The sequence below is a fragment of the Syngnathus acus genome, chromosome 3 (assembly GCF_901709675.1).
Source record: "Syngnathus acus chromosome 3, fSynAcu1.2, whole genome shotgun sequence".
Taxonomy (NCBI): Eukaryota; Metazoa; Chordata; class Actinopteri; order Syngnathiformes; family Syngnathidae; genus Syngnathus; species Syngnathus acus.
Window position 1 is genome coordinate 12,844,770 of NC_051089.1, and position 72,089 is coordinate 12,916,858.

The window sequence follows — 72,089 nt, forward strand, 5'->3', positions numbered from 1 at the left end:
GGGCACTGGCTAGCACGTCCGCCTCACAGTAAGGAGGGTGCGGGTTCGATTCCACCTCCGGCCCTCCCTGTGTGGAGTTTGCATGTTCTCCCCGTGTCCGCGTGGGTTTTCTCCGGGCACTCCGGTTTCCTCCCACATCCCCAAAAACATGCTTGGTAGGCCGATTGAGCGCTGCAAATTGCCCCTAGGTGTGAGTGCGTGTGCGGATGGTTGTTCGTCTCTGTGTGCCCTGCGATTGGCTGGCAACCGGTTCAGGGTGTCCCCCGCCTACTGCCCGATCACAGCTGGGATAGGCTCCAGCAAGCCCGCGACCCCCGTGGGGATACAGCGGTACAGAAAATGGATGGATGGATGTATTTGTGACAAATGTGAGATTGAAGTCCGTCCCATCTTTGAGTGGCCTCCAGAAAAGCCTTTTAGTATACAGTAAAAAAGTGGATACCTGTAAAGGGCATTTGACAAATGCAGAAAGTCTTACTGCAACATATTGAATGACACAAAATCTATTACTTTGTTTCTAAAAACTAATTTCGGTTGCATCACAAAAAACAATGACTGTTTGACTTTCCGCACCCTGTTCACAAAAGACTAAATGACACTCTGGCTGAACCAAAGTGGGATGAAAACAAATTTCACTCATGCAGCAAAGGAAAAGGAAGGGTGTCTTTTCCCTCTTCAGGTAGCTTAAACTCTCATGGCAAAGTTGGGAGAGAATTTACTTCTGTCAAATCTATTATTTTTATCTTGAGAAGAACCGACAGAGACGTAAAATTCGCTTTTCAAGCAGAGAATATTTCCCTGTGGAGTAACTTGACAAGTTTGTCTGCCATGGGCGAATTTCTTGCAACATCTTCGATGGTCTGAGTATATCCTCTAAATTCAGCAATTCCCCACACGAATGCAAACTCGTTGGGTTTGCTGCAGGCAAAGTCAAGTCTCGGCCACAAATGTTGGTATGTGGTTCAGAAAGAAAACGTCAAGGCTCTTCTTTTGAAATTGTATATCCGTTCAATTTGCACATTTTGCACTATGCTTGTCAGTTTCAATGTTGTGGAATATAATTAATGAAGAAGTGGATAGCATTTTAAGAGAGTACTTGTCTATACGAAGTAACATTAGATGAAAACAACTGAAATAAAATGCTCTCTCTCTCTCTCGCTCTAAACTATAACTAATATCAATCATGATTTGAAAAAACTTAACTATCAAAACACATTTCAACCTCCAATATTGTCAAGGTAGTGACATATCCTCCACTTTCTTATCAATTTCTCATGTTATCAAGCTTTTTTTCAATTTCAGTGCACACATTCCTTTTTTTTAGGTTTGGAGACATGATGGAGAAACAGCAAATAACGACTTCTGCAGGGTATTCAGAATGCTATTTAAAGGTTACAAAGTAGAGAGTGGGTTTGATGATGTAACCATATGTACTGTAGTATTGCAGAATGCTTCAGGTCAATCTGTGAGCTACCAACAAACACTTGAGAACAAAATTGTTTGGGCTATAATACAAAAAAACAATGTTAACCGGTTAACGTAACTCTCCTCCGGCCTAGCTCAATGGTTTAAGGTTCACCTGGACTTTACGGCCCTGTTTAAAATAGCCCAGAGAGCACGCTTTGGCTGACTGTGACTATTATGTGTGAATGTGTGGCTGTGTTGCTTGAAGCCTGCAGATATATTTATAGCGCGGGTGTGAAAGCTCATGTCCATGAAGCCGTTCTCCACAAAATGTGCTCGAACACAACGCAGCTCTGGTTCCAAAATGATTAGTTTATCCCAAAATATCGACTCCTCTAAGGCTGGCAGGTGATGCAAACTTTTAGCATTGCACCATATGCAGGTGGATTGTCACCATTGTTGTCGCCAGTTTTCCCGAATTATGTGAGCATGTAGAGACGATGAAGTATGATATATAATGAATGATAATGTTGTTACATGGATGTGACATCATCTATTGTAGAACTGTAACTGAGTATATGATTTGTGTACTCAGCGCATTTTCTCCAGATCCATGCATTACGGATAATTTAACAACTGTAATGCAAACATGCAGAAGTTATCATTCCTGTACATTTACTAAATATGTCAATATTCCAAAAATGCATACACAACCCGATTGAATTTCAAATATACTATATCCATCCAATTTCTATACTGCTTATCCTGGTCAGGGTCATGGGGAGCTGAAGTCTATCCCAGCTGGCTTTGGACAAACAAACAAACAAACACACGCACGCACACACACACGCACACACACACACAGTCCCCCGAGAGTCAGTCACAGGGTTATGACATTGGTTAAAAATATGAATGGCCTGTGGGCTAATTTGTGTAAGACTGAGGACTGCCATTTTGTTCAATGTTAGTCAACTATGTGCTTTATACGGTAGATGTTGCAGCCACACTGAATGTGTTTACTTGCTGGTGTTTGCTCTCAGGGTAATCTCATTCCAAGCTGAGCTTTAACTACTGTGGCAGTTTTTATCATAGACGGCTGTCATGGACAGGGTCAGCTCCCCACGGAAAAGTTAGGAGGATAATCCCATTAGATGTGTTATTATCACCCCTGACAGCTACACTCATAGTGTGAGATGGTCAACTGTGTTCATGCAGTCTGCTTTACAGTTTTTTTTAAGAGGGGGGGCGGGGGTGGGGGTTAAGCCATGAGCTGCCCACCTCATTTTGGCTTGAGATATGAAAACAGCAAAAAGCAAAAGAATGATATAGTATATGTATTTGCACGACACATTATCTGAATTATTACATCATTTCAGTGCAGGAATGTGTCGACTATATTATAGTGGATCTAAAACCTCTACGCAAGTCTGTTCACATTCCAGGCTTTTGTGGTACTACTTTTTCACTAATAGTGTGGCCTCTCAATAATTTTCATTGTCTGACTTTAACGTTATCTGTTGTGTTGTTTTGTGTTTTATCGGTTTATTTGTCTGTTTCTTCATTTCTTAGTATGCAAGTCCATGGCTATCATGTTTTATTGCCTTTGTAATGAGCCAACTAATAAACCCCAAGCAGATACGAAAACAGGTGTTGAATTAAAAAGAGCTTTTATTGCTGGAATATGTTGGCAGGCTCTGAATTTATTGTTAAAGCCTAGCAGGGGAAGCAGACGTTTGGATGCAAGCTGATGCCTTTGGTGATTCACAATGGAGGGACAAGCAGGGCAGCCAGATCTCCGATTTGGTGCAAAAGGTGTGGTCGGGTATGATAAAGGCACATACTTAGTTGCTTACTGAAGTTGTCGGTGATGATGATGCAGTGTTGGGCAAGCTTCTCGGAAAAGTAGTGAGCGAAGGTACAAGTTCTTCTACATCAAATGTAGCTTACCCAGACCCATCACCAGACCTCAGTCTTAAGGTGAGAACATGAAATGCATTGCCGGCCATTCAGTACAGAATTATTACAGTACTTTGCTTTGCTCAGCATTTTTGATGATCCTATACCTTTAATTGCCACATGCATTCATTAGTCTTAAGTGGTGCCCTCTGCAACACCCACTGGCCAGCATTACCAATGACAACATCTACAGTATACATTGCATCCGCCTTACGTATGTCGACTTCACGGCCTTATTGAATATGTCATTTTACAATCGTTTTACACTCAAAGCCAGGATTCATTATTTCCTCATACCTCTTCTTGTCTAAACACACCAAGGCACGTACACACACTTGCACGCATACGCTCACAAACACTCGAAAGCTCAGCTCAGCTAGACAAAAGTGTGTAAAATCTGTTGTAATTCTTGATCCTCGGGATGTTTTGATCAAATAATGACCAAGGCCCTTGATTTGCTGGTCAGTTCATTATGCACCCTAAAAATTGCATCACTCAAGATTTATCCTGGCAATTATTATTCACTGTTGAGTCATGCGTAATTTGAAGAAATGCACACTAAAATAAGGGCCGTCCATCAAAATAATGAACCACTTTGGTGGTCACAGGCAAATATCATGTCTTCCTCACTGTATAAAAACAAAACATTTGTAACGCCACAAAATAATTTATGCAGAACTGAGACCTGTTCAGTGTGTCCTGCCTCCCACCCACAGACAGCTGCACGCCCGCGACTCTATCGAAGATAAGCGGTTCGGAGAATGAATAAATGACTACCTCATATCATGGTGGAATTGAATCATGAATTGACAGTAAAACTACTGGCACGGAACTGAGTTCAAAGGGAAGCAATGCTAACTGAACATTTAAGTGATGGTCAGTTAAGCACTGAAATTAAATCCATTTATTATGAGGGAGCTGTGTTTGCATGATGACAATCCAGTTTTATAGCTAAAACACAATTTAGCTAATAAAAATCCCATCTTGATTGTGGCAGATAGGGGAAGCAAAAAGGCCTTGCAGATTAATTCTACTGGACTTATCTGGATGTGTATACCTAACGTAAATACACATCTACTAGGAGTCCATAATAACTTGAAAAAAAGGGCAGATGTGGTGGCTGAGCAGAGTGAAGAGGGAGGTGATGCATGACCAACTTGCTGTCCCTTGAGCCCTGAATCTTGGCATGACATCTAAGACATGGAGATAAAACCTCACACATGCTTCATGTTTGGTGAACTGGCTGTGGGCTTTACATTGACAGATGCTCAGGCACCGCAGGAGGAGTGGCCAGTACCCACCCCATCTCTTGTCGTTCCCCTTTTTCTTTAGCAGAATACCATTTACACAGGAGCAGCATCTAATTTGTATGAATAATGCATCATTCGCTGTTCCTATCACTTCGGTCGCTCTCTCAATCATTTAATAAAATACCATACAGGAAAAAGAAGAGAAGTAACAGCCAGGCATTGAAGCAAAAATATGAAAATTGGTGAGTGTGGGTCACTGCCATTAAAAAACTGTTTTACTCCAATTATTTTGTTTTTGGCTAATGTGTTGTGGGCGCAAGCCTGCTGACCTTAATTCTTCATTCCACTCAGACATCTTCTGTGAAGTGAAGCAAAAAATGATGACACAAATGTGGAGAAGATATCAAGACTGAACAAGATTTAAAAAATAAAAAAATAAAAAATCAAAGATCTTAATGTTTTTGGGACTGCCCTCTTGACACTATTTAATGCCATGGCAATACTTCTGAATAACATACTTGAGTGGTGGCCCCCCTTTTAAAAAAGGTCTGTTCCTAATATAGGACTGCAGTGTTCACTTTCCTGGGAAAATGTACTCATTCAGTAAAGCTACATGATTTTTGCATCCTATTGTGCATAACAATACTGTCATTTAAATTGTGTTTTAATAAGATCCAGATTTATGAATGTTGAGCAATTGTAAGGATGATTAGCAATGCACAATAGAACTGTTAAACTCATCTTTATATGGTCCAATCATCAAAATATGCCACACATTGTCAATACTCAAACTAATTTTGGAGAAAAGCTTTAGAGAAATGACTTGAAACTGAATGTAGATTGAAAAAAAGCCAAAAGTAGCCTCCAACCTATTAAATCAGGCAACTAATTTTAGGCAGTGTCAAATACATTCCCTGTTATAGCCATCTGTTTTTGCTTCCACTGTGGTTCTTCATTACTGCCCAATTAGTATTCTAGATTAATTGGGCATCTTGTTAAATGTAACCTCTAAACATTCGGAATGTGCAGAGTAATTAAAATTCTGCTGTTAGAGGTCATAAAAACTCCATCAGAAAGTTAAAGTGTAATCTCTCCAAAGTGGTGAGTAAAATCTGAATTATGAATCTTTGTTTCATAACTGCTTCAGTAAAATTTGAGTTGATCGTGTTTATGTTTGCTTGTGTCGACATTGATAGACTATGAATGTTTGGTTAACAATATGAAGGTCACAGGAGAAATTATGTACCTCACAAAATATCTATAATATCAATTGTACATTCTCTTCCAAATCTTCAAGACCATAAAAGGCAAGGCAAGTGGATCATGCTCATGTGCCATCAAACATGACACCACTGGAACATGTATCACCACAAGCTTGTTTGCATTTTCACAAGCCATCCAACTGACAGGTACTTGGCTCTCCCTGCATGTCAGTTTCTCTAAACCTCCAAATCCAACCCCTGAAGGTCAGATTTATGAGTCTGCCAGTGAGTAAATCAGGTCAGTGGTCTTAATCCAATATAATCCGCTCTAATCTCAGAGAAACCATAGCAGAAGATTGCATGTGTGATTAAATGTAATTGCAATGTTAAAATCCTGATTTGGCTGCAATTGCTAGGGCACTTTTGTCAGATTAGGTAATAACGAACTACACTTCTTTTTTTTTTACCACACAGTTCCATTCAATAGTCTAAACTACCACATTTGATTAGGGGGCTTGTTTGTTGCATTTTATGTTTAAGTAGAAGTGAAAACTGAAAAGAATCCAATAAAGTAAAACTCAACTAACGTGCTAATTTTTAAGAGAAAATTTCCCTTACCACTAATTTTACCAAATTAACAATAAAAACATTGCACTCACAAGGCACCGTAATAGTTTGTGCAGCAAAGTCAGCTAGTAGCCACACCAAAGAATACTTTGAGTTGTTCTACAATATCCTCAACTCAAAATATGGATGGAATACTATGAATGTCATTTTATACAAAAATGAATGAATGAGTTACTGGTAATATCTTTATCTGGAATTTTACCATACTTTGGAATGAAACGGTAATACAATATTGCATATCATGGGTAATCTTTTTTCTTCATTTTCTTCTTCTTTTTCTTAAAAAGGACAATTGTCAACATGAACATTTTCTACTTACCACAAACCGTTTATACGTATGCACAACTTACTCTCACTGTAGTGTCTTATGGCATGTTTGTTTTCCAACGGCAACAAGGAAGTGTAATTCTCATCTGACCAATTCAGAGCTTTTCTTAATTCTCCCGAAAAGATGAGTGTATTAAGTCCTGTATCCCAGGGGCGATATAACACTACTTTTCATGAAATTTTATTGAAATTGAACCCAAAGTACCTTGTAAAGAAGAATAGACAATTACTTCTGAAATCTCATCCCTTATGATGTAGTTACTGTGTGAAATCGTAATGCCTCGCAACACCGCAGTGGTTTCGCTGTATCTCTACTGTCCCCAAGAGTACCAAATGTAGGTGCCATACCAAATGGAGTCGTAATTGGGAATGATTTCCAACAGAAGCTTGAGCCACCGAGTCCCTTAATGATTTAGGCAGCACCTGGATCAGAGGGAGTTCCCATCACTGGCCATGAAAGGCATTTAGAGAAGATGACGGCAACATAAGCCCTGTTGTGGGACCGAGGGCTTACGGTCATGTTACTGTTCTGTAGCAGGAGAGAGAGATAAAAAGGGAGGGAGGCGTCAGTCACAGGGAGGCTCTCGCAGATTTTATGGTGGAAAACACTTTCCCTGTTTTTGAAGTGACATTGATCAGGCAGCCATATTTCAAATTTTTATGATGGATTATAACATAAAGGGTGGATCAAATCTTGTGCTCTTGCGGTGTGTTACAATTTCTTGACAACATAAAATCTGGAGACAATATGGCCCAGTTTTAACAAAAGCAAAAGAAACAGGAGCATGTATGTCGCAGTTGTCTCTCACTATCACCAAGTAAAATATTTTCATCTAATTAGGACACTCACCCAGCAGTGAACAATGTTTAAATGAGGCAACTGAAAAAATACAGTTGGACCAAGTGTCCATAAATATCTGGAAGACAGAAGCACAGATTTTAGGGGAACCTGCAATTGGACCCAAGGGAGCAATTTCTAACCATATAAACTAATTAATGCTGGTGATGAACAAGTAAAATCTTGACACATCCTAATCATCAGAATATAAACAGTATGACACAAATGACCAAAGATTGCCTTGTCCTCTAGCCAAAATGAACATTCCTGAGTCGGTACAATCATCTATCTTTTGAAAATGACAAGGTGACACTTGAATGGTGTGACTGAATGCTACCCCTCGGCCATATGGTTTTTGAATGATGATGATTGATGCGCTGATGGCACATTTTCAACAGCCAGAGTCATTTGTGTCTGCAAGGAAAGTCAGAAGAAGAAAAAAACCAAGGTGATGGAAGATTTTCAAGATCTTGTAGATGATTAGTAGATGAATAAAATATGATTATATTTGGAACAAATATTTAAGCAGCAGTAAATAACTAATAACCAAAGTTTTGATGTTTTTGTTCTTTATTCTTCTTATCTTTTGATGGCATAACATGGAAGCGAATGACTGCTGCAAGAAGAAACTCAGGCAGAAAAGGGGAGATAACAAAGGCTGTATGGACATGAAAAGTATGTTTAGTCTGCTCAATGTTTTTGTCATGTGACCTTGATTGTCAAGTGTGTGCGTGCGTGCATCAGTCGATATTATGTAGTTGTGTACTTCTTCTCTGCAAAATGTTCATTGCCTGTTGTTCTTTGGGGTGTGGACAACTAGCCTGATAAGGCATGAGCCTGAGGAGGCTCATCAGACTTTGAAAAGATTCACAGTGACACTGCATCAGAGCTTGTCCCTTCACCAACATCCTCACTCATTACCGCACTGTCACTTTCTAAATGTACACGGAGGCACACTAGTAAACACACATGACATCTTGGGACATACACACTCAGTGAGTGGTCTTGAAAATGGACTATACGAGGCTTGTCTTGAGATTGATGTGTCGAAATATTCATTTCCTTACTGGGCTACTTTCGTTTTTTTGGCAGACTTTCAGAGAACAGACCAGCTTATCACCCATTTACAATTTACAGTTGGTTGAGATGTAAGGGTAAGAGGTTTTGCTTGTATTTATGCGCGTGTCATACATCAGTTTAGGACTTTGCAACAATCACATTTTATTGTGAATTTGTTTTTGTGCAATATGGATTACGACTACTCCAATTTTTTTTGGATCGACAAGAAGGTTCTGAGTCTTGCTAAGGATCTGTGTGAGTTCTCCTTGTGCTTGCGTGGGTTTCTTTCCACGGTCCAAAAATATGTATATTATGTTAATTACGGGCGGCTCGGTGGGGCACTGGGTAGCACGTCCGCCTCACAGTTAGGAGGGTGCGGGTTCGATTCCACCTCCGGCCCTCCCTGTGTGGAGTTTGCATGTTCTCCCCGGACCTGCGTGGGTTTTCTCCGGGCACTCCGGTTTCCTCCCACTTCCCAAAAACATGCTTGGTAGGCCGATTGAAGACTCCAAATTGTCCCTAGGTGTGAGTGCGAGTGCAAATGGTTGTTTGTCTCTGTGTGCCCTGCGATTGGCTGGCAACCGGTTCAGGGTGTCCCCCGCCTACTGCCCGATGACGGCTGGGATAGGCTCCAGCACTCCCGCGACCCCCGTGGGGACTAAGCGGTTCAGAAAATGGATGGATGGATGTTAATTACGAGAATTTAAATTACCTGTGGGCTTGATTGTGAAAGATCAGATAGGTGCCCCATGGTTGACCAGTCCAAGGTATACTGCTGGGATAGGCTCCTACTCACCATAAACAGTAGAAAATGGATGCAAAGCTATCAAAATCTACTCTTATTTTATTTATTTATTTATTCATTTATTTATTTATTAGCACATGAACGAACCATTTGTTTGGAATGCGGCCATTTCCTCAGAGATCCTCCTACTCTATAGCCTACCATCAATAACGTTCCTATTCAGACCATGTCCAGAAAACAACAGCAATAAATTAGATTCTTACAATGAACAGCATAAATCTTTAATGGCTTTGCTCTAATTAACAGGGAAAGCCAGTCATTTTGTGCTACGGTATACTTCGGGAAGCAGTGTGGTACAATAACCCATGGACCATACTATATAATGTCATCGCTATTGTATACTGTGGTTCTGATTTCTAGAACCTGTATTCATGATCAATGTAGTTATTTTCATAATAATAATAATAATAATAATATCACTGAATCTGAAGCACAAAAAGACAAGTTTTGCAAAAAGAGAAGCCTAAGAGGAATTTCTCCCTGGGTGTGCAATGTACTGGATGGACATCTTGGGATTTATTTGGAACATTCTAAATGTTGCATGACAGGAGGGATTAATCCCAATTTTAGAGTAGCACAGAAGGAAATGCTTTTACAGATACTACAGATGAAAGTAGACCTTGGAACTACATCATGCTTGGCCTATATTCTCCTCTCAGAAACAGCAGTTAGCATTCGCAGAAAAGAAGCGTTAACCACATCACTGTCCTCTCAAGACCAATACTAGGATGAGAGTATATAATCCAAGGGACTACATAGCGAGAAACAAAACTGCAATAGATTAGAATTAGAGTAAGAAAGTAGTTCAAAGCAGAGTGATTGTCATTCAATTGGGAGGTCTAAAAATAATCCAAATGAAAGTAAACATTCAATGGCCTGGACTGTCCTTGACAAAACATTGGATCCCAGCAGGAGGGTCGTGAAGCAGAATTACTCCTTGGGAGATAACAGAGCTAAAATTAAATACAGTAGAGCACTGAGATTGTTGTACAGGGAAAAGAGAATCTAAAAATAGGGGCATATTTTGGATGGTAATTAAAGGGAAAGCGGACAGGTCAAAAACATCTCCCCTCAACTGCATGGGCCACTGTTTAGCCTCTAATAAGTAAATCACTGCGAATAATCATCCTGTTGAACAGAAGTATTTCTGTTAGATCTGAGATTGGTAGTGAAATAATTGGTGATAATGATCTGGGAAATGCAATTGAAACAGATTAATTCCGGTCGTTGAGACAAGGGGTTTACTGAATGAACTCAAATTGAATACTGAACACTTGAGAGAAAATTTTAAGATTGACACAAAAGTTGTAACATCCATCCTCGATATGAACTTCTTTATCCTCACGAGGATTTCAGGTGTGCTCGAGCCTGTCCCTCTGTATACTTACCATACTTTTTTTTTTATGGGGGGGGGGCTTTTGGGCACTGTGGAAACTGGGGTACCTGAAAACCTACGCGGGCACACAGAGAACATGCAAACTCCACGAAGGAAGGCCGGTTAAGACTTGAAATAAAGTCAAAATTACAAAGTACAACGTAATCCATGTGTTGGTGTGGGATCCTTTTAAGGCTTGAGAGGAACATTTTGGATGAAAAGCAGCTTTTTGTTTTTAAAGGCAACCATATGTTGTTTGTTTTTGCCATTTCCATTTTATGATGCCATGGGAAAATAACTGAAATAAGCTTAGAGATACTTTGTGTTGCACTTTTATTCAACAGCAGTGGCTTATTTTTTTGGTCCGACCCTTTTACCCTCGGGCTCTGCTGGATTTGTAGTGACTATTCAAAAACTGTGTCCTTAAGGTTTGGCTTCATAAATTACAGTAGGTCTCAGAAGCAACTTCCTAAGCAGGCATGGGCTATGGACAAGAAGTTATAAAAATGAGTAAACGCTCCATTAGGGATCAGCTATAGATCACAATAGATCACCCTCAGCCAATCGAAGAACGGGAGACTATATCATATATTGTGTGAGAGTTTCCTTCTATGAAACTGTCATGCTGCCGTAGCCACATCAACCTTTAAAAACCTTGATTTGAGATTTGTCTTCATCCTCTTATCAAGGTCTATGGTGACTAAGCTTGTACTTAAAGCTGGTGGAGCCCTTAAATTTATCAAGCATTAATGTTCATGAATGTAATTGGTTCCATTTTCATCACCACCAAAATACCGAGGCAATAATCATTGGCGGTTCTAGACAGTTTTACCTGGGGCAGTGGGAGTGGCAGGAGGTTGAATTAGAAGGGTAGAGGTTATACTGTAACTCCAACACAACATACACACACACGCACACACACACACACACACACACACTTGCACACACTCCATTTTCACTGGGCTGACAGTGAATGAGTTAATCAAACAAAACGAAAAATCATATGTTTACGTAAGTTATCTTTGTCCTATCTTTACATTTCTTTGATGATCTTAAAGTGGGGAAACAGACAAAAAAAATAAAGAAATGAAATTTATATGGAACGTAATACTTTTATTTTGGCACTGTAAATTAATTGGCTCCTGTGATTGTGGTGCAGAACATTTAAGCTTATCAAGTGAGGCATGGCACAATATTTTACTCAAAGTTTTTCAATTGGACAATTCTTCAAAATTACTTCTTATCATTCTCATTTGAACAACTCCTGTCATTAATGAATAGAGTTCCATTTCCATTATGATATCCAAATGGGAATCAGTACAATTAAAAAGTAAATTTATCACGTAGTCCTCTGCACACACATTGTAACACACGTACGCACGCACGCACGCACGCACGCACACACACACACACACACACACACACACACACATTTCTGTCGAGCTTTGCATAACTGGCCAAATCCATTATTTCACCTCCCCTAAAATCCAATTACTAGCGATATGGACTTTTGCTGATTATATTTTCGTATAGTACAGTTGACAAATGGCAGTTATCAGTGATCCTGATTGCTTTTTCATTTTGTTTGATAGAATGATTAAATTGTTGTGGAGAGTCATAGTGTTAATTAAATTGCATTTCCTTGCATCAGTGCTCAGTGGTCTAAACACTAAACAGTTTAAGTCCCCTGTTTTCAACCCATGCATTATCTTTTGAGCCAGTTTCATCTGCACGTGCACAGCTGTTCTGAATAAATAACAACAATAATCGTAATAGGCAGCACGGTGGACTGGTTAGCATGTCCGCCTCACAGTGCAAAAGTCCTGGGTTTGATTCCGGGCGTCGGCCTTTCTGTATGGAGTTTGTACGCAATAAAAAAAAAAAAAAAATCTCTCTCTTTCTCTCAATCTGAGGCGCAATGCCTCCCTAAGAGAAAACATTTCAATCTCGCTCCCTGTTAATATAGTGGCCAAGAGGACGACCTAAAAGAGCGGCCAGCCACAAGTTGCAGTTGAAGTGACATTCCGAAGTCCGTCGCTTCAGACGTGATGAATCTGAAAAGCACTGAGGCGTATGAATACAGGCACAGTAATAAAGTTGTTTGAGTTTTGTTATGAGGGTGGACAACCTCAAAGTCGACGTATCTATCTATAGCCATAATACTGGCGACCAGTTCAGGGTGTAGTCTGCCTTCCGCCCGATGTCAGCTGGGATAGGATCCATCACCCCCTGCAACAGGATAAGCGGTGATGAGAATGGATGAATCTATAGGATTTCACGTTGTGCACCGTCGGCTCCCTCTGAATAGATTTTTTTTGGTACATTTATCATATATTTGCGTGAATTATTGAAGTGAATAAAAAGAACTGAAAATGGGGGTTACCATGGTGCATACAGTATATTTAGCAAGAGAGTTTAATCAAAAACTAATCATGTCAAGAACAATGTGGATAGACTCGCACTGACAATGCCCTATAAGCATTGAATGACATCCATTGTCAGGCAGATCAAATCCTAAATGTAATGGGTTCTTTCATGGGTCATGCAACACTCTTCTACAAGGAATTCACTCGAATAGTTTAGCACATGAGAAAAAGCACACTAAATGCATAAACCGTTTGCTGAATATAAAACTATCTCTGCCTGATATTATACATTCTTACCAGATAAATGCACTCAATAAAAATCATCTATATTCACCTGTGCAATAAGCTTTCCATCCTATCAGTAGTTATTATAGACTGATTTACCGTATTGATTTCTTTTCTTCTTCACAGTAAGATCAGCCGTCACACACTGATGGGTACTGAGCCCTGGTATTAAACCAGCCACGAGGCAAATGTATTGAAGGGAAAGTATGTAGGAATTTAGAATTTTTCAATGAGCAATCATTTAAAAAATCTATTGATTTCAAATATATGTCAAAAATTTAATCTATCATACATTAAAAATACTGGTACTGAATATACTGCGAACATGTTATTTAATATTTATTTTAGCTTTATGAATTTTATATTGCAACCTTTACCTCTCAGATTTGTAGCTTGCAATAAAATTCAGATGTTGATTGCTTCAAGGTTGGAATCCATGCATGACGAATGGCTGGCGCCTTTCCAGGTTAGTCATCTGCATTCGTATTATTGTTACAATATGATTGGTAGAATTATATAAAAACATCTATTGCGCCATATAACTCTATAGTGTTTATTTTGAAGTGTGGGGTATTGATTTCTCTCTGGTGCTACACTAATGTTGCATCAAAAAGAAAAAAAAAAACCAGCTCAAATGAACAAGCCGTCTTCACATCAATGTACAAAAATGAGGTGTACTATAATTACATACTGTAAATGTTGTCTGTGATAATGGAGGCCAGGGGGTGTGCAATGTGGCATTCAATATTATTGACTGCGTGTGGCAGTGGTGCACAAATAAAGGACAGTTGCTATCAGATCATCAAAAACGGGTTGCAGCAAAGTTGTACTGTCTTTAGGCTGATAATAATAATCCCTCCTTCCCCAAGCATTTCATGTGGCCCCCTCAAGACTGAATTCTGGCAACGGTTTGTAGCACTGCTTATTTCATCAGTGCAATTGTTCGTTGAGATTATGCAATTTTGTTGCGCTGTGCACAGCTAATCCAATTTATTTCTCATTCCTTAGTCATACTGCATGGTTAAAATTCATACGAATTAAGGGGAAATTAGTTGAATCCTTGTTAGGCATGTCGCTGGTGAGAGACTCACGCTTCTGGTGGTGGAAATAAAAATATGAAACCAGAGGATTAAGCTGTATTTCAACTTTGACCTTAACAGAAACATTTCCTTTCAAAGCTTTAGTATGATGATTCATTCAATCCCACACTGACCAACAATGCCAGAAAATGAAACAATATTTTAAAAAAAGGTCAAATGCATTGTTTTTATTCCTCATTTTATTTTAAAATATCACTTTTTTTTAATTGAATATAGTTGTGAAGCACTTTGTTACATTTGAAATTTGTTTTGTATGAACGTGAAAAGAACTCAACTGGCAAACAGTCTTTGCAAACTCACCAACTTGGAAAGCAATACAGTATCCAAAATGTCAATAAAAGAAAATTACTATCCTGCTGTACATCGATGGATTCTCACTGACTAAGCCACTGCAGTCAGTAACAATGCGGTCCAATAGTTAGCCCACGGAAGTATTCCTTTTTCAATACTCGTGCCGTTCCCTTTTAATAGGACCCATTCTGCTGTGTTCTGCAATGATCTCATAACATGAACTAATATTTAATTTATCCCACTTGGAATGTTAAAAGACTATGTGGAGTCTGTGAATTTCATAACATACTATTGATTGCCACAGTTTTGATATCTTATTGATGGCCTTTTTTGAGGCAAATCTCTACTGACAATTGCTGGATTCTGTGACTTCTGTTACGTGTAATAATTAACTGGTATTGTATTTAGCAATGGCAACGAAATGTCACCACTTCAGTATGTTTTTTTTGTACTTGTATATTTTTTTCTATTCTGTATGTAGCCAAAACTTCAAAATGTAGGTAAATTCATATTATATTCATCACACTTGCAAGTGGTCTGTGTTCCTCAAAAGATTCAAGTTAAACTATCTGCTGAAGGTTTGGAAACGCAAAAGAGGATAGTAGAGGAATAAATTAACGGCACATACTGACTGGCTTTAATTTTCCTGTCTGAGATATGTTTCATCGTTGAGACTGGTGATGGAACTTCATAGGATTGCCTGTTCAGTTATTCTGCAAATTCACAAAGTACAATATGTATAAAGAATAACAAAGAAGCAATGAAACGATTCCTTGAATAGCTGATGAGTCTCCTTTTTGGGTTACATTTTTAATTTAGATCGCACCCACTCAGGGTTTCTCTCCTAATCTTCCATCTTTATGCAAAGGAGTTGTGACATTTAAATCTTGTTTGAATTCATACAAACTTGACTTGCCTGCACCTTTCTGTTTGTTGTCTGAAGTGAAGGCTGATGACAAATCAACGAATTGCTGATAGTCAAAGTGACTTTGAAGAACCAGAGACTGAAAAGAAAAACAATAGAGTGTGACATAGCATATACGGCATTTTAGTTTGAATCTTGGTCACGATATTGTATATACACACATGCCATGGTGCCAATAAAAAGGTTGAACATAGATTAAATAAAAAAAAAAGATCTCTGACTGTAACCTGCTTGAGTCATTTAATGAGGTTGATAAAACTGACCATCATAAAAGTCATCGGTTGAAGGTCAGATATGACTAAAGTTATTGTTTGTGGATTAATTGGGTATTTAAATTTAAATCTAGGTAACATTGGAGTTCTCGTTGTCTACATGGGTGTTTCTTTCTGTCTTATCTGTGAAGGACTTCTCTGCTTTAACAGCTGGAGTGTATTTCGAATTTGTCCAAGAGTCTATTAGCACTCAATCCCAATTACCCTCACTCTAATGCATGTTGACACCATCCAATCCACTTGCAAATCCAAGAATCTCACTTCTTTGTGTGGAATGCCTCTAGTAGCAACAGCAGATGCAATTGAAGACAATCCTGGGGATGCCTGAAGAATATTCAGAAATAGAACATTTTTGCCGATAGCAGGCTCATCCAACAAGACTAACCTTCATCCAATTTTAATTAGCATAATTGTTTATTTAATTTTTGGTTGGCTGGAAATTTGTGTTTGAAAGGAGATGATTGGAGGACTGCACATTAGCAAAAATGTGAGAATTTCTGTAGAACAGAAAATAATTCAGAATCAGCGGAAACATTGAGACCCACATCATCATACTGAGAAAACTGAGCCATGAAAAAAAGGGCTGTTCAAAAGATTAAAAGTTAAAGCTGGATTTTATTACGTTGTTACATTACATATAAGTATTTTCCTGGGTAATATTTTTGACATGGGGTTTTATACTTACTCAGATGATGCAGGTGAGGTCTGTGGATCTATTGTTCTGTATTTAGTACCACTCGTGAAATGTTACTTGTTGCAAAAGGCTTGCACAGTTCAGTCTCTTCTGTCACCTGTTTTAATGGAAAAGCAATGGAAGCAGTGTGGTGCGGTGCCCGGTCAAGTGGAGTGGTGTGGTGTGGCTAATGGAAAAGTGCCATTAGTCTCTGACTGCATGGAGTCATAGTGGCGGATGTGGGAGCACACAAAAAAGGGAGAGAGGACAGAAACACAAACACGCATAGGAGGAATGAGGAAACAGCATGAATACGAGTTGTATCCGCATATAAATTTGATTGACAATACAAAGGCAGAATGTAAAGTCTGCAAGGGAAATTTTTGGGGGAAAATGATGACAAATGAATGTCTCTGCTTGGTGTTGGATGGAGACTGCATGGTAGCAATGTTAGTCCCTCATGGGAGAATCAAATTAAGGCAGATAATTTGCAGCAATTACAATGGCACAACTACAGCGAACAGCAAAATCAAGAGGAGAAGAGAGTTTTATGTATATGCATATGAATAAGCACCATTCTACAGTTATCTACATTACCCACACAAGCTGGAAATGTTCTTGTCATATCAAAGGGGAAGCAAGATACACAGATAACCAAGCAGAGCAATTTCAAAACTGAAAAAGTGAATGAAAATGCTCACCAAGCCATCATGGATGCTATTTTGCCATGGTGTAATTACATTTAAAGTTGCAATTTGTAATGTGTAACGTAAGGCCTACACTGTTAATTGTTTGTTAACAATAATGTATTAATTCACAACATTAGCAGAGGGATGTTGTTTTTAATAATACAGCTGTGGTTTCATTATTTCTTGATTTCCGTGTAAACTTAATTCATTCCACACAGAGCTATCAAAGCTTATTTAGTACAGCCTACTGTAGAGTGATGGTTATTGTTTGCACACATGCATAATGTATTACGACTTCATTGGAATAAACAGTTATGCAAATAGAAATTTGTTTGGTGTTTACTCGGGTGTATTTGTTTTCAAGACAAGCTTTCCTTAATTGTTTTTTCGAAATTAAAAGATGCGTAACATATTGCTATCAAGGGACTGCTGAATCTGATGTGCAAGTCTCCAGGTTTTCAAACATGCACACATTCATGTGTTTTGCAGGTGTCTTTATTATAGAAACTTAGTATTAAGTGAGACTTTTTGTTTTGTATTAGGTATTACCATTTCAGGCCCTTTTTGATACATATCTTTGTATACCACTCTACATGCCAGACCTGGGCAAAGGACAGCCCGGGGGCCGCATCCAGCCCACCTATAATCTCTCTCAGCCCAAATGCCCAAATAGGTGTTTTAATTAGAAAGTTGTGATTTTTATTTGCACACATGTGGAAGCTCACGCACTTTCTTGGAGTTTGACAGTTCATTTGCACAGCCAAACTATCTCAAACTAAATTAAATGCTATTTAACACGTTCCAAATTGTAGTTTCCAAAGCCTTGTCCAAACAATGAGCTGATTAAAATACACGTACATGTACACATGTACGCACGCATGCACGCACGCACTCAGGCATGCCTGCATGTAGGCACACACTCTGGGGTGCCCAGTCTGCTGGAAGTCCTGCAACTGTGTGCTGCTAGCCCATGAAATAAGCTGCTCCCCCAGTGTTCCACTATGCGCTTTAATTTAGAGCTCCAGTGGCCAGAATAACATTATGTGACCTGGTTATCCTAAGCTGCCCCTCAGAGGTGTTTTTTCTTTTAGAAATAAAAGAAAATCCTGATATATAATTTCCTACCCCTATCTGAACCTAGTTTAAAGAAGCAAACAAATAATATTACTGAATGAATGTCGCTAGAGGCGAATATTTGTTTGTAAGATACAAACAAATTAAGTCTTCTGCTTTTGTATTTCCTCTTGTCATAGGTTGAAATTACATAACACTAGTTGTTCCACTTTAAAACAAAACAAAAACAAAAAAACACCCCAGATTTGAGCCATAGATCATTTGGGGGTAGAAAATTATTTTGGCATTCTTGAGATCTTAGATCTCAAAATGTTACACGTGCTCTAAAACACATCTAGCCATTTTTTTTTTTTTTTAAACATTCAGGATCAAGGGGAAACTGGAGCTTAGCCACTGTGACTGAGGGTAAAAGGTGACATGGATGGGCAATTTAAATGATGGATGCAGACCACACCTTTTTATCAGTGCTTCTCTGGGGCCACATGACCACTGTTTAGGAAGTTAACCAGATGTAGAAGTTTATGTTATTGAGGTACTATATTTGCCATGCATATCTATCCAAAGACGAAAAAAAAATTACCATGCCTAATTATTATGCCAAAACACAGATTTTAGTATTGGCAGTATCAGATTTGGTTGCAAGCACAACTAGGCTATGTATGCCATCTAATTGTGAATAGTAATGTTAGAACTTTAAAGTATACAGTGGAACCCCGTTTTTCGTTGGGAATGGTGATTGGATCGGCAGTGAAGAGCTTTTTTTCCCATGCTTCTTTAGAATGAACACAACCCTTTCCACAGGGCTAAAACGGGTCTGAGTGGGTCGGAGGAACTGCAATGTGCATTCGCGTAATGTTAACATTTTAGCCAACCAAGATGACACCCTATGATAGACCTTTTCTTTTTCGTAGGAAATTCATTCGTTTTCTGTACTGCTTATCCTAACTTACGGTTTCCGGTAAGCTGCACCTGTAGTTCTTGTGCACATAGATACGTACATATGCAACCATAACCTCAGCTTCATAGCACTGAAAGTACAACCAACTCGAGTATTATTACGTTTTTACCTCGCAAGTTCCTAATAAGTCAATTTGAACTTCAATACAACGAGTCACTTTGTAGGTTGTGCAAGTACATGTTCTCATTGCTACAATAATGACCTTAATGCAGCAAATAGACAAAGCCATCTGGCAAACAAACACTGTTTGCATGGAAGCTGAGCAACCATGATAATAAATCTCTGTCATTTAAACAAGCTCAGCATGTCAATCTATTCCTTGGAAGAGCAGGACTCTGATACATCAAATTGAGATGATCTATGGCATGCTTTTTATTTGCTTTGAAATAAATCAAATCATTTGCTACTAGTAACTAAACTCGTAACCACTCGCCTACTTGAATCGGCTCTGAAGTCGTGGAGGAAGGAGAAAGCACTAATTCATTTGCAAAAGACACAATCCTCCCTCTACCCAAAACAATGAGTGGGTTTTCCAAATATGCCATTAAGCACTACTTTTTGTTTTACATATATAAACGCATGCAAAAATGCGTTACAGTTGATAATTATCAATAAATGTCTCATATTTCCATTGCCAATAAATACATTTATTAAAATAAAATGGTATTTTCAACAACCCATACTCCCTAATGCTATTACGCTTTCTGTTGCCATAAATCTTATTTTTTGAGGCACCAGCAGACCAACTAGTTCATATTCAACAGCCTGTGAACTGCAGTAATGAAGGAAGATACCATATGGCTAAGATCAAAACCTCTCCTCAACTGGAAAGAAAAACTCAGCTAATTAAATATGCTTCCCTATTAATTCAGCCACTGTAATTAGATGAGAATTTATTCCGCATAAATATTTCACTATGTCAGCAGAACCATGTCCAGAGCCTTGAGAAAATGGTGAATACCACTCATTTTTAACATCTCCCACAACTCTTAATATGCTCATTCCACTGAGCTTGGAAAAATAGTTTTAAATATTCAGAATTTCATTTGTCCCCTCACATCTTGATTGGCTGTATAAATATCAATAAGAACTGATGTACACGAAAACACCCAAAAACTCTCTGTGTTCATTTATATTAGAGATAATAAAGCCCAAAAAAATCCAAACAGATAACAAACACAGCTGTAAGGAAAAGTCATTTGTTTTCCAAGTTCATTTCATTCATTCACTTTTGAGCATAACTCACTGTCATCTTGCGTTGATCCAATTTATACAACCATGTTTGTGACTTCAGCTTGTGAGATAATCAATCACTTTCCACCCAGGGTGCGGAAACATTGGTGTTTTTTGTTGTATTTCATGCTATCTTTGTAACGGAGGCAACAAATTCATATCGCTTTCCCGAGCCTCAACTTAATGTTGCTCATGTGTTGTGTATCTTGACATTCCATTGATAATGCACTAATGAAAAGCAAAGAGCATCAGTGAGTTAGTACTCATCAACAATCTACAATAAAGGCAAGAATTTATTTGAATTAAAGCAGCATCCTGTAATTAGGAGGAGTCTTAAAATCTGTTATTATGATTCAATTGACTGATGATTATAGTCATTTGCATTAATATTTTATTGGAATTGACTAAGAAGTATGACTTTAAATCAGCCCTATAGTCTGTCTTCTGTTAAAAGGCTTGTGTTTAAAGAGTGCACAGCTACAGCTTAACCACAAACAATTGAGCACTGAAACAATTCTCCTGCTTCACTATGATGGCATGACTCCCCCCAAGGAAAACCGGAGTGGTGTGTGACAGCATGGAACAATTAGAAGGAACACGGCCTCTTTTAAATGCAAAATGGGACCAAATATTGAACCGGCCTGGGTACAGCTCAATCCCTATTAGCAAGTGTCATTCAACAGTGTGAAAACTATGCTTTGGCCATTTAGCAACCCATCATTCCAATCTAATTCTAATACCACTTTGTATTTTGCAAATTGTAAACATGAGATTTTGATTGAAAATATGCCAGCATAGCAAGCTCTACTGAAAACAGCGTATTGTATTCTGAAGTATAGTTTTATCACTGCTGAGGTGTTTTTAAAATGTATGGTAATTAGACTTAAGTAATATGTATGTGGTACGGAGTGAAGAGGCTGTTGTTGCACTAGAAATATTATATTTTCTTTTGTATAATGTTGTGTTTGATTTATGACATTTGTTCACATTTTGATTGTTACAGAATGTGATATTGGACATTACAGCATAGGGCAATTGTGAGCGTTTTGTTAAAAGGGACATTTGGATGCTTATTTTCAGCCTCGCTACTACATAATATTAATTAATTAATTAATGGAATTTATTCATTTCATAGTTACATGCCGGATAAGTGAAAGGGGAAATGTAATTGCTTGTTTGTTTGTTTTTTGTTTATTTGTTTTTTTAACTACTAATCATAAATAAGAGCCCTTAAGTAAAAGGATAAATAAAAATCTTGGTCAAAGATAAAACCAAAAGCATTGTATCCACTTTTTCCTACACACAACTGCCACTGCTGACTGTGAGATGAGTCATCAGACTCAACTTGGTCTCTGATGACAGAACAAAGGGAGACACATCAGTACAACAGTGATAAGTAGGACACTTGCACATACTATACTGCAACAGCATTTTATGTTGCTGAGCTAGAATAAGACAAATAATGACCAACTTGAACCAAATAATTAAAGAGCTTCTCATTGGCTCTATTGAGCTGTTGATTTCTGAGGATAGTTCATTTACGTTATGTAGCATGATGCCTCAAAATACAGAACATGTCTTTTCACTTCAAGGTTGAATTGTCATTGTCATTGACATGACTCATTGTTTCTTCTTTGGAGCATGACAAGATTGTATGATTTGTGCTAGAATTGTTTTGTGCTGTAACTTTTCACTTCCCTGCCTTCTGGACATTGTTTAGGCTGTCAATGACTAAGACCGTATAAATATGAACAGGGAATCCTTTCGGGATGGGTTGGACCTTCTTCCGCATCTGTATGATTGATAAGGCTTCATAACCATGGGTTGATCTGGCATCATTAAACCTGTTAGTCTTTGACATATACAGTCCTCAGTCTGGTCTTTTATAGTATAGCGTGCATGAAGGACAAAGAGCCAGCAGTTCAGTAATTAACAAAAGTACAAGAACTACAGCCACTTACATTTAATGTATTCTTTACTCTTATTTAACCAGGAAGAAAGCATTCAGATGGTCAGGGCCAAGATGGATAGTCTATAGTTAAATACAGGCGAGCAATTCATCAGTACACAAGCAGTATGACAAGCATACGGTATCCTAATTTAAAAAAATATCTCTGAGTCACATTTCTTCCCTTTCATTTCTTTCCTTTCCTGATATATTTGGTGGCAATAACTGCATAGTGAATTTCTAAAAAAGCGGTTTCAGTGCTTCACTGGCCCAAGATGCAGCACATTCTCTCAGTTGTTGTAATTGCTAATAATGAGTGGAAATTGCTGCAGCTCGGAGAGGTCAAGGAAACGGAACATCAAATGAATACCAAAATCAGACAAAGTCAAACTACTCCGATTCAAGTCTCGGTATGAGAAGTAAAATACCCTTCTTGAAAGCAGCAGTTAGAAACGTGACAGAACAGACCAGGAGCCTCATGTACAGAGACTTGCATGGCTTTCATACTAAAACACGACAGATGGATGGATGGATGGATGGATGGATGGATGGATGGATGGATGGATGGATGGATGGATGGATGGATGGATGGATGGATGGATGGATGGATGGATGGACGGATGGACGGACGGATGGACAGATGGACGGATGGACTATTGATTGTGAGTTTCGGCTCCGCACCTCAGGTCACCGCAGCAAGTCACTCACATAATTAGTTTGGACGTTTCACACCGGATGCTCTGCTGATGCAACATTCCGGTTTATCGACAGTATCTACAGCGGCTTAGACCAGTACTGAACAGCTCTTTGCAGTAGCTCAGAAATCACAACATTCTAAAATCGATCAAACATTTTTGCCAAATTGAGGCTGAATGTTTCCAGAAGACCAACTGGTGGTTTGATTTATAAAAAATGTTGATACACAAATCGTTTGTCAGCTTTAAAAAAAATTATTAAAAAAACATTGATAATCTGGTGTCTGAAACAATGTACAAAGTATTTGTACTGCAATTAAATAATTTGTTCATTTCCCACATATTGTTTCAGAAAATTATGATTATGAATTATTATTTAAAACGTTAACAATAAGCACCCCACCCATAAATAGCAATATTTTCTCACGTTGTCGCACTTGGAGTGAAAAAAATAAAATCGATTCTTTGCTGCCATCTCGTGTCTTAATGCAACATTACATCTAAGCGGTGAACCTGATACGACACGGGTGAACGGAAATCTTCGAGATTGCTTTATTTGTCCATAATGTATTTTTGACGCTGAGTTTTTTTTAAAGTATTTACGTTTTTCCTAGCAGATACTTGTTTTTTGTTTTTTAAAGTTTGACCTATTAAACCTTGCTTAAAATTGCTTCTCATGAATATTACTACTGATCTCCTTCATGAAAAAAACAAGGGCAGATTCTGATTCAGTGGAAAACAATAAAATCTTCCAAAAAAGTGTACTTGCATCTCTGATTTAAAATTTTGCCTAAAATATTGTGCAACCAATAAGGTCCAATTGCTTTCAGCACTCACATAATAATAATAATAATAATAAATAACTGTTTGACTCGGGGGATGTTCCAGGGAGCGGGTTATGTGAAAACTGAGTAAGTTACCCCGGAAACGAGGGAAACTCTGAGTTATCCGTTCCAGAAAGAGAGGTAACCTAAACTCTGGGTCAGTTACAGGTCTACATAAGGACATCCAATCAAGTAGAATAAGGTGATCTGTTTTTCCTCAGTTGTCATGGTGACTCGTGGTATCGGAGCTCGATTGATAATGGCTTTTTATAGGAGTTGTGCACGCGCGTAACTCTAGGTGAACATACTCGGGTCAGCTTTCTGGAACCGAATACTCTCCCATCTCAGAGTAAGTCAACTAAGAGTCAGGGATAGACTCAGAGTATGTTGAACCTGCTTTCTGGAATAGCCCAAGGATCTAAAGCAAACAAAGACGTAGAACATGTTCATGTTTTAGTGCGACTTGATTAATGTACTGGTGTTCACGATAAGCAATTTTTATAAAACGATTGATTCAAAGAAGCGGTTCATTAGTATCGACATTCGTTCTTTTTTCATTACCAAAATAAATCTTAATTTGCTCTACAATTTCCACGTGATTTCGTGATGTTTGGCAGTTGCGTAATAAGTAATTACTTATTACTCAATCTAATTTAAGTTAGATTCAGATCGACATAAAAACAAACTCAAACAAGGAAGTGCGTGACAAAGGATGACGTCATAAAGGTTGACTTCCGGGGCTAATATTTTCTTTCAAGATAAAAGGCGTGAACAGTACAATGTTGCATTTACGTTAAACTAGCCACCCAGATAATAGTTAGGCAGAGATCACTTTATTTTTGGGGAAAAAAAATATATGTTATTATCCATAGGATAGTGAGCATGTTACTTCTACGGATATGATTCTATTTTGTCTTTGCTTCTATAGCAGCCAGCCGGCAGTGACGTTGGTGTTGCGTTCATCGCAGTCTCGTTCGCAATTGTAACTGTTCGATAGCATCATACAAATGACAGTTTTTCTGTTCAATCATGAACAGGACGCAGCTGAAGCGGTCCAGTATTTTGAGGATGGCTGGTGTGGAAATGGTGGACCGAGATGGACTCGGGGAGACCTTCGTTCTCCGGGCTGCCAGGATAGCAGCTGTAGTAGCGCTGTACTGGTTCATCTCCATAACAATGGTGTTCCTCAATAATCACCTACTGGACAACCGCGACCTGGACGCTCCTCTGTTTGTGACATTCTTCCAGTGTGTTGTGACTGTGGGGCTCTGCTGTGTGATGCAGTTGTTGTCCTCCGTGTGGCCGTCATTGATCGACTTCCCGTCGGTCAAATTTGACATAAAGACGTCCCGCGAAGTTCTGCCCCTGTCGGTGGTCTTTATCAGTATGATAACCTTTAACAACCTGTGCCTAAAACATGTTGGAGTGGCCTTTTACACCGTGGGACGTTCTCTAAGCACTGTATTTAATGTCTTGCTGTCATATGTGATACTGCAACAGGCAACTTCCTTCAAAGCCATGTGGTGCTGTGCGATCATTCTTGGTACGTTGATCATGTTTCTCTTATTCTTTGCAGGCGTATTCGGAAATCTGAGCTGGTCTTGATGTGATCTCATAGAAACACTACCATCACAAAACAAACAACATACAAATATAATGATTGGCAGAGTTTGTCATTTAAATCATGTGTCAAACTCAAGGCCCGGGGTCCAGATGCGGCCCGCCACATCATTTTAAGTGGCCCGCGAGACAAATTTTGCGTTGACTTTGTATCATTACTAAAATTACAAATTGTCTTCACTTTAAAAAAAATAGATATTGCTTGCTATTTTTATTATCATTTGTCTTTTTAAAATATTTGAACAGTTTTTATTACTCTCTGATTTCAAAACAAGTTATTCATCAGTTTTGTTTGTAGCCTATACTGAATATAGAAGACGTTGAGAATCAGAATGGCCCTCCGAGGGAAACTATGACTACGATTCGGCCCGTGAGAAAAATGAGTTTGACACCCCTGATTTAAATTAACAGCAAGTTTACTAATTGGAGCAATTTTTATGTTGTTTTGCAACAACCTGCTAGTATTATTATCCATCCAGTGATCCATCTATTTTCTAAAACACTTACTGTCAAACAAATGGCAAGTGACTTTTACTCAGTGGCACAGAATCAGATAAACAATAGACCGTTTTCTAATTCTGGTCACCAATCTCAGCTTCGGCCTCCCATGTTCTAGCGCTGACTGTGTGGGCTTTCTTGCACAAGTGTGCACACTTGCTTTCAACAGGAGATGTGGCTGTTGGAATTACTATTTGAACTCATAAGTGGAGGGTCAACTCACTTTCCGCCATTTAAAGTGACCTTGATTAGCCCTATTTTTCTATTTGTGTTCCAGCAGTACTATTTTTTTTTTCTTCAAATTACTTGGACAACTTGTAGATCACATTTAACGGTGGAAAATGGGTTGAAATTAATTACCTGGTCATTATTTTTTTTACAACGCAAAAAAACTAGCATGAGGTAGAAAAATCTCATCCTGGTTGTTTTGTTGTTTCTCAGGTGGATTCTGGCTTGGTGTAGACCAGGAAGGCCTGGCAGGCTCCCTCTCCTGGTCAGGTGTCTTTTTTGGTGTGGTCGCCAGTGCCTGTGTGTCTCTCAATGCGATACTCACAAAGAAGGTGATGCCTGCGGTGGACGGAAACATCTGGAAACTATCCTACTATAACAATATCAATGCGTGCGTCCTCTTTCTCCCACTCATTCTTGTGTTTGGAGAAGTGGGACGCATCGCCAGCTTCAACAGCCTCACTGATATGTGGTTCTGGGGCATGATGACACTTGGAGGAGTGTTTGGGTTTGCCATCGGTTATGTCACAGGACTGCAGATCAAGTATACCAGTCCGCTGACACACAATGTCTCAGGGACCGCCAAAGCTTGTGCTCAGACTGTCATTGCAGTGATGTACAACTCTTCCAGTAAAAGCCTTCTGTGGTGGACCAGTAACATGTTGGTTCTAGGCGGTTCCTCAGCCTATACATGGGTCAAGGGCAGAGAAATGAAGAAAACTCCTTGCAATTCTCAGAATTTCACCAAAGAAAAATTGACACTTGGGGAGAAAGGAAACACAGGCGTATAGTGCACCTCTATTAGTGGGGGCATTTTAAATGAATCCTAGAATTTGTCATTTTTTTGTCTGCTTTAGATTATTTTTACAAATGACGTGAAATGCGCCTCTAGTCTTTCAGGGTTTAATGATTCAGTGGGTTTCTAATTTCATGTCACTTTGTGTAATAGAGTGAACTTTTTATGCCTTTGTATTCCGTGCTATTAGTGTTACCTTGACATGCACGTTTAATTCAATCCAGACTGATTTTATAAGTTTATTTATGCTTCACTTTACAAAGCAACACAATTGATTGAGCGATGGTTCTTATTTGAAAATCAAATCCTCATTTACGCCACTGTATATACATGTAAGTCAAAGTAGAACATTTTTTGTATTTGTTTGTTTCAAAGACTGACTCAAGTCATAACGTGTATGCCACTGCCAGGGGGTAAAAACGTATTTCATAAACATGCAAAATATTTTCAACCAACATTGTTTGTTTTCTTTGCATGTGCCTCCCTATTGAACGTGAAGGGCTATCAATATATTCATCCATTCACCCATGTTTTCTAAAGTAGTTAGTGGCTTTAAAAATTGACACATCTCAAATATCTGGGTGTTGAGATGCTAAACTTAAAAAACCAAGCTGAATCATTTTAAACCTTTAACGTTACCTACAAACTGTACAAATGCAAAACTGAAGAGTTTTCAAGTGGAAAAATTAAAAACATCCATTAACCTTGTACACCCACAAACTAATCTAATTTATTACGAAACCTTTGACGGGCACTCCAAGCATAGCTATATGTCTCATACATGCAAATTCTTTGTGCAACTCCCCTCACGGAGTTCTTTTATCTTCGAACATATGTGAATTAAAAACGTTTATTGATGTGTGAAAACGCATTACACACGGAAAAAAGAGTTTTTCCAGTGTACAGTATATTCATTAAACCTCATGATGGGACAGAAATTTGTGCTCTGGCCTTTCTAAATCTTTCATCAAGGTTTTGCCTCATTAGCATGCCCCTATTATTCTCATCATGTACTCTCTCCACTTTAATGCACAATTGCCCTCGGATGCATATCATGAATATTAAGCAGAGGTATTTGCTAAATTCAGGTTTATGGAATTGAGGCTATAATCAAGATTTATGCTTTGATGGTGAGAAGTGACCATTTATTTAGTTGATGAGCGTGACTTTGACTTATCCCAGATGATGTGTGAGAGGCAGGTACAGCTATGACCAGTGATGTCAGTGATGTGTTACAAGATGCACATTTTTGAGTAACAACCAATCTGATATGTTATTTTTTTCCTCAAAATTAATCAGACAACGCAAAAGGCTATTTTGTGAAATATATTTGCTCCAGCAATTTCAGCTGGTATAAAAGTGGGCTTTAAAGTACACAAAAGCAACAGCAAAGAAAAAGGTAAAAACAAAACTAAGCACTAAACACTGCTTTTTGCTTTGACTTATTGGCAAGGGCCGAGATTCAAACAACCAAACAAAAGGTTATGCCCAGAAACCCAGTACCTTTTTTTTTAATATACATTCTTTGATACATTAATTCATCAGTACTTCCAAATTGAGTGTTCATTGTGTCTTTAGCTGGGGAATGAGAGATCATAAAAGGGTGGTTACATGTGCAGATAAAGATAGGAACATTTCAATTGACACTTGATCGTGTTTTCATACCCAGGGGATTTTTTTGAAATAAATTCAATGACTGCCTCGCTGCTGCAATTCTGCAGAATGACACTTGATGGCAACAATACTTCACTTCAGTCAGTACAATCAAAGCTAACTTGTGCTTACATTTTGATAAAACCCTTTTAAATATGGTGATGTTCTGTTTTTTTTTTTATAATGCTTTCTATCAAAGCACAAGCCAAAACACTTTGTGATCTCTGTATTTTTCCAACCACTATTATTCCATGGCTCTTGCAGAAACGTCCACTTAGCATCCCATCTGTCATCTGTCAGGTTGACAAACACAAGCAAACAAAAGCATCCCCTTTACTGGAACCTAAAAACCTGTTAAACAAGCTGTATTTCTAGAAATTGTGAAAATGCCATTAATGTTGTTTCAATGGGAAGATCACATCTCTGTATGACCACAATAACCAAAGTTCATGTCCATGGTTATTAAAGAGGCTGGCGGCCTCTTTTCTCTGCATTCAAATTGAATCTGCTCAAATGTCTGTGACATATTGCTATGTCCTGCAAAAAGGGTCCCGTGATTAGAGTCGGAGTGCACACACAAGAAAAAGAGGGTTACGTACAGAGTCGAGCGGGCGCGGTACCACTGCTTGTTTTGTAACCAGCGGCTGAAATTAAGTGGAGTGTTTCCAATATTACAGCGTGAGGTTTCTTGACAACAACAAAATAACACAATGTCTTATTAATATTTCCAGCAGGATGTTCAATGCAATTACGAGCCACACATTCGATAGATAGCAGTCTTAGGGTCACTAAATGGAGAGTAGAAATGAAGTGCACTGACCAGTTTGGCATAGATGATTTATGCTCAGCTTCCATAGAAAAAAATACCTAAAATCGCCCAAAAAGTCTATTTGGAATTGTTTGAGTTGTTCCAGATTGTAGTTTCTCTGATCGTGAAATTCTTCTTCTTCATTTCTTTATTCAAAAAGGGACAACACACATCTATCAACATTGGACAATGAAATGTGGCAGTCTGTTAAACAAAGCTCATTTGTATTGACAGTCCCTTGGGTAGGTGTAAAAGCCACCCTAAAATACCAAGTTGCAGAACAATACAATCGTAACAAAAAAAAAAATATTTGCGCAAGGATAGTGCACCTGAGTCTGTCTGACTCATAGAGAGTGCATTTGGCCCAACCGTTTCAGTTTTTGGTTAGAGACATTTATATTTAACCGATAGCTGGCCCTCCACAATCAATGCATTTGATGATGCATTTGCTTGCTGATTTGTTTCATAACTATGTGATTATAGACAATATCTTTTTAATGAAAGATTGCCCTTGGAATTGGAATTAAATCTTGTTGCTGTCTTAATTTGCATTAAACTCGCACAGGTCTGACTGTCCAGTCCACTGCTGCTTATCATTTCTAAGGGTATATGTGGCCTCTGTGCACATGAGATCAGGCGTTTGTGAGTTCTCATGCAGCGTGTCCAACGTGCTGTCATTGAGGAGCACACTGAGAGGATTTGCTAAACATAGCTCTTACTCCTAAGATGCAGACACATGCCCCGTTCCTTTACAGCTTTGAGCGGAGGAACTAAGACAAAGCACAATAAATTGGGCTCGTACCAAAATCTGCAACTTGCAGAGAAAATAGGTATGAATGTATAAGTGTAAAGGTTTGCACATTATTCAACCGGAAATTTACTGATTGAACACAAAACAGGTGAGTATTACAATTACACAGCGTTTATTGCTCAATGGGGATATCCTTAAGAAAAACAAAACAATCTGATGTTAGATTCTTTCATTTTGTTTGTTTTCTTATTTTGCATGCCAATTGGTTTTGTCACGGTTTTCAACCGTACTATTTAAGCTCTTTCTCTCCGTGGCTCTGGAGTGAAAATGTGAGAATCGTGTGATTTATTGTGAGAACACCACAAACACACCTAAGAAGACATTCTGTTCCACGTTTGAACTCTTCACCCTCTGTCTAAGCATCAGGGTACATAAAGCGCATGCGCTACACTCTCATTGGAATTTGCAAACGGGGAGGTGCAAGGATCTATGCAGTAGACCTTGGCAAAGGAACATGCTGTATCAGATCTGTCATATATTGTAAATAAAAAATAATAATAGTCAAATACTAGCCAATCATCTTAAAAAATTAACATTTACAGTTATCTTAGGGAGAAAAATGTACAAGTTTGAAGAAGACAAGATACCTAACAGGTGAGCAAGTTTCATATTGAGAGTCGTATGTGAATATATATTTCAGGGTACACATAGACAACAAGCATCATGTCATTAGTGAAAGGATTTTGTCTGGATGTATCAAATGCTGTAGTTATTTTTTGTGTGTAATTCTTGTAGTACACTTGGTCTTAAACTTTGCAGGTCCACATGACTGTAGTCCACCCCTGAGCGATGGTATAATAGCAGGTCAGATCAAGTAAATGGTAAATTCTTACCTTTGAGATCATTAAGTCCCCCCAAACTACGTATCTGATTTAATACTCCACAAATGTCAATAGTAACTTTAAGACGAACGTTATCTTAACCCCTGATAAAATGGTTATTTCTTTAAGCAGAGCAAAGATATGTTAATTTTCATTGCACTCCATGTTTGTCAGAAGACAAACGATAACCTGTATTCAAATATTATTGTAATGAAATGGAAATACAAACTCCAGTCAGTGGGCCGCATCCCTGCATGTATTCGAAGTTTCCCTCGTTAAACACACCAAATTGAAATGATCAGTTCATCCTCACGTTTTGCAGGCGCTCGATAATGATCCTAATTAATTGAATCAAGTGTGTTTACGGGGGAAACTTCGAAAAGGAATGCGGCCTGTATTCAAAATATTTTTTTTTTATCCAACACAGTGCCGTACTCTACCACTAGTGTTACATTTAATTTGATCTGTATTACTGAATAACAATAATATGCACCATGAACACAGCATACATTCGTATTAGGGTTAGGGTTAGTCTAAACCTACAGCAACAAATTCCAGTAATTCAACAAAATGGTTGCCAAGCGAATGAAGTCGCACAAATAAACACAACATGGAGAAAAACTGAGATTTATTGATGAATTTAATAATTATCAGGACAATTCTGCAATCTAGAACACACATGTAATGCAATACAAATATGTCAGAAACAATAATCCACAAAAGTTCATGACGTTTACGCACATCATCAACGGGGATTTGGTGTATCTCGTGGCCCTCCGTATGGTTTTAATACAGGCTATATGGCCCTGATGCAATATGAATTACAACTGTTAGGGGAAATAGGTGCTTTCTTTGATTCAAGGAAGTATGATGTAAAATACTACACTGGATGCCCCGTTCTCTTAGTGTGTCTGATCCATCTCTGTGTGTGCTGGATTAGGATGGCTCAGGACGGATGAGTTAATTATAGGCACCTGCTGTCTAAGCGTGGTGTGTGTTGTCAGGTGTTGCAGCATGAGGTCGGCTTGGTGCAGAGTGCAGAGAGGAAAGGCGGAGTGAGGTGTGAAATTGCGTGTGCAAATGGTTTGCCATGTGCTCTGTGCGTGTTTGCTTTCTCACTTTCTAATCGCTGACGGCTGATATCACTGACCGCTGATCAGTCATGGCACGTTTACAGGATTGTGTGAATGCAAAGAGACAAGCTTGCACACTGATAATGTTCTGCTTCAAAAATATATACTGTATCAGGCACAACATTATATCTAGATAGATAGATAGATCGATCGTTCGATAGATCGATCGTTCGATAGATCGATCGTTCGATAGATCGATCAATAGACAGCAGGTCATCCTTCGGGTCCATCATCTTGATATATTTTTGGAGGTGTCTTGTTTCCTCCTGTATAGTATCCTGGACTATACAGTCCAGTCCATGGCCAACCCTCTTCCCACTTTGTATACAGCCTCAGGATGCTGAACGAAGTGGAACCCTCTGTGCATTGTAAGGAGCTTTCTTGTCTTGATATCAGTGGCTCCCTGGTCAGTAGAATTCTGTCTAATGGGAATCTGCTTCCTTACAAGGCATAGGTGTTAATAGCCCGGCTCTTGTTCTTGCCGTTCAGCTGACTAGTCAGGGTCTGCCTCGCCCTGTATCATGTATAATCTGGATAATGCAAGCTTGCATCCTGCATCAGATTGGAAAATGTTGGATGGATGGTTGGATAGATGGATGGATGCATGGATGCATGGATGCATGGATGATGGATGGATGGATGGATGGATGGATGGATGGATGGATGGATGGATGGATGGATGGATGGATGGGTGGATGGATGGATGGATGGATGGATGGATGGATGCGTGGATGGATGCGTGGATGGATGGATGGATGCGTGGATGGATGCGTGGATGGATGATGCATGGATGGATACATGGATAGATGGTTGACATTTAATTAATTACATTTTTGTGTTTTTTATCAACATTGTTCATCTATGGTATACAGTTATCATTTATATGACAATTTCCAAACTTTACGATAACGTTCGTGTGTAAATAATTGATAAACGTGTAAAAGGATTTGAAAACGACAATTTACTTGATATACTGCAGGAGCTATAATACAAGCCTGTATCCTGCACAAGCCAAGTTTGGAAAAAGCTTGCTCATGTTTTATTCAAGAACCATTTGTGGAAATAATATTAATAAAGATTCATGATTTCACCTAGGCTTGAAACCTCCACCCCTTGTCCTCCCAACATAACTATCATCTTCAACATTACAAATTGTATATCGAGTTGCATTCTGGAATATTTATGACAGCTACGTTTCCACCCCCTTTTATCACAATGCGATACATACAGTGAATATTAATTAACTAACAATCGATATTTTGTCACTAAGACAAGATGTTTTGGTTTTATTATTATATGAAATGTGTTTTGAGAAATTATTCCACCTCCGTTCCTCCCTGTGTGGAGTTTGCATGTTCTCCCCGTGCCCGCGTGGGTTTTCTCTGGGCACTCCGTTTTCCTCCCACATCTCAAAAACATGCTTGGTAGGCCGATCGAGCCCTCCAAATTGTACCTAGGTGAGAGTCCGAGTGCGAATGGTTGTTCGGCTATGCGATTGGCTGGCAACCGGTTCAGGGTGTCCCCCGTCTACTGACCGATGACTGCTGTGATACGTAGGCTCCAGCACGGCCGCGACCCCCATGGGGTCAAGTGGTACAGATAATGGATGGTGTTTTGAGAAATTCTAAATAAGATGTAGTAAATACTTCATTGTTAAAGGGGACAGAACTAGGTGAAATAATAAAAGCAGCAAGGACAGTGTTCTATTACTAATCTTGGCAGATTGACTCCACCCTTTTTGTCGGGAGGTGTTCTGTCGGATCTCCAGGAAAGCCAGTTTACCTTTCCGCAAATCTCTGCAGCTGCATGTGCAAGCATCTGAGAATCTGGATCTATTTCGCATGCTGAAAAGGAAGTGGTCTGCAACTTTTTAAAGGCAGAATAACCAATTTTGAAGAGCTAAATTATTTTTTTGGGGGGGCTTCTAATTGGATTTACTAACTAACAAGCCATGACTTTGTTAATGTTCACCTGACGGATAGCAGCACAGTCTCTCTTACATACAATTTACATTCTAAACTGCTCCCAAATGAACAGGTAAGTGCATTTGGAATCCATGTGTTGCATACAATGATGTCATACAGAAATCAATGTGGTGATTTAGACAAACATTACAAGAGAGGATTTTCAGTCAAATGATTGTTGAAGAATTTGGTTTCACACAATATTGCCAATTTGTTGTACATTTACAGCTATTGAGCTATTTATGTGTTTGAAGATGAAATAAACTGTTTTTGTAATTGCTTTTATATCCTTTTACAAGTGTTTTGGCACTTTTATGGAATCTATTGATTAATGTTAACAGAAGCAATTTAGCTTGCAATGATAACATTTCTTTCATCTATCTTTTTAACTGTCATTTGTTTTAGCATTCTTACTTTCAGGACAATACTCGTAAAATCCACAAATCTCAAATGGGTAATCTCATACATTACATTTACCAGGCACACCTTGGTGGCACCTTGACTTTCCCTGAGAAGCCCTTTTTCAGTTACGTAACACAATTAGTCGTGTGCTGAAGGTGCTAATTTTACCCTCTTGAAAAGACTTAAGTCTCATTAATGCTGGAATATTGGGTATCAGGCAGCCGTGATTGACTTGTCAGATCGCTTACCTCAAATGTTCCTTCAATCGTGTCGCGCAGAATTTTCTTCAGTAGTTCAAGATTTGATATGTAATTAAACCTCAAGTAGCCTGCATGGTGTTAACGCAATAATCTCTTCCTTTTCTACATCTCTTCTAACACTCCAAACAAACCTACATTTTTCAAGGTGAAATGTTTCTCTTGTATTTTACCTTTCCAGATCAAAATAAAAAATGTTCATTTTGTACTTACTTGATAATCCAGGCGTTAAAGTCAAGAAGGTCAAACGTCTCAATGCCATGAGCTTTGTTACATAACCGCAAACGTCTGTACTCTGCACAGCAGATTTAAAGGCCGCACAGGGGAGAGCTGATCTTTAAGTCCAAGGGCTTTACGCCAAACCATAGCAAACCAACATGTTGCATCAATGGTGCGATGAAGCAGCATGAGAAAAAGTTTGGAATTAGCAGTATATCACTGTGAGATTTGGAAGTACCAAAATGACGATAGAACTTTCAAGAGCTAGAAGTAAAATGTTTTACGTATATTTTCATTAAACTTAAGTTTTATTCCCTACATTAGTTCGTTTTTCTGGGTTATCTGAATCGGGGAGTCATTTCTGAATCAATTTTCGATAAAGCTTGGGGAAATGAATAGTTACGGGTCAAGGAGGGAACTCGCAGAATAAACAGATGTGTTAGAATACAGTCATAGCAAATTTTGTTCGAGATAACTTTATCTTACAAACACTCAAACAAACACGACTACACATATTCAAAGTCAATGTGATTGATTTTTCCTTTTACACAAAGTTAAGAAAAAAAAACGTTTTTTTTTGTAAAGCTGTATAAAATATTTCTGGTAAAAACTGAATATTGCTTGAAGAATTTGCTCGACTATAATACACTAATTTACATAGTCGTAAAATGACCGTTTCTGAGAATTGCTGTGACGTATGAAGCCAACTTCTGACACCTACGAGCTTTCATTCTGGCCCAGGATCATTCAATTGCATTCTACAGTCCTTCATCATTTCGCAAGTCTCCTTTGTGAAGCCAAGCCAGCAGCAAGAAGCCCTCACAAATCATTAAATCAATCATTAAAAAAAGAAGATGTGCTGAAGTGGTTTCATTTTGCCAAGCAACACATTGGCTTGCCCTAAGAAAAATGGCACACCCGTTTGTGCACTGCTGATTGTTCTCCTAAGGACAATTGGTGAGACAAATTCAAACACCCAAACACTGAATTCAATCCAGAATACACAGTACTGTGTAAACCCTGAGAAGTGTGGCGCACAACTTTCTTGGTTCCAAAAATTCAAGATCCATGAAGTGGAATTCCCAATCCAAAAGAGAATTGAAGTGGTGAAGTAAAATTGCATTTTCGGAAGCTAATCTACATACTACATGTGGAATGTTAAAAAATTGTTCCGGGAAAGAATTCCAGTTTGCAGGTTTGAGACATTGGTCAATGGCATGCTGCTATGTTTGAGTTTGAAAAATAAGACAATATTATTTTGTTTGCATTTGTGTATGTGGCAATTCAAGCTATTCCATATGATTTTGAAGTTTCAAAAGTACTTTTTATATACTGCATATATTTTTAACAAACTGCTATTACGATTCTGAAAACTGTTTAATCGCTTTCTTTGTTGTTACGTGTGTTCCTGTTTTGACTATTTACAACACTAAACTAGGAATTAAAGATTCTACAGAAAATACCTTATTTTTTTTGCACATCTATTTATAATCAGGAATGATTGGCAATTGATTCTAAATTTTAAACATTGGCACGATACAGTTTTAAAATGCATTCTGTCACCTGTGCATGTACTTTATTTTTTGCATCGCAGGGCCTCAGAAAATACAAACTAACTGCAGTCTTGGCACTCATGGCACTGATTCTGAGCCTGACAACAGCCACGTAATGAATTTCCAAGTAGAAGGTTGAATATGAGTGATATTGCTCCTTATTCCAGCGCTGAAAAAAAGCAAACATACAGCCTGCTGAGTGCCAAAAGTACATAATAACCTTAACAGTTTTCCCACTGTTGAGCAAACTACTGACCAGTAAAATAGCTTCAGTTTTAAAAATTTCATTTTCTTGTACAATAAAAAGATGAAATTCACCAAGTTTAAAAGAAACGGTCAAAACAGTTCACACCTCCTTTTACCATGCTGTGAGAAAAGCTTTTTCTTGTTTTCTTCCGTCACAGTACCAACAAGATGCAGAAGCAAGTGGAGGTCAGGATAGATGAGGGCCACTTGGAGCCCACAGTGGACTCAACTGAGAGTGCATGTAGCAGTGTGTGTGATAAAATCATGAAGAACATGGTTCTAACTCTAACAATTCTCGGTGAGTTTAAGGTCATGTGAATATTGATTGTCTACTAGCCGATAAACAAAACAAAGACGATTGCATTCATCTAACAAGCAGTGGCTAGTGATCGTCATGGTTGCAGCTTTACTGTATCATTCATCGATGTCTTCCTTGTTGGTAGTGAGGCAACGGATTCTGACGTGTAAATGTCATTGTCAATTTGTTTATTTTATCATTGATTCAGGTGTGTTTCTGGGTTCCATCGCTGGAATGCTGCTGCGGCACATATCGCCTCTCCCTCCTGACGTTATTATGTTCATCAGCTTCCCGGGGGAGATCCTAATGAGGATGTTGAAGATGCTTATTTTGCCTCTTGTTGTTTCAAGTCTGGTCACAGGTGGGTAAAAAGAAAGTGGCGGCTGCCTATAATCTGTGTTCTCCACTGCAATCTGCAGCCTTGAGCTGAAACAGCAAACACCAAGATAAAGAGCTTAAGTTTACAAAAGTCTTTTAAAAGTTGAATATAGCAAGATTGAAATAATGAATTATGGCTTTGTGGGAATCGTCAGCTCATAATGCAAATTAAAATCCTATTCCTATAACTACACATTGTTTAAATAGATGGAAAAAAAATTATGAATTCATATTTTCAGTTTGATGATCGCCTTTGTGATGCCATCAGACTAAAATTACAGCCAAGCCTTAAAAACTAGGTTGCATAGAGGGTCGTAGCTGTCAACCCATCACCCACCACCAGGTGGGTGTGCGGTCTCCGATGGGAGGAGGATGGATACCCAAACAGATTGAGAAGGTCTGCTGGGAAAGTCTTTGCAGACTGAATTCTTGACAGCTTTAAGGAAATTGTGCCCCACCATGTGGTGGCTCAGGATGGGAAAGCAGTGCAACATCAACACTGTGCGTCGCAGAAACGGGGTATTGCTGATCTTGACTAGCGATGTTGTGAGTTGGTGTGGACAATACATAAAGATTAAATGACTTGGTTGAGGGAAGTCTTTTTTTTAAATAATTTAGGTTGGTGAGCCCAAGAAAATAAATAGATGAACAATCACTAAAAAGTTATTTTGCATTCACTTCATACCATAAGCACATTAAAGTAAGGTACACATAACTGGAAAGGGACAATTGTTCATTCTTTATTTTGATATTCTTGTGAAATTTGTCCTATAACAGGACTGGCTGGCTTGGATGCCAAATCTAGCGGACGTTTAGGCACCAGAGCAATGGTATACTACATGACAACAACAGTGATTGCAGCAGTCTTGGGGGTGGTCTTGGTGTTGCTCATCCATCCCGGGAACCCCAAGCTAAAAGCTAATCTTGGACAGGGGAAGAAGAATGATGACGTTTCCAGTGTGGATGCTTTATTTGATCTCATACGAAACCTGTTCCCAGAAAACTTGGTGCAAGCCTGCTTCCAACAGGTACATATCTGATCTTCAATGTTCTATTTGCTGTCCCATGTTGTGAAGTTAGGATATACAATGCATAAGTCATCCCTTCATAGATAGTTCCAACTGTTGCTCTGTGTTTCTTGTGCAGATACAAACAGTGACCACAAAAGTACAGGTGCCCACGAACAGAACCAAAGCACCCCCGCAGTTCACCATCAAGAGGTCACTTCAGTTCAAGGGTGGAATGAATGTCCTTGGTAGGCTATTGATCTTATTCCCAACAAAAAAGTACTCTGATTGTGTTCTGGGTGTCTGACTTGACTTTTAATTTGCACTTATGTTTTGTATCAAAGGTTTGATTGGATTCTTTGTTGCGTTCGGAGTCATCATGGGGAAAATGGGGGAGAAGGCCAAGCTTATGCTGGAGTTCTTTAACGTCTTGAATGAGATCATCATGAAGATTGTTGGTGCCATTATGTGGTAAGTGTACGGCTCACAAAAGCCAGAAACAGGAAGCGTTAACACTATCTACGGCATACTGTTGATGCTCCTCCATAAATGCAGTGTTTCTTTTTGTTGCATTTCAGGTACTCGCCATTTGGAATTGCTTGCCTAATATGTGGGAAAATCATCTCTATTGCCGACTTAGAGGTGGTTGCCCGACAGCTGGGAATGTACATGATCACTGTGATAGTGGGCCTCATCATCCATGGAGGCATCTTCCTTCCGCTAATATATTTTGTGATAGTCAAGCAAAATCCTTTCAAGTTCTTCATGGGAATATTCCAGGCTTGGGTCACGGCACTTGGAACAGCATCCAGGTATTATCTGTTATTCAAAAAGTGACCTGACACTGGCTAGTACAAGGTGGTTGTTACTAATGATTTTATTTTTAAGGATTTTTTAAATACACTGCTTTGATACGTACCTTGTTTCCAAGGCTAGATAGCAAACAACAACAACAGGAACTTTTATTTAAAGCGGTAACTGAAATATTCATGCCAGCAGCGACTTCCAACTTTGTTTCCATGCGGGATATTTTTCATTTACTCTGTGTTTTATTAATGACGTGAGAAGCCCTCATTCCCCTCCTGAGGTGAGCTCACTTCTTTTAAGTTCCTGCCAGCTCACTGCTCCACCATCTACAAGAAGTATTAATTGTCAGACAAAACAAACATTGCAGCTGATTTTTTTTCTCTCTTCATACGCCCTTTCTTGGTTTCATTAAAGTCATGGCTTATATAAGATTTAAAATAACAAAAATAACAATTAATAAATCCGAAATAATTTTGAACAATATTTGTTTGTGAGAACAGAGAAAGGTTGTCAATTGGTTTGAAAACATCAAAAGAATTATGACCCAAATACAGAATATGAAATAGAATTATTTTGAGAGTTTGCAACACTGAGGTAAACTCTAATATGTTTTTCTCTTTTCTTAAAATGTCTTATTTTCCATAGTGCTGGAACCTTGCCTGTCACATTCCGATGCTTAGAGGAGAACCTGAAAATTGATAAGAGAGTAACCCGTTTCGTCCTCCCTGTTGGGGCCACCATCAACATGGACGGCACGGCGCTCTATGAGGCCGTGGCTGCTATCTTCATCGCTCAGATGAATGGAATTGATCTCGATTGGGGCCAAATTGTCACTGTCAGGTGAGGGTATGACACCACACGTGATTATTATTATTATTATTATTATGAATACACATGCTATCAAATACATAGTGGGTGCCCAGCTTTGCTCATCATTATTCCTCTGAAGCTCAAATGTATGTCCTCTACAGTATGACAGCAACTCTGGCTAGTGTTGGAGCAGCCAGTATCCCCAGTGCTGGACTCGTGACCATGCTGCTAATCCTAACAGCAGTCGGGCTGCCCACCCAGGACATCAGCCTCCTTGTGGCCGTTGACTGGCTCCTGTGAGTAAAATGCTCTAAAGCAGTCATTTCTTTGCATATCAACCCATTCTTCTAATCACACCCGCTGTTTATTTAATCATCAGTCTGTTTACCTATGCTGCACTGAATGCAAAAGTTCAAACTGCAACGAACAAAAGTTTTCACTTCCCCAAAGACATCATTAAAATCTATGTCATCGTCCCCAAAAACTGTGTAACAGCAAAAGTTTCAAATACTTTACAATTAAAGTTTCCTCATTTAATTTTTCAAATTGGCTTGTTTTAGGGAGCGGTTTGTTCTTATTTTAATGGAATGAACGTGTATGTCGTTTTCGATGTTTCCAGACAATTATCTTTATCTTTAAATAGGCATATAATGGAGGTAATTTAAATGTCATTGCCTTTTAAATAAATGCAGATTGTAATTCAAAAGTATTTTAGTCCCGAATGCATTACTCATTTTTATGGAGGGATACTTTTTTCAGCCCTCTTTTTCCCACATGATGGTTAAATTATTGAACAACACGACTAAATCACCCATCTGGAAACTGAAATAATTTCTTTCCCTCGGTCAAATTTCTGATGTGACCCAGAGACGATCCCTGGCAAGCCGAGAGACATAATCAATCCCTCCAGTTCGACTTAGGTCTACCCCGAGGTCTCACTCCCGGTGCATTTGCCCCAAATAGGCTCTCTTCCAGATGAATTCCTTTTTTTTCCACACGTCATGTACATTTCAATGGATGCACATCTGTTATTGATGTGTTTACATTTACAAAACACAGCACACAAGAAGACAAATACGTAAAAAAATAAATACACACGTGTCATCACCAGGGAATGGCGACAGGGAAATTTGAAAATTTAATCATATTAAACTTGGTCATTCATCATGGTTTACTGTTTCTGTTGTTCGTTTGTCTTTTCGGTCCCTATCCAAAGCTTATGTATAACGCGGCACCATTGTAGAAGTTCTATCAATTTGTCTGTCGATCTCTTAGTCCATACCGCCCTCGTTTATGAACCCGACAAAGACATCATTGTCTGATTTAGAGTGCTTATTCTCAACCCGGCAGCTTCACATTCAGCTGTCATCTTCCCTTGTAAAGTTTAAAGGTCACAGAGCAATAACGCCATCGAAGCAATATAATCTGTAAATCGCAGTGGTGAGATCCGTAGGCCACCAAATTGGACTCGCTGCACATCCTGGTTGCACCCGGAAACCGCTGTCCACAAAAAAAACATACATATTGAACAGAAGTGATGACATAAGGAAGCTTGGTGGGTCCTGATCCAATGTACACCATGTGCACAGACAGAATGGCATGGAAGAGGGAACTTCTAGTCCTGGCACACTCTTTATAAATCAGCATGAGAGATAAGGCTTTTCCAAAGGCTATGTAGAAATAAATTATGCAAACCAGCAACCAGTATTGTTCTATTGGTGCTCAGCTAAGAGCCTTACTATCCTTTCCCGGTGTATTATTATTATGGGTTTTCTTAAAGCTAAATATTTTACAAATATCTATTGGAAATCAGATGTAATATACAGTATACACAGAAGCAATCAATTTATCAATGAACACAATAGTGAGTTCAGTCCTGACAGAATGCAACACAAATGCGAGATGGGAAATTTCCAGTATGTGAGTCACAAAAGACATTACATATCCAAGTTACACGTTTTCCCCTTCAAAGGAATGACTGGATGGTGTAATACACTTTCCAAGCCTTCCCATTTATTGAAGTGGAACGCTCATATTTTCTTAGTCTGAGTTTAAAACATTTAATATTTTCTTTTCTGACACACCTTTGAAAGATGGACATGTATGCCCAAAACATGATGGTTTACCACTAAGTGCTATATTTTATCATAATTTACAAGTGATTAGGGCAATAACATAAGTACCGTATTTTCCGCACTATAAGGCGCACCTAAAATCCTCCAATTTTCTCAAAAGCCGACAGTGCGCCTTATAATCTGGTGCGCCTTATAGATGGACCAATATTGAGCCACTACGGCAGGCATGTCCAAATATATGGATTTATATATGGACAAAGATTTCAAATGGGCCATTCATTGAAGGTGCACTTTATAATCTGGTGCGCCTTATATATGGACAAAGTTTTAAAATGGGCCATTCATTGAAGGTGCACCTTATAATCCGGTGCGCCTTATAGTGCGGAAAATACGGTAGACAATTTACTCTGTTATAATGAGGAAAAAACATGTGTTGGCTCTGTCTTTTGTCTTTCCTTTCCCGTCGGTCTCTCTAATCAAGCTGTTTTCACACTTATTGACATGCAGGGATCGATTCCGTACCTCAGTCAATGTGGTTGGCGACTCCTACGGAGCCGGTATTGTGTACCATCTCTCCAAAGATGAGCTTGACTCCTTTGATGCCCAACAAACCCGGATGGATGATTTTGAGATGACTAAAACAAAGTCCTTCTTTGAAAATAACACCAACCAGAATGTTTACGCTCACCACAATTCAATCCTGATAGACGACTGCAAGGTACACTTCATGTTAACGGATATAGAGACTTGTATGTAGAGGATTCTCCCCTACTCTCTGTTTGTCTTGTCAATGTGACTTCCTTTATTGGTGTATGTGTGAAATGTACAGTGAGGAAAAAAAAATGAAAATGAGTGAATTTAACAAGAACAAAAAGTTTCTGGATTGACTCATTCACCATTTCATCATAGGAAAAAGCAGTTTTTGTGGTACCAGGTTAACCAAAGGCTAAGTTTGTTTTTTATGACACTCTATGACCCTCCCCTCTTTTTTTTCTTTTTAACAATTCAAAAGGTCGTGAATCATATCCAGATAACTGTTACATTCCTTATACATCATGTACACAAGTATCATTGATTTATTTGTGGTTGACTGGTATCACTGAAAAAGTATTATTTTCATTATATTATTTGGACATGTATTTATGTATTCAAGGCAGCCCCAACCAAAATGTTCTTCATATTATAAAATATAATTCTTTGCCTGTGGTATGACATAAAGACTGCTGTTTCTCTATGATTAATACTAGAATGAAATCAGCCCTTCAATAACTAATGTGATCCTCTTTTACTAGCAGCAGCCAAATAATTGGTGTTAGTTTACCTTGTGGTGGATATGCATTGTGAATGATGCTGAAACTGCTCTCTCATCATTTGGCGTATTCAAATTCGGTTGGGCAGAGAATCCATTAAATACATGGCCAACTCTCAAAATGCGTTAACCCTGTTTTGATGTATTTGTGTCACCGTAAAACGCCTATATCATTACACGAGTGCTCAAAGACATACATGGATTGAGAAATCCCATTTTCATACCCACCCTGAGGACAATGGCCTGAATGTCAAGAACTTTTGGCTTCTCTGCTTCAATCACTAATGGTGTGTTATGGTGCCTTGGGGCCTTGGTTAGAAACTGTTGATAATTGCTTTCAGGACACCTTGAGCAAAAATGGCAAGACGGCAGGATTCTGTTTTGTTGAAGAGGAACTACGGAAATTCGAGTAAAACAAACCCAGAAGCTGCTGCGCCTTACCCAGAGTTCCACAAGCTTTTACCTTCTGATGACAAAAACTGGTTTTATAATCATCCACTAGCCTTCTAACACAATTAGCAAACACAATGGACCATTAGAACACTGGAGAGATGGTTGCTGGAAATGGGCCTTCATACACCGACGTAGATTTTGCATTAAAAAACAGACGTTTGTTGCTAGAATAGTCATTTACCACATTATCAATGTATAAAGTGTATTCCTGATTAGTTTAATGTTATCCTCATAGAAAAAAAATGCGATTTTATTTTAAAAATAAGGACATTTCTAAGTGAGCCCAAAATTTGGAACATATACTAAATATATATTTACAAAATGACACGCAACATTAACCGCAGGGAATAAACAGGAGAATCATATTAAAGTTGCCGTTTTCAATTCAGTTATCCATCTCACCTCAGAAAACCACCTGCAAAAACCAAGTTCCAACAACATTTGGTTAAAAAGACTCAGGGCCTTATTTGGTGCTGCTGCAAACTTCATGATTAGTCAATTATAGACCTCTTCAACATTTTGTAACATTTCATTTCACTTTTGTATTTAACATCTTTATGTTGCATAGAGAGCTGAAATTATATTAGAATGGGAAAGCCAAACATTGGTTTGATGCAAATCTCAAGGTCAATGCTTTAGCATTTTTTAACTGCTGAGTGCTGCTTATTGTCAGTAATGGGTGGTTGCTTCAAAAAACGCTTTTGAATTTAGATTTCTTTTTTTGAATGTCGCTCAAAATGCAAACATGAGCACAGAAGGTTAAGGGAAAGACAGGCCGGTGCAATACCTTTTACTTTTTGACTAATTGGATTACAGCCTGATGTCGCACACACAGTCAAGCCTAAGCCGAAAGCTTATGTCTTACTTAGACCATCAAGCAGAAAAGGTGTGGGCGCTAATCGTGGCAACAGCCAGCGCATGATGTGTTGTTGTAAAACAAGTAAATGAGGAGGCCCTCCAAGGTTATTTGTTTATGTTTTTGTAAATATTTTTGTAACGTTTGAAACACTGAATTTTTGGGAGTAGTTACTGGATATGCCTGGAATGTTTGTGTTCATACAGTAGGTGCTGTTTCTGAGCAAAAAAATAGATAAATAAATATGGTGAATAAGATAGGAATTTGTAAAGAGGAAAACAGTAGAAATGACTCTCACTACTCAAGACAGTGCATTGTTTTGTGTTTTTCTTTCAGTTTCTTGTTGTTTGTTAAATATTTAACTTGCCTTGAAGAAATCCGCTGCACAATGCAGTGAGCATGTTTTTGAAATTCCAAAAATACAAATTAAGCTGGGACTCCCAATCATTGAGGAAATTATTTCTATCCAACTTAATGGCAGAATGAGGATGGCTGGGCCCTCTTCATCAGCAGAAATTTGATGTAGAATTTGTTTTTTGTCTTTGACTTCATATCTGAATTGGTTTGATCCTGTTTGTTTATCAAATGCAAAATGAGTTTGTCTCCAGCATTTGATTGTATCTTAACTCAGATTTTACTTATTTATTTTTGGTCTGAAAAAAAGCAAAAGCTAAGGTACCAAAAAAAAATGCTTAAAGTGCCTCCTTGCACTTTGTGTATATAGTTTGTAGTTAGATAACTCTGTAAGACTTGTATATAGCTTAATTGTCATTGTTTTGAATGTTTTTTGCTATGTTTGTATAACTACATACAAATGTTAGAAGTATGTTTATTATACTCCACTGTAAGCCTGTGGATTTTGATAGTTTGTGAACTTTTATTATTATTTAAAAAATTGACTTTATATTTTAATGTAGTAACTACTGTACTTCAAATCATGATCAAGGAGACAGTCCCTAATTATTAATTGAATAGTTAAAATTATTTGATTGTATATTTGGTTGTTTAAAGTCATGAGCAAAGTGAAACAACTTTGTAAGTGGCAAAATGTTGGTGGCAGCTAAGAGTCTGCATGTACGGAGTGAGACCTGAGTACGATGTTTGCTTTGGGCCATTTTCAATCTGTACTGCTTGATAAAAATGGCGACATTAATACTTTGAGTATTTAAATCGTCATTTATGGAAATGTGGTGGGTACCAGAAAAACTCAACTGCATGTACCACAGCTTTTTGCCACCTTTGCACAAGCAAGGGTCAAGTGAGACACAGTTGTCTGACAGACAACTGGAATGGGAAGAACACAATAGCTCTTGTGTTTGCATGCATTTGATTACATATCTGACTAATATACTGCTCAGTGAAAACATCTGACAGATCAGGGTTTACTGTTTTAAGCCAAAGTGTGACATGCTGAACTGAACTGTACTGCTTTCAGTAAAATTTGGCACCTTTTAGAAGATGGGGGATGTTCTGAATAGCGGACAGATATGAATGGAATTATATTATATTATCTCTGCATCTAAAACGTCACTTTGATATTTCCTTGTATATTTTCTTGATATGACCAGTCAATGTTCTTGGTCAACTTATTTGGTAGTTTTTTTCTTCCTTTTTAATGAAAATTTGAAATCTTTAGTAAATTCAACATATATTTTCTATTTATTTTTCTGTATTCTTCTTTTCCCCATTGTAATGTATCGTGACCTAGACTCTCCGAATCCACATGCATGAGGGCAGAAGTCTTTGTCAGGCAAAAAGTATACTAAAATGGTGTGTAATGTTTTAATAAGTGTAAGAAAATATCAACAAATACAAATAAATTATCGATGAAATGCTGGTGGTCTTATTTCTCAAAACATATTTCATACAATACAGAAGAGCAACATCCAAAAAGCTGTTAAAAAAGTAGATTCTGTACTTTTGTAATTGATATTTTGGGCAGGTCAACAGAACAGCTTTTCATAGATTACATATACATACAATAATTACATAAATGTAAAAAAATAATGTCATAAGAAACTCTCGAAAGCAGCAATTACAAATTATTATCAAATATTTGCTTTTTATTCTACAAAAAGACAAACTATTAACACTCCTTTGAATTTTACACAAAAATATGTGGTGGTACTCACAAAACATTTTCAACAGCTTAAGTTCTCAAATTTTAGTGGTTAAAAAGAGTTGTTGGCACTGACAACTTGGAAATGAATATTGACATAATTCCAAAGTATTTATGAATGCTTCCAGGGAGCCAAATGTCTTTGAATACAAAACTGCAAGAATGTTCCAAACCTTTTGTGCCGAGCGTTCGGAGGCAGCACGGCTGCACATTATTGAAATAAACTGTTTGTCTCGGTGGTGTGACTATTTCACTGGAAGCTCATCCAACGGGATAACTGTGTACTCCGCCGCCTTTCCGTTTTCCTTGGGTGTATCTTTCTGCAGGAACGCTTCGTTCTCTGACTTCTGGTGCTGTGAAGAGTCAACTTCGATTTGTGGTCTCGATGCTTGCCTCGGACCGTTCCATCTAAAAAGTAGGAATGGCTCATATTACGCTAGCAAGGAGATTCAGATTTTAATATTTACTCGAAACCATGTTAAAAGTCTCACTTGTCTCTGGTAGCGATGGCAAGACAAAGCATCAGCAGTGCTGCAACGCCAACAACAAAACCCAAGATGATGATCCAATCTGAATGAAAGGGGAGAGTTGAACTCAAAGAAATGATTTTTTTTTTTATATATATAAAAAAAAAAGTCTCTTAGAACATGCATGAATTTGAGTGTGTTTGACAGTCACCTGGTGTCACGTGCCCTTTGTGTTGCTCTGTTGTTGGAGGATTATTAGACCCAGGTATATGGTAAAATTCACCACCTGGGAAGTAATAAAAAAGGTTCATGGTTATCATTTAATTTTCCAATATTATGGATGGGTAAAGGATGTTTACCTTGGACAGATGGAAATTCCAAGAGTCTGCCTTTTTTTCCTATTTTCTTTGGTATTCCAAATCCTGATCCTGACTCCAAATCTTCTTCTCCTGAAGTCCCCTGTTCTATGGTAATGAAAGGTGGACTATGGGTCATACTGGGTTTTCTCGTAGGATATTGTTCTTGAATCTCACTATTCCCAGACCCTGAATAAAAACTTTCAAAATCAACAGTTGGAGAGGGCACACTGGGCTCTGTCATGTTACTTGACTGGGTTGCATTTGTCTGTGAGGAGGACGTCCAGCCAGAGGGAAGACTTAAGGTGGTAGATGAGCTGGAACTTGGCAAAGCTCTTTCACTTGTGGTTGAATAATCTTCATCCTTGGGCTGGAAGAACCCGTCACCTGATGTGCCTCCCTCAATCATCTCCTTCAACAGGGTTCGATTACGACCATCACCGCTGCCAGATGATGTTTGGTTGATCTCTTGAGGGCTCAACTTTTCTTCAAGTGGTTCGGATTCGAGTGATGGGGGAACAAAATATTCAACAAGGAACCCGTCCGTTACAGCCTCTCGGAGCACGTCTTCCTCAGATTTAATGGGATTTTGGGTCACAGCTGGGAGAAAGAGATGGAAAAATACAAGGGTTACCACAAATATTTACCTACCAGATTTGGCATGGAAATTTTTTTCCTTAGCCGTAATCTATTACTTTCAAGGAGATTGCATACTCAGCCTGGAATTCTTGTATCAACTTGTGTTGTCTACTTTGTTAAGGTGTGACAGTAATGATTAACCTGGGTGATTACTCATGTGTGAGTGTGTCAAGAGGAAGTTTCACTGGAACTTCAGTCTATCTAAGGAAACGGAATTTCGGTTTCTTTGTGTGTCTTGACATATGAAGGGATTGACAATAAAGCTGACTTTGACTTTGACTTTGACTATCACCCTTTTGGCACACTCAGGAGATACGAAATCACACACAGCGATTCATGAACTTTGTCATTTTATAATGAACTGTACATCAATTTTATGGTAAAGTTATCATTTTAAATCACTGTTACTGTCTATTCTGTTTTCCTTTTTGTTTGTTTCTGCTGTTTCCTATGAGATTATATGGAGCACAAACATGCACTTCAGGTGGAAGCAATTGAAGTGCTGACTCATTGGGGAAGAAAAGAGACACTGTGAGAATGACAAGGATCGACTCAATTAATCAATTCCGTATGTACCGAAAATGACACTGAAAGAAGAATGTGACACGTTCCTAAAATTGATAGCGTGCACTTGATCTGTATAATAAAAACAGTTTGTTATAATATGAAAACTTATGTATTTTAGTGGTTATTCATTCTAACATTTTCCAGTTCGAATAGTTATACTTAAAACTACAATATGGTAATAAAGCACAAAATCAACCACCTGCTAACAGTTAGACAAATAATAGGGAAGAAGGGAACATATTAAAGAAAACGACTGCCACTTACAATGGACCAGACCGGAATAGACAATAGCCCAAAGTCCAAGAAAAATCGCCAAAAAGAGAGAAGTCGCCATCCTTGTACTTGTACCGATGAGTCCCAATCAGGTCTGTTTTCAGTGCTGCTGAAATTCTGGTCACCCTGTTATCTGAGTTTTTCAATCTGATGATTCATAGCTTGGTCTTTTATATGCACCAGGTTTTTGTTGCATGAGTACAACAATGACTGACAACACAAAAACACACCTGTGAACACACCCTCTTCCTCAAAAATCTACCATGCTCATTTCCTCCTTGTAAAGCAAAGCACACGGAAACTTTGTGGTTAGGATTTGCTGTGGTGTGGAATTGCCATACGATCATCAAAATAACTGTTTCAAATACTTTAGTTTCCTCATGACGGACAAATATTATAAAAAGGTGTTTCAAATACTGTAGTTTCCTCATGACGGACAAATATTATAAAAGGTGTCATTCAAAGCGGAGTATTACTACATAGAGGAACTTTTAATACACTTAAATTGATTCCAAGCCTTCCATATACGTATATTAAACAGCGGCAGTTCTGCACATTGATTCTGTAACCCCCTTCCATCCAACGATTATACAGTAGTGTAATTGTTAATATTGCGAAATAGCTCTGACGCCCAAGGTGGGACTAATGTCTGTGACTCAGCATTGTAGTCGTTGGATGTGTCGTACTTTGTATTTCACAATGTGAGTCTTTTTGATGCAACAGTCTGAAATAATGTCCTATTTTCTCTCCATTTTGAACTATAGACAACAAACAATGGAGATGAATACCCAACATTTCAGTAACCCGGTTTATAACTTCTTGATATCAAATTACTTAAATAACGTCTTGATATCAAATTATTATAATGTGAGCTGGAAGCAGATTGAATGTGACCCTCTAACAAAACCACTGGTCAAATTGCATTAAAGAGCCTTACACAAATTGGCTTTCAACCACCACTACTAAATAAAGCAATAACAGTTTCGTTTGTATAAATCCGTATTATAATTTCAGGCTTAACAGTAAAACCGGAGAGAGAAAAATCAATCAAACAAGTACATGGGGTGCGAGGGCAATATTGTTAATACAAAACAACAGGTGACCAAATGGAGAGGGTTTAAAAATAAAGTTCTGACACACAACATGAAACATCACATATTTCCATTGGCGATTCATTCAGGGGAACTAACCAGAAAGGAAGTACTCAGATGATTTTAAAGACTGGATAGTGATTTTCTTCCACAGGCGGTGTCTATTAGGTGAATGTGCATGTGATTTATTAATGGTGACTGATGGGTATCATAGGCGTGCAGCCTTTGGCTTTTAGGCGTGATCAACACTGGAGGAGTTTGTTTGGATTCCGCAACACGCGTGGGTGAGCACTTGTCCAGTCTTGCACTCCCAAAATTTTCATTAAATCACATTGAACTGGGAATTGTAATATATCAAGTTGAATATTCTCATGAAAACATATACCTGAAAAAGTCACAAGTATTACATGATTATATTGGATAGGATGTTATAAGGCATTGTATAAAAGTCTGTCATGCTCACATTCAAATAATACCCATAACACAAGGCGCTTTAAACAATTGTTATGGAAGTGTTAGATTAAAAAAAAAAATCAACAAAGTGTGATCACGGCATGAATTTTATTGATTTGATTTACTCACTATGAATGCTTGTGCAGCTTTATGCAGAGCCTGTGTTTATCTGGGTTTGTTTTGGAAACATGTCCTTTCCTTCCTGCACTATCATTTAGCATTTCCGTGTAATTAAGGGTAAGATTATGAGAGAAATACTAAAGCAGAATAAGTACATTCCCTCATATTAGGGTGGTTGACCAACATAGTTTAGAGAGAATGTTGTTTGGTTAGTTTATAGTAAATAATTATATGTAAGAATTGATTTTGTTGTGATCACTTAACTTATAATCATAACTATTCTGTTGGAAATTCTGTCCAATCCCTGCTGAATGGCCTGACAGCCTTGTTTTGTCTTTGCATACGGCACAGGTTCAAGACATCATGTGCAGGATAAAGCAGAACATAACCTACTGTTTGTTTCATATAAATAACAATGTTCTTTTCTTTGGACAAAGGCAAAATCATGGGTAGGCGATACTTATATAAGGCTTCTAGAAGGCTGTAAATCTCACAATCATCACTGAATACCTTGAAACTGATTATTTGAAAAATGCATGTTGTGACAAGCCACAAGGCTTCTTTAACAAAAGGGTATCTTTTATTCTGCCTGTGGCATGAGTACAAAGACAAGGACAATGCACCGGCAATGAAACAGGCAACATGCTTGTACAATATTTGAAAAATTATATTAAAATCAAAATTAAAATTATTTTAATTTCACTTGATGTCAATGAAGGTATACTTTATTGTCTGGTTAGTGGTGTACACAATTATGTTTAATCTTCCAAACTAACATATTTTAAACTGGCTTCAATAATTTTAATTTAATAATACTACTACTACTACTACAATAATAATAATAATAATAATAATAATAATAATAATAATAATAATAATAATAATAATAATAATAATAATATAAAGGTATGTCTAAACTAAAATTTGATATAACTAATTCAATCCAGTGGACTCGAAAGAGCCCCACAAACGTCTTTTGAAAAACGGGTAGCATGCATTGCATAGGGCATTGCATATCCCATTTAGGCACCAATCGACCAATCCGTACTTCTTAAGAAAGACCTGCAGGGAGCAGGACTGCGCCGCAAGGAATCCAAGGCTGCCACAAGCACACAAGAAGAAGCGGAAACGACGCATGCGCAGCGCAAGTTTGTTTTGTTTGTTGTGTTTCCCCAACTTGAGCAACTCGAAGCTGGTAAGCGTTATTTTGTCAGCAGAGGAAATCAAACGAGTCAGCGTGTTTTAACCTGTTTGTATTCCATATCTGTGACCTCCTGCAAAGTCACTTACGTCATCAAGTTATCAAAACTTAAACGATTAAACACGTAGGCAGTCCTGCTGTAAAAACAAATGGCTATCGCTCCGTGTCTGTACATGCCTGTTATCGCAGAAGTTGTCATTTATCAGTAAAAGAGAAAAGAGCACTACACCTCTTGTGGCAACATCCTCAAGACTCATATTTTGAGAGGCTGCATGCATCGAAGTACTCTCACTTAATTGCCTATAATTAACTTAACATGCACGGTTGGGGAATGCGGGATAACCTGATTACCACCAGAATTGCTCCAAATTCTGATGACGTCGAACTGTAAACCTTGCACCAAACATTTTCCTCTGGATTGTTGAGGTCAAAATTATTTCTCCTTTGAATGTCTGCCCTCAGCTCTCTGCGACATGTGTGCATGTTGTTTACTTCTGTAAAATGCATGGGTCACTGAAGTGACTAACTTTCAAAAATATTGATCTGTTTTAGTATTATTTTAATGTTAATGGTGTCGTTGGATCATGTGAAACCTTCACTAAATGTGAATGTTTTCCTGCAGGAAATGTCATCTTTGTGTGGCACCAACAATGGCGACCAAGGTGCAGGTCAAGAAAAAGAGGTAAATATCATTTAACAGGGGAAAACTGGTCTGTAAAATGCAGTAAATGAAGGGCGAAAGAGAGCACATACTGAAAAGTATGACTCAGAGAGATTTCTTTCTTTGCTTTCCTGGTAAATAGGACAAAAGCCTTACAAAAACAATTTTATTCAAAGTCAAAGTCAAAAGTCAAAGTCAGCTTTATTGTCAATCCCTTCATATGTCAAGACACACAAAGAAACCGAAATTGTGACCTAAACCTCGAAATGTTCTCTAAAAAAAATCAATGTTTCAATGCTGTAACGTTCTCTAAAACATAGTCTTTTTGGATTATGTCATAAAGTATCTTTAACTGTGTTTTTTAATTTATCACCCTATGGTGATATTTTGTTTCCAAGATAAGATAAAATATAAAAATAATAATCTAATGCTCACTTTGTCCGATGCAGCCCTTGAAAATGTAAAAATATCAAAAGCTATATACTGATAAATGCGGGGCATTTTTGAAAATCTTTACTGGAAAATCCCCCAAAAACCCTAAACTTTGTTTCCCCTTCTTCGCCAAAAACTAATGAAAAATGAATGTAATTTGGTTAATTTCTGCTGGTCTGATATGAATATATGATCTTTCATTTGAGAACTGGCTCACTAAACTGAGTTAGCATTGAAAAACTTAGCCATAATCGTTTGACTCACCAACAGCTTCATACTCCAGGCTGTTAGGATCCTGAACTCTCTCCCCCCTTCTGCGTAGCGTCCTGTACTTTTGCGCTCTATTCTGACTGTCTGCTGTATGCACACTTGCTCTATTTTTGCTCCGCTTATTTATTGTTATTTGTTTATTTATTATTTATTCATCACTCTTATTTATTCATTGTTTGTACCTTCTTGTTTTTACTTTTTGTGTTGTTTACTTGTATGTATATTGTGTACTGTGTCTTGTCACCGTGGGATAGTGGGAACGTAATTTAGATCTCTTTGTGTGTCTTGACGTGAAGAAATTGACAATAAAGCAGACTTTGACTTTTGACTTGTTTGTGTTGAAGGACAAGGAGCATCCTCGTGTACTTATCCCCGAGCTCTGCCGGCTGTTCTACCAACTGGGATGGGTTACTGGGACGGGCGGAGGAATTAGTTTGAGACGAGGGTTTGTATGTAACGAGTCTGTGTTGAAGTTGTGACTGTGGTGTAAGTTTAGGTTGATGTAATTCGTATGTCTTTTTGCCCCCGTAAGCTTACTAAAAGAGAAAACTAGAGCCAAATTAGGCCAGTTTAAAACAAGTTTTTTTTTTTTTTTTTTAATTAATCTGATGATAAAACCTCAGTATGCAAATGTCACCCCAACTTCATGTTTTGCAATAATCAACAAGCTCAATCAACAAGTGTCAGCCCAACTTCATGTTTTGTAACAATCAACAAGCTCCTGGCATCATTCTTGCTGGATAGTTTTACGCTCTACAATGATGTCAACAAAGAGGAAGTCAACCCCAAATTTTTCTTTGTAATATCTTCTGTGCAAAACCGTCTGTTCAAAACACAGTTTTCTGATTAATGTTTTGTTTGTGGAATATGAATAAACAGGCAAAATCCAATTGTTTTCCATTTCAGGGAGCAGGCATTTTCTACTTGATGGCAAATGAAAATGACATATTGTGATGTCATTGTCAGTCAACAGGAAGTGGCAAAATGGCCGCCCCTGTGATGGATAAAAACGAGTTAGTTTTGCTGCTTAACTCATATTCCACAAACACAATATTAATCAGAATGTTTTTGGGTTGGGTTGACTTCCTCTTTAAAAAGCATTATTGCGACTGCTCGTACAGTCATTGTATGAATGTACCATACACCCTCGGCCAAACTTAAACCAACCTTCTTACATACCATATACTGTATATCACACACTCCATAATCTATACATGAGTCAATAATTTCTCATAACAAATATTGGTGTGCCTGCAGTAGTCATATAGTAAAAGACTGAACATCATGACTCGTTCCCGTCATCTGATGTCCACGCAAAGGTAGCAAACTGTTTTTGTTGAAACAAAACAGTTACTGCACTGAAGTGCATTTTCTGTGTAAGTGTGTTTGTGCTGTTGCTTAGGTGTTATTGAAGCACTTATGAAAGTGGAAGATCCTGCATTTGCCCATTAGTCCGATGGGGGGAAGGAAAAAAAAAATAAAAAAATCACATACATCGTATGTGACAGCTGTGTCTCCTACGGGGCAGAACTGCTGACCGCAAATGTACTTGTACCATCACTGTACTTTGTGGTTCATGCCTTCACAATCTATATTTCAGGGCCTTTCAGCTTCTGCACTTGGCAGAGATAATTTCAGCTCTCAGAAAGTGAACCACTTTTACAATTAAACCCATCATCGTTGGCCGGTAATACCACCGTGTTAAACTTTTTTTCTGTCTTGTTTTTGTTTACATGATGGAGGACCATTTGGATCTCGTTACATCTAAATGTGTTGTTGATTTTAGCAGTATGTTTAATTTAAGAAAAGCTCTAAATACAAATTAACTATATTCCCCATTATGCTGCACATAATGCTGTGGTAATGGCAAAAACACATTATCAAATTTAAAAAAGGAAACATGAGGAAAGAAAATAATATTTTACTGAAAACCTTCAATGGCATCTTTGTATTTTTGTGTCAATAAAAGAAAGGGCAGGAAATGTGAATGAAATTTTAATGATGTATTTACGTATAATACAGTGTGTTTTTAACAACCTTTTTTTTTTTAGTTTGTCTGGTCCTGTGATTTATACTCATTTCTTCTAAAACGAAAGCTTGGACTCCCAGCCAAAACCACTGTTTCCTAAACGTCTTAACGGCAGCAAACTAGAAGATTTTTGAGAATCCATCAAGAACTTGTTTGCTGCCTTCATCATGATTAGGGAACAGGGATTTTGGTTGCAAGTCCAAGCGCTCCTGTTCTTGGTCTCTGTTTTTGTAAAATAAATTTCCCCCCAAAATGCAATTTATACTCTGGAGCCATTTCCAGTCCAAAAAATACGTTACGTCATAGAGCACTCCTTTTGTTGTTGTTTGTGGGTGGTGGAATGGATTAACAGCATTTCCATTCATTTCAAAGGGGAAAGATGATTTGAAATAAGTCTTTTGAATGACGAGCATTGTCACAGAATTAATGAAACTCGTGTCTCAAGGTCCCTCTGTAATTCATCGCGATGAATCGCATCCCTCATCGGCGTGAATGCGTATTCTAGACTCGGCAGTCCCCTGTTTCAGTGAGTTCTGCCTGAAAGGGACAGGCGGATAAATCCCCGCTCTGCTGTTAACGTCACTGATGGGCCAATTTATCAGGAAGCCAGTGTGCGCACCGAGCTTTTCACACACCATGAAACATATTTTAAAGCAAGGGAAACAGTCGCTCAGTGTGTGAGGGTTTCAAGTTTGACACCCACTGAGGACCAAACATCCTAAACTGTACTTTACTGCAGTGTTATATCTTCAATATTAACACATGAATGTTTGCTCCGTAACTTACAGAGAGCACATCTACATTGCACCTTCAGGGGTTCAGAAAGAGAGAATACAGGTCAGTAGCAATATTGTAGTACACAGCCTAGCAAAAGTATTCACCTCCTTGGATTTGTTTTACTAATTTTGTTCATTGCAATACCGTATTTTCCGGACTATAAGGCGCACCTTCAATGAATGGCCTATTTTAAAACTTTGTCCTTATATAAGGTGCACCGGACTATAAGGCGCACCATTAATGCATCATGTCAGACTTTTAATCCAAATCAAATCATTCTCCATTTAATCTTGTTTCAACTTCAGACGCAACAAATTACTTTATAATCACAAAATAATGATCCATAGTCTTTTTGATTCACGATTCATAGTCTTCAGCGGGCCACTTATGATTGATTTCATAACACAATGCTTCGGGACAGTTTAAATGTAGGAATTTGGTCCATATATAAGGTGCACCGGACTATAAGGCCCACTGTCCGCTTTTGAGAAAATTTTAGGTTTTTAGGTGCGCCTTATAGTCTGGAAAATATGGTATGTATTTGAATGATTTTTATGTTATTTGATGGATCTGCACAAAATAATCGCTGTCAATAGTTCTCAAATGTTCTCCACCAAGAACCACCTAAAAAATATTTAGCACATTGAGTACAATGTCGACTCATTAAAATAGGCTTAAGTGTAAATGGTTTTTAAAAACACTGTTTTGCGTGTGTGTGTGTTTGCATGCGTCCGTGTGTATTTTAAACAGCCAGAAGACATGTTTGTGTGTGATGTGGAGGAGAGAGACATCAGTTGTCCGCCTGCCTGGAAGAAGTTAAAGAAGAGCCAATGCACTCCACTCTTTATGAACGCGTATACAATGAGAGGTGAAATTGTGCTCATCCAAACAACTGAGCCAAATCTTAAGTTGATTTTTACAGTAATGTGTATGGGGATTTATATGGGGGTGTTGAGGGATCCTTAATTATAGTTGTTAGTAAGTTTTGTACTTTATCACGGAAAAATCTGAGAAATATTTTGTGTTTGGAAAAAAATATGCAGGTGCACAGGCAGTTATCCATACACACTCCAAAGCTGCTGTCATAGCAACCCTGCTCTATCCTGGTAAGGAGTTCAGAATAACACACCAGGAGATGATTAAGGGGATTCGTAAAGGCACCACCGGCACCAACTATCGGTATGGAATCAAACTCATCAGATAGTTGGGCTACAACGCTTTCTTAGTGATGTGTAAGCTTGGACTGCCGTATTCATGTGCAGTACAGCAAACAAGGATGGGACCGCAACATGTATTGACACGATCTTGTATAAACAGTCCTCAGCAAGCTTTTAGAAGTTCTTGAACCTTTTGTATTTAGTTCAACATGCCTCACCTACAATTGTTACAGTTGACTAATCATAAATAATACGTTAAGGTGTGGTTCATGTGGCTAGTTGTGTCATCATTACAGGAAAAGTTCCAGTGTGAAGTGAACCAAGAGTTATTTCCAGTGATTTGATTACCTTATTTAGTACTTGAAGCTAAATATTAACAGCCCCCTCAAAAAAGGTTCAGTTTAGTTCTGCGCCAGTGCTAAGCACTTTTCTATTATTAATGATGATGATGGAGGGTGTTGCCATGGGAAACAGCCCATTTACACACACTCGTGGTACAAGGTCAGGGGCAGCGCGTCTTTATCTGTGTTGCTTTGACACAATTGAGCGGATAATTTGGGATTAGAGCTTCCAGTTACTTGACAGCCTTTCCACACCCCGATCCACCTTTCTAAAATTAAATAATTCCACAAAAACTGCTGTAAGCAAGTTTAAAGAATAGTTTATTTGGTAAAATTCTCAGCTAGTGTCTCGTGCTCAAGACACTCTCATTGACATTTGATGGATTGACATTACTGTGTGACAGCAGCGTGTCAAGCCTTGATGTTCTATCCTGTTGAGACTATGATAGGACTGAGTAATGGGTCAAATGTCTCGTGTACCGCAGCTATGACGACACCCTAGTCGTGCCTATTGTCGAGAATACACCAGAAGAGAAAGACTTAAAATCCCGCATGGCTCAGGCAATGGAGGAGTATCCCGACTCGTGCGCTGTCCTTGTCCGCAGGCACGGCGTGTATGTGTGGGGCGAGTCATGGGAAAAAGCCAAGACTATGTGAGTAGTTACCTTTCCACTCGTGGAATAGTTGTGCATGTCTTGACGAATACAAATGTTGAATATTTTCTTTTTCTTCACATTTGTAGGTGCGAATGCTATGACTACTTGTTTGACATTGCTGTTCAGATGAAGCATTGTGGACTGGACCCTTCAGCTATTCCAGTAGAAGAGAAAGGGATAGTTTGACATTTACTGGCACCTTATAAAGAGACGTTTGTTCAAGCCAGGTCAGGAAAGTTCAATCAGGGAGCAGATTTTAATCATTTTGCTTTCATGCCAGCCCTCCGCAATTCTGACAGTGATTGCAGATTCGGAGTTGAAGGCCTCGCATACAAAAAGACCTCGAGAGTGTGGCTCCGAGCTCTGCGGGAGGAATCTTTATCATTAAAATACTATTCGGTTAATGTGCAATTGTGATTTTTGTGCCTTTACTTGGACTGACAAAAAAATGGTACATGTATTCCAAAAGGGAAAGTAATTTGAAATGAAAACAAAAATAAACCACTGCCTAATTGTGCTTGAAATCAGTTTAGTACTAAAGGATGTATGTCAACACCAATTTGTTGAAAGACTGCTGAACGCCACTTGCATAATAAAGACCTGACACTAATTCAGTTTTCTTTTTTTTCCCCCTCACTCGCACACTTGTAGGTGAGTGGCTGGTGTGTTGGCATGTGTCAGTATACACTTGCGCAGCATGCTCCTAATCCTCTGCATACTCAAATGTTTTGAAAACGAGAGTTGTCCCTTCAATATGCTGCCTCTGCCTGCTGCCCCGATCCCATTTCCTCCACCACTGTATCTGCTCCAAACAGACTGCAGCCAAATATGTCACAAGCTCATTTAAATTTAAATTGTGAGAATCCTGAAATGTCCTCATCACTTCTTAGTGATGAGGAAGTCTTCAGTAAGAACTAACTCAGTGAGAGAGAGAGAGAAAATACTCTTCCCCACAAATTGAAATGACATTGTGAAGCCCACAATGTCAACAAATCTGATGTCATGAAAAGACAAAAATGATTAGTTGTCACAGTTTTGTTTACTGTGATATGTTGTTCCTTGTGGGTGACTCTGAGGAATTATCTTTAAAAAGCACATGACAATGTTTGGAGGGGGATATATCACTCCAGCCTGCAGATATTACAAAGTCTGGCTTCTCTCCCACTGATTATGTGCATTTAAATATTAAATCTTACCAGTTGACATTCATATGTATTGCTTTATTATTTAACAGTAAGTAACAAGATGGTGTTGCCCCGAGGTGTCGTGGCTTGTGCAGCTGCCAGGATTAAACCCCTTTGACTTTGAAACCGATTTTCTCAACCCCAACAACACGTGATGAAGTATTGCTTTGAAAAACTAGACCAATTTAGAGAGTTGAATGGCAACTGTTTCCTCTAAGTTGAAAAGTATTCTCGGCGAACTGTGTAACGGTAACAGTACACAGTCCGGGAGCCGCTAGCCGAATAAAGGGTTGCTCGCAGCAACAAAAGCGAGCCGGATGGCAAGCTCAGCTAAAAGCAAGAAATCCACAGATAGACAATGTTGGCTCATTGGACAATAAAATGGACTTTGCCTGAGGTCGGGTGGTTGCAGACATATGCGGAATTGTTACGCGTTTTGTATGACGGAAATACGGCTAAACAATACCAACTGAATCAGCCTTTGAGATCAATGGACTTGACACCCACTCGGGGAAGAAACAAACTTTGCTACAAATGTTGGTGCAGAAACAATGTATTTATAGCAGGTGCATGCCCCACTGGGAGGTGGAGAGGGGCGATGCCAGGTGGTGAATGTGTGACCCTGGGGAACATACTTTCTTTTTTGGCCATACTAGATTAAAGTGTATTAGCACATTCACTACAGTAGGTGGTAGTGGTACTTTGATTTTTAGAGTGCACAGGGAGCATTAGCTGTGAGGCAAAATCTGAAATGTCAATTTTGGAAGGCCGCTTGCAAAATCTTTTCGCTGTACTTGACATATCACTGAAAGGAGTTGGAATATTTGGTGGACTGATGCAAAAATAAACTTTTTATCTCTGAAAAATCCCAAGAAGATAGTGGTGGACTTCAGGAAGAACAGACATCCCCATGTCCCCCCTGCAAATCGGAGAAGCATCAATTAGTGTGGTCTCTAACTATAAGTGCCTTCAGGTCCATCTTTCTGAGGACTTTAGTTGGAGATGATACACTGCCAAAGAAGGCTCACCGATATTTCTACTTCCTTTGTAAACTGCACCGAGGGAGCCTCAGCAGATGTGATCGTAACCCACAATAGGCAGATGATGCAGATGCATTTTTGACTGCCTAACTGTAATCAAAGTACATCAAGGAGTAAAGCAGATTATAGAATGGTCATAAAGCATAAATGTGCTGTGCTACGATTGCAAAAACGAGATAATGATTTACGATGCAGCTCGAGCAAAAAGTTTGCGAATTCATCAGTCAACTTATTTCTGTTTAGTCAACGAAACGAAAAGCTATCCTTCAGCTTTCAGTGACAACCTGAAATGACTCTTCAGGTTTGCACTCAATGTGAACTCCCGCCAAAAGCTCATTTGAGTTGTGTTTCTTAAACATCTTTTCATCTCCTCTTTTGTGGGGGCTTATTAGTTGGTGGAGAATAAGTGGTGCCACTTAGGCCATAAATTTGTCTTCAAGTCACAGTGACTTGTTTGGCATCAATATCTCAAGAAGAAAGGAACATTCAATGCTGCGTCATGTCTAAAATATTGATTGACTGTGAATGTGTTCATCATTTTATGTAGAGTCAAAGGGAGGCAGAGCCTCTTCCAGGTTGCAACAGTGATGCATATGCTGACTGACTCATCATGGACCATGACGGCCACAGATGACATTGTGATCAGCGCTGAATGCATAAAGCAGGGGGTGTGGAGAACTCTCATCGTAATAGAAACGTCAGTATGTTGTATTATAGCCTACCTGATTATTGGGATGGATCTCGGTAGTTGTCGCCTACTTCAATTTAGTGAATATTAGACCGCCTTTTTGTTGACTAATCAAACCAAAATGGTGACTTGAGCCAACGAATGCAAGAATACAATGGCAGTAGCCGACTTGGCAGGTTGAATTTACAGCGCTACTATGCAGTGCACACTGCTTCGACATGTTTCATCTCCTTACTCTTGATGTATCGTCTGCTTGCATTTGCTCATGTCCTCTGCAAGCAGGAAGGGTTTGATGTCTGCCAACTTCCAATGTGAATCAGCCTCTTATGCATGCTTATCACACTAGCTGCAGCACTTTGCTCTAGGCCTTCTTCTTCCTTTAATCCTTTCACCCAGACCTTACTTTGTTTTCTTGGTTGCATTGACTTTGCTGATAGAAATGTTAAAGGAAAAGAGTGGGGCAGCAGAAAATGGAGAGAGAGAGAAGCACTGTCAACATATCCCTGGAGTGACAGTATACATCTGCATTTACTTATTTTTCTTTACATGTATGGTATTTATGCAGTTTGCAGTCAGTTGTCTGGCAAAGCAAGAACAATTACCGTATTCTCCGGACTAAAAGTCGCAGGTTTTGTTCATAGTTTGGCCGGGGGCGCGACTTATACTCAGAAGCAACTTATGTGTGAAATTAGTAACACATTATATCATTTCACATGTTATTTTCACGCTAAACCGCATGAGGGTGCTCTAGGCCTGTGGAATAATCGGAACTGCAACGGGGTTAGCGGAGTTGTTTATAAGTGACACTGAGGATGAAGATTTCGTTGGATTTAATGATTTGGCGTTACGCGGATGTTCGATAAACTTGTTAGCATGTTATTTATGCCATAGTTATGTGAATAACTCTTAATATGTTACGTCAGGCACGTTCTCAGTTCTTTGTTTGTGTCTATGTAACATTAGCATACCGTACCTTCAGCCTGTTGTTGCCTATTCTACTTTTATTTTAAATTGATTTTCAAGATGACATGTCTGTTCTTGGTGTTAGATTTTATCAAATAAATTTCCCCCAAAAATGCGACTTATACTCTGGTGCGACTTATATGTCTTTTTCTTCTTTTTTGTATGCATTTTATGGCTAGTGCGACTTATCCTCTGGAGTGACTTATGATTCGGAAACTACGATATACCTAAAATGTTTATTTTATGCCATTGCTTTTTTTCAGGCAAATGTATGCTTCAGTGGCGTGCAATTTCAGAAATGAAACACGTTCATAGGCATTTCTTGCCCAAAAAATTGATCTTTGGTCCATATTGCTCGTGGTGAATATAACAGCAAGCCCAAATATGTAGAACCACAAATTCTGCTTCTCTTGGAAGTCACAACAAAACAGCCCTGGAAAACATATATTGATCGTGTTGCTGTTTGTGTACTTTTGTGTTGTGGTGTCCATTACACGCTCTTTTCTTATGCACAATTACTTGGGGGCGGTGGTCAGCGATATCTGCCAACCTGTGGTTAACGCTGATATTACAATGGCTCACTGACAGTAAACAACTTTTATTCTCTTTTTCAAAATTTAATCGAGGTCCACTCTTAGTGCAGCCCACAGGCTGCCGGTTGCCCATCCCTGTTCCAACATATATTGAATTACTTTGGTATCTCCATAAACTGCCACTTCAAAATGAACTATTAGCTCCATTAAAATATATTGTATGTGCTCTGGGAATCCTCTTTGCCACTCATTTAGCTTCCCTGGGCATGTGTGTCACTCTCCTCCCACAAATTACCCTCACACTCCTCCCCACAAGTGGAGCTTAGGGTTCTGTCATGCAAAAAAATTTTTTGCCAAATCAAATTTGAATGGATTGGAGGAATGACAACCATTCGCGATGAATGGATTTGCAAGGGACTTAGTTTCTTCTTGGCAAACATCCCTGCTCTAAGACACCACCAGAAGAGAGAGGAGTGATGCAGTCACCCATATCTTTGCTATCACTGCTGAAATATTGCATATTCCAACCGTGTATTTCATGCATAACATGATTGGATACATCCAGTGGAGATATGGCAGGCTTGTTTTTAATCGGGTTACTTGTACATCTGTATCAATGGAACTGGGAGCCAAGTTGAGGTTGGATAATAAATTGTTTTATACATATTTCACCATCAAAGCGAGATCCTTGTTTATTTGTGAACTTTGGGTATGCTGTCTCAGTTAGAAGGAGAGCGTGAGATTAGTCCTTGATTTGAACTTTCGTGGTAAAGAAAAAAGAGGTAGCTAAGGGTGCAAATAGGAGATCTGCCATCCTTCGAAAATGAAAGAAAACAGGCTATGTTGTCGACAGTAGCTACTTGAGGCCATGGGTTGTTGAGGTTACCCTGAGCTGACAGTCTCCTTTGTGTTATTGTGTGTGACATGACAGCAATGTGTTAGCCTAACTTGGCGGTCTCATTAAGAGCTCAAAAAGCATGTGGCCGCTCCATTGGTTCTTAGCCTAGGTTCGTTCGATTGAACCCTAGGGGTTCGGTGAGTTGGTCTCAGGGGGTCGGCAAAGCCTCCACTGCGGAGGTTCGAACACACCTGATTTATAAATTCGTGATAACGCATATCTGAACTGGTCTCGCAAAGGCAAAAGCAGAAGTCACACTGATTTGCAGATGTCATTTGTTGTGTGATCATGCATTGTGTTAATTTTGTTCTTTGAACAAAGTGATGTTCATGCATGGCTCATTTTGTGCACCAGTAATAAACATTGATGTCTTGAATTTGAAAAGAAATATTTGTGCACCAGTAAAAACATCTATGTCTTCAATTTGAAAAAATTAATTGTATTTTTCACTAAAAAGGGGTTCGGTGAATGCGCCTATGAAACTGGTGGGGTTCGGTACCTCCAACAAGGTCAAGAACCACTGCACTAGTGTTTACTCTGCTTCTCCCCACTGTATATTTTGGGCTTTTGTTAACAAGTTACACCAGCAACATTTTGCGCTGCCCTCCACGGCTGAGTGAACATGTACGCATAAACACACACACACACACGCACGCACTCACACACACTCACAAATGCACACACACAAACACACGCACACACTTAGCTTTGTTGTTTTAAGGACTTTTCAATCGCCTTTTCATAGCAGTCATTATGACGTAGTAAACAAACCATTGATAGCAATTTCATTAATCAGAGTTCCATAAAATTGTGGTAAACTCGATTTATTTCACTCTGGTTACTTTCACTACACACAATCGCTCACTAAAATGGTCCAGTTCACTTGAGCCAATGGACCAAATCATTTGAGTTTGCTATTTACGAGTATGTTAGTTTCTGCTAACTCACCTTTGATTTGGTTTAAAGGTGGAATTTGCAGTAAAACAAGCAAACAACAAACACATTTTGTCATAGTTGACACTTAACTAGTAGAATATTAGTCAAATGATCTTTTGAAAAATCATACTTCCCGGGACAAGTTTTATACCGCTACTAATTTCATTGTAATTCTCATTTTGCAATTAGTCAAGTGTGAGAGACATTAGCGATAGAAGGCACGACCGAATCGTGAGTCAGTCATTTGCGCATGTGCACTGCAGACATTGTGCATGTGCACTCCTTTTGCAAAAGGAGACTATTATATTTTCATGATCAGATTGTTGAACTATGGTTAGAAACATAAGTTAAAAAGAAGGAATTGGACAGAAAATCATGGGTAAATTGTGATGTCCTGTTATGTGCATGAATGTTTGTGCACGAGCTCCCTGGGCGGTCGCTTTACCCGCCAGGTTGAATCCCTCGGGTAGACTATGTGAGAGTGCCGCCCAATTCATTTACCTTAGAACCGTTTCACGCCATCGCGAGTCTTCCTTTCATGAGATTTCATGAGACTTACGAGATCGTGCCAAGTGTGAGAATTACTCCTCAGAAACAAAACACTTTTCAATAGAAACACCTATGCGTCAAAATTTTACGTTATTGAACATAGCTTCCATTTTACGGAAAAGTTTAATGGAAACCCACTTATTGTTGTAAGGATCGTCGGCTAATTTAACGGGAACGTGACAATCGGATGTATGCCCATCCTGTATAACATAGTGTTTAAAACCTGGCACAGCACATCCGCAAAATTGCTCTGCAAGCAGCCGGTTGCAATTGACTTAGATATACTCAGTGTCCTGAAATGACCCAGATGCAAGGAAATGTAGAGCTGAAAGGAGTTTTGCCATTGGTGATTTGGCGAAACTCCCTCTTGTGACTGGCTCCAAGAGTGACCTCATTCATAAGCTCATAAAATTCATTGCTCAATAGATGCTCAAAAGGTGTTGTAATCATTTGTGTGTGTGGATTTTCAGAGTTTCACAAGAGCAGAACCCCAGATTTTGGTTTGGCCTTGGTGTCTGTCTGATGCGCAATAGCATTGCAGGCCTTTTAACTGCCCTGTGATTGAATGGCGAGCAGGTTTGTGTCCGCCTTTCACTCAAAGTTAGCTGGGATTGACTCCAGCTCCTTGCAACACGGAGCAGAATAAGCAGTAAAGAAAATGAATAGATGGACTTTTACTAACATACTGTACTTATTTCTGATATCATGATACATTCGAAAATATGAAGTGTTGCCCTTAATGTTTATATGATCTGAAGTTCTCCCTTTTCCCAACCAGCTGATAAATGAGCTCACAAAAGCCAAAAGTTTGCAATAACACTGGGCTGAATGCTGCAAACTCCGGCAAAACCTATGTAATAATTTAGACTTGCCAGCAGAGGAGAGTTCTTACTGTGCTGTTAAGAATCTGCAACAGCACCTCATCCGTCATCTGTCACCGTCTGTTCAGGCTATCTCTCGGGCCCAGCTGGAGAGTATCCGCTCTCTCCGAGCTCACATAGATGCACACAGCTTCAAATGTGATGGATGAGGCAGTGTGCCTTGCTCTTTTCACAGAGCGCGACTCCATTTACACCTACAATGTAGCGGGGAACACTTGTCTGGCTCGTTGGTCCCTGTGTTGTCCTTATCCTGACCATTATGAACAAGTGAAGACAGATGTAGGGCACACATGGCCCCTTTTTTCACCCATCTTACGTGACTCTTAACACTGAGGGGCGTAGCGACAGCTAAACTTTTTTAAATGGGGTGGCCACGGTGCGAAACCCTTCCAGACACACTCATAATACTGTACAAGAGGGGTAGGAGGATTACATTCAAAAGTGGCCACTGTCAATTTCGCAAATTTCTGAACTCTGTCACTTTAGACGCTGAGGCAATCTGAAAAGATCTGAGGCGTACCCGTATCTGCGCATCAGAACCGTATACGAATCTGTGGTGTCTCAAATTGAGTAGCGAATTGGCTGTGGGAAACAAACTGCGAATCAGAATTTTCTCATTCGAGTCAGAAGGCGTCATTGCCACGGACGAGGCAGGACAACCAAATGCAACACGGGCTCCTTATTTAGGGAAAGGGAAAAGGAGACGAGGGCTGGAACGCCAGCAGACACGGTGTACGAAGCGGGCTGACGATGCGGTCAGCGAACGCGCATCGTCGTGGCAGACAGATGCAAAGCAAGCTAGTGGTTGGGCACAGGCAGAAGGTCAGGCCAAACAGAGTCCCGGCATCTCGCTACACAGCGTGGCAGGCATACGTGCATCAAGGCAGACGAACCAGCCAGGCATACCGCTCCACAGCGGATCAGGCAAATGGCAATCAGATGGTATGGCAAAAACAGGGGTCAGGCATACGTGTGTCGAAGCAGACAAACTGGCCAGACGTACCGCTACACAGTGGGTCAGAGCAGGGACGGGTGACAGGTGTGCATGTCAAGGTAGACAAACTGTCCAGGACTGACGGTCTATATACCGTATTTTCCGCACTATAAGGCGCGCCGGATTATAAGGCGCACCTTCAATGAATGACCCATTTTAAAACTTTGTCCGGACTTTGGACACGCCTGCTGTAGTGGCTCAATATTGGTCCATATATAAGGCACGCCTGATTATAAGGCGCACTGTCGGCTTTTGAGAAAAGTTGAGGTTTTTAGGTGCGCCTTATAGTGCGGAAAATACAGCACAGGCCCTAATCAGCGTTGTTATATTCTGTCCCAGTTCTTTATCTTTAATGCTCACTATGCTAATAGGAATTACCAGGAGGCTGCTTTCTCAGGTTATGTAATGTATACCAGAAAGATCGAGACACAGCTGTGGAGCCTTCTCTGCAAGATTGCGGAAGAAGGTCTAATCCCTCCCCCTCCAAGGTCCCTACTCTTACACTACTCTTGGCCGCCCTCCTGCAAGAGAGCGACTCTGTCTAGCCTGTGTGATAATATGTGACCTTGCAGTTTCAAGCGAGATCAACTCCTACATATATTTGCAAAGGGTGTCATAGAGAAGGGAAAGCCGGTGAAAGCATGAGAAAGGTCACCGCAAGATAACGGCATAGCTCAAGCTACCTAGCTAATCACATGTGCCAAAGAGGCCTATCCTAACCAAGCGTCAGCGATCAGCGCCAATTAGCATGAGCAGTTCCTCATTGGCGACGTGCCCCCCCTTTATTTATTTATTTATTTAGTCTAGTGTTGCCGACAGTGGGCCACAGTGTGTACAGGGAGCTTGTGTGTTTGCTCAGCCAATTGAAAAATTAGAGGGAACATTGCCTGTGGGTACAACCGGTACGGAAGCAGTGTAAAGGTAGCCTAAGTTGCCATTTATTTTGGACGGCTATTCAAGAAGTGTTGCATAGCTTTTTTTTTTTCCCCCTCCGAAGTTCTGCCCTGAAACTCAGAACCAAAAACAACATCCCCTTTTGAGATCTGAGACTATGATTGTGACAGATCTTTGTACGATCAGAGAGCATACCTAGCGAGCATACCCTTGCAGATGAAAATAAATACCAGTGATTAAGCCACCGTATGGCAAGTGAGGCCAGCAAGCCTTGATATATCATAAACAATAATGTGTTAAGGTTTTACAATTGGTAATAAAACCAAGTGCGCTGTGATATGCTAATTCTAACACATGCAGACAATGGGCAGGTGCATCCATGTACAAAGTAGAAAAGGTCACCATAATCAAGTACAGATAAAAAAAAGACAAGACACCTTCTGGCTCATAGCAAAATGAGACACCACTAAAATACCATCTCAGTTTCAATCTGGTTTTAAGAAGGTAATTGACATAAGGTTTAAAAAAGAGAGAACTGTCAAGCCAGACACTAAAATACAGTACATACATCCCAAGAAACCATTTAAATACTTATTTATTTATTTTTATTTTTTTATTACCATTTTTATTGTAATAGAAATCCCTGAGGGATTCACAGGTCTCACATCTCAGGTCTCAGCATCACTGTTGTTTTGTCAGTATTTTTAGTTAACTTTAGCAGAGATAGTTACGTTAGGGTTAGAAAATGTGAAACATGGTCTTCAATTTGAGATAGAGGGACCAACACAATAAATCTATAGATAAATTAATCTGCATGAAATGACAACTGGCTCCATCCCCAAAAACGCAAATCTTCAATATATGGACGGAATAGTACTATGTCAAAGATGGAGCCCTGAGGAACTTGTGTCAAACATTGAGCCATTTATATGTGAGCCCATCAAATTAAACAGGTTATAGTCTTTCAGTTTCTTCACAAACCAACCCACAGCATGCTTCGACAAACCAATTTCAGGTGAGATATTGTGACATGATAAATTCAGTCAACTGGGACTGGTCAATAAATAGTGTAGCAAAAATCTGTAGTTTATTGCTTTATTGTTTATGGCTTGACTTACATGTTTCCACAGTGTACACAAATAGCCTTTGTCTTATTTTTGGTATGTTTGTTGGAATAGATCGTCATAAGATCAATTGATCAACTCAAATTCAGTAATAGAAACCATTTCATTTGTTCAATAAATGTTACTGTAGTTGTTACCATTTTAATAGAAAATGTTTATAATTGATATTTCAAGTCTTCTTATTCATTGAAATAAGATGGCTCAAACAATCTCTGTTCTCAGAAGTATTTTGGATAACTATGACCATTTCAAACGGTATTCTTTCTTTTTCAAGGAATGAATCCCCCGTAGTTTCTATTTGGACATTGTTTAGTTGGATTTATTCCTTCATTCAGGATTTATTTATTATTTTTCTGCTGCTTCTATTCCTATTGATTGGCCGCACTCTGTTGCTGCGGAAAGCGATGGGTAGGTGGTGCGTAGGCGTTTTATGACCCGTCCTCATCCTCTCGCCGTCCTGTAAAGTGCTTAACGACAATCAATCTTAACTTGTCTCCTAAGGAGATCACATCGACCACGAGCTGGCTATTGATTTGTAAAGAGGCCTCCAGGTGGTCTTCCCACAAACCTCACCTGCTTGCGGTCAGACTGAAATACTGATTTACGAATAAGTGGCCGTGGTAACATTACTAAAAACGCAATACCTGATAACAAAGGGTAGATAACCATGCTCAATTAACCTAGGTCCAATTTGACCGATTTACAACTTAAAGGACTCTCTAATAACAATAAATATAATGAGCAATAAATTGTGTTTTACTTCGAACTGCCTCAAGGCCTCATGCAATTCTTCACTCTGTGTCTTGAGCATATAAAAGTAATGAATTTCACTGAATTTTGAGTGGTATAGCCAACCTTGTAACACCTGTGGCATTCCGGATCAAACGTTATCGACATCCAAAATGAATGGGTATCTAAATTATATCACATATTGCATCATCCTTAAAAGAGCTCATTCCAACTCCAGACATCAACACGACGGTGAGTATGGTGAATCATTTATCACAGCTGGATGTGAACTTGAAAACTGTAGATTTGGGGTTCTGAAAGAGCAACCAAGAAGGAACATGAGTCTATTTGGAATAAAGGACAAAACAGTGTCAGAACATCTGCAAATAGACACATTTACTAAAGCCATACAAAAAAATCTGACGTTGAAACTGTAAAGAAGCAGACATCAATAATGAATAGCAGTTCTGTAGAAGACAAGACACTGAACATGGACACTATAAAAGCAAACACGAAGAAAGCAAAAACTCAGTTATGGCAACAAAACCCACGCAGAAAAGCAGGTTTTTAAGGAATGTGACTCCAGTTGTCAAAAGAATAAACATTCTGTTCTTGCATCTAAGTTAGAGCCCCTCACAAACATCACACCTTTGAGATGTTTCCGTTTACCTGGCTCGTTCTTTTTGACATAGCATTGGTGCGTGAGCAAAGGAGAATATCCAAGAGGGCTTTGATGGGTCATTCTGTTATTCTGACAATCATTTATATGTGTATGATAGAGAGGGAGAGTGAAAACTACACTTCAAAAGTTCCAACAATGGGTTCATGTTTATTGGACAAAAAAAATCAGCAAAAGGCATTGAAGCTAACCCAAACAAGGTAAAGGCAATCCAGCTGCTGCCACAGTCTAAATGTGTGGAAGATGCAATGCGCCTCATGGTCATGGCTAACATACCGTATTTTCCGCTCTATAAGGCGCACCTAAAAACCTCCGATTTTCTCAAAAGCCGACAGTGCGCCTTATAATCCGGTGCGCCTTATATATGGACCAACATGCATTCGTGGATGAGGACTAATTTATTAAAGTAAGCTTTAGGTGTTTATTTTGTGTGCTGTGTTTGAGCGACGTTGAGTTATTGATATATTGTTATTGTTTTCACTATTTCGAGTGTTACTATATTGTGATTGCATTAACGTTTGAGCAACGTTGAGTTATTTATTCTATGCGCCTTCTAGGCTGGTGCGCCTTATATACGGACAAAGTTTTAAAATGGGCCATTCATTGAAGGTGCGCCTTATAATCCGGTGCGCCTTATAGTGCGGAAAATACGGTACTACCTTACCAATTTCATGCAACAGTAAGCCGCCTTAAACATACCACTTATAGACAAAAAAGCAAATCAGGTGGATGCAGCCGGTGCCACAGGAAACAACGTTCTAGAAACTAAAGGAGATCCTAAGCTCACCAAAAGTGCTTGCTCAGAACTCCAACATAGAAGACATGAGTTGCTGCAGATGCATTGCCATATGGTTCCACAGCCATACTCTCACAGCAGCAGTCGGCCTTTGGCGACCAGTGACCCACATTTCAAGACGACTGGCTGACACTGAGAGGCGCTATGTGCAAATAGAAAAGATGTTCCGCATCACATGGGAGTATGAAAGACTAGAATTATATCTAGTGGGTTCATGCATTCCAAGGTTCAGGCCTAGGCTGCTACGATATTCATTAAAACTCATCTATCTTCCAAGGAAAAGTCTTCTCACAGTCAAAGCTCTATCACACGCCACATTAGTGAAGTCCACCATTTTGTGGAGATCTCTGTCGACGAGATTCTTGTGGACATTGACACATAGACACAAACATTTGGGTCTCCAATGGTTCTGCA

General features: G+C 38.9%; 4 protein-coding genes across 8 annotated transcripts; 3 read left to right on the forward strand and 1 right to left on the reverse strand.

Moving 5' to 3' along the window:
* The first annotated feature begins 24,257 nt into the window (after positions 1-24,257).
* On the forward strand, positions 24,258-27,770 carry slc35c1 (solute carrier family 35 member C1). Of its 3 annotated transcripts, none has more exons than XM_037248084.1 (3): positions 24,258-24,378; positions 25,214-25,719; positions 26,736-27,770. In XM_037248084.1, exons 2-3 carry the CDS (start codon positions 25,245-25,247, stop codon positions 27,311-27,313), a joined length of 1,053 nt encoding a protein of 350 aa, XP_037103979.1. In that variant the 5' UTR covers positions 24,258-24,378; positions 25,214-25,244; the 3' UTR covers positions 27,314-27,770. The 3 variants fall into 3 exon arrangements, with proteins under 3 accessions (XP_037103979.1, XP_037103980.1, XP_037103978.1); XM_037248085.1 differs by lacking the exon at positions 24,258-24,378 and adding an exon at positions 24,441-24,525; XM_037248083.1 differs by lacking the exon at positions 24,258-24,378 and having other exon boundaries at positions 25,108-25,719.
* A 3,212-nt stretch (positions 27,771-30,982) lies between these two features.
* LOC119120384 (excitatory amino acid transporter 2-like) lies at positions 30,983-45,867 on the forward strand. 2 transcript variants are annotated; one of them, XM_037247223.1, is made up of 11 exons: positions 30,983-31,184; positions 37,344-37,483; positions 37,692-37,844; positions 38,639-38,889; positions 39,008-39,116; positions 39,213-39,339; positions 39,447-39,680; positions 40,321-40,515; positions 40,647-40,781; positions 43,068-43,278; positions 44,211-45,867. In XM_037247223.1, the coding sequence occupies exons 1-11, from the start codon at positions 31,150-31,152 to the stop codon at positions 44,280-44,282; spliced, it is 1,662 nt and encodes a 553-aa protein (XP_037103118.1). In that variant the 5' UTR covers positions 30,983-31,149; the 3' UTR covers positions 44,283-45,867. The 2 variants fall into 2 exon arrangements, with proteins under 2 accessions (XP_037103118.1, XP_037103119.1); XM_037247224.1 differs by lacking the exon at positions 30,983-31,184 and adding an exon at positions 34,330-34,581.
* A 1,081-nt stretch (positions 45,868-46,948) lies between these two features.
* Positions 46,949-49,789, reverse strand: LOC119120385. The gene is made up of 5 exons (XM_037247225.1): positions 49,591-49,789; positions 48,124-48,720; positions 47,976-48,050; positions 47,789-47,867; positions 46,949-47,705 (listed from the first exon to the last, which is right to left on the reverse strand). Exons 1-5 carry the CDS (start codon positions 49,658-49,660, stop codon positions 47,543-47,545), a joined length of 984 nt encoding a protein of 327 aa, XP_037103120.1. The 5' UTR covers positions 49,661-49,789; the 3' UTR covers positions 46,949-47,542.
* Positions 49,790-52,350: 2,561 nt separating this feature from the next.
* On the forward strand, positions 52,351-59,397 carry LOC119120386 (APAF1 interacting protein). Of its 2 annotated transcripts, none has more exons than XM_037247226.1 (8): positions 52,351-52,458; positions 53,087-53,146; positions 54,172-54,272; positions 56,645-56,693; positions 57,384-57,501; positions 57,677-57,812; positions 58,617-58,784; positions 58,874-59,397. In XM_037247226.1, the coding sequence occupies exons 1-8, from the start codon at positions 52,399-52,401 to the stop codon at positions 58,971-58,973; spliced, it is 792 nt and encodes a 263-aa protein (XP_037103121.1). In that variant the 5' UTR covers positions 52,351-52,398; the 3' UTR covers positions 58,974-59,397. The 2 variants fall into 2 exon arrangements, with proteins under 2 accessions (XP_037103121.1, XP_037103122.1); XM_037247227.1 differs by lacking the exon at positions 52,351-52,458 and adding an exon at positions 52,736-52,890.
* Positions 59,398-72,089: the final 12,692 nt, after the last annotated feature.

What these genes read in the sequence shown, in the direction of transcription:
- LOC119120385 (XM_037247225.1), bottom strand. Translation starts at nt 49,660, where the DNA reads ATGGCGACTTCTCTCTTTTTGGCGATTTTTCTTGGACTTTGGGCTATT. An exon ending in GGAATTTCCATCTGTCCAAG is followed by an intron (nt 48,051 to 48,123) that starts GTAAACATCCTT and finishes ATTACTTCCCAG; the next exon opens with GTGGTGAATTTTACCATATA. An exon ending in GCCATCGCTACCAGAGACAA is followed by an intron (nt 47,706 to 47,788) that starts GTGAGACTTTTA and finishes CCTACTTTTTAG; the next exon opens with ATGGAACGGTCCGAGGCAAG.
- LOC119120384 (XM_037247223.1), top strand. Translation starts at nt 31,150, where the DNA reads ATGTACAAGTTTGAAGAAGACAAGATACCTAACAG. An exon ending in GAAGACAAGATACCTAACAG is followed by an intron (nt 31,185 to 37,343) that starts GTGAGCAAGTTT and finishes CTTCCGTCACAG; the next exon opens with TACCAACAAGATGCAGAAGC. An exon ending in GCACTTGGAACAGCATCCAG is followed by an intron (nt 39,681 to 40,320) that starts GTATTATCTGTT and finishes TATTTTCCATAG; the next exon opens with TGCTGGAACCTTGCCTGTCA.
- LOC119120386 (XM_037247226.1), top strand. Translation starts at nt 52,399, where the DNA reads ATGCGCAGCGCAAGTTTGTTTTGTTTGTTGTGTTTCCCCAACTTGAGC. An exon ending in GGAATTAGTTTGAGACGAGG is followed by an intron (nt 54,273 to 56,644) that starts GTTTGTATGTAA and finishes CGTAACTTACAG; the next exon opens with AGAGCACATCTACATTGCAC. An exon ending in ACCACCGGCACCAACTATCG is followed by an intron (nt 57,813 to 58,616) that starts GTATGGAATCAA and finishes CGTGTACCGCAG; the next exon opens with CTATGACGACACCCTAGTCG.
- slc35c1 (XM_037248083.1), top strand. Translation starts at nt 25,206, where the DNA reads ATGAACAGGACGCAGCTGAAGCGGTCCAGTATTTTGAGGATGGCTGGT. An exon ending in GTGCTGTGCGATCATTCTTG is followed by an intron (nt 25,720 to 26,735) that starts GTACGTTGATCA and finishes GTTGTTTCTCAG; the next exon opens with GTGGATTCTGGCTTGGTGTA.